The 61,655-nt window shown below is 45.1% G+C and overlaps 2 long non-coding RNA genes across 2 annotated transcripts; one reads left to right on the top strand and one right to left on the bottom strand.

Moving 5' to 3' along the window:
• Nucleotides 1-9,479: 9,479 nt before the first annotated feature.
• On the bottom strand, nucleotides 9,480-12,232 carry LOC136605435 (uncharacterized). Its single transcript, XR_010789981.1, has 4 exons — nucleotides 11,274-12,232; nucleotides 11,133-11,198; nucleotides 9,970-10,331; nucleotides 9,480-9,750 (listed from the first exon to the last, which is right to left on the bottom strand). It is a non-coding gene; the product is annotated as an uncharacterized lncRNA (long non-coding RNA).
• A 23,609-nt stretch (nucleotides 12,233-35,841) lies between these two features.
• On the top strand, nucleotides 35,842-55,091 carry LOC136605437 (uncharacterized). The gene is made up of 4 exons (XR_010789984.1): nucleotides 35,842-35,941; nucleotides 38,742-39,035; nucleotides 41,236-41,521; nucleotides 54,896-55,091. It is a non-coding gene; the product is annotated as an uncharacterized lncRNA (long non-coding RNA).
• The last annotated feature ends 6,564 nt before the right edge of the window (nucleotides 55,092-61,655 follow it).

Genomic DNA, 61,655 nt, shown 5'->3' on the forward strand with positions numbered 1-61,655 from the left:
TAAATGATATTCATGGTGATATGTCACAGACATTTGGGGATCAATGCCGTTCATATTCTACAGTTAAGAACTGGGTTGCCAAATATAAAACGGGCAACTTCAGCACCAATAATGAGGAACGTCCTGGACGACCGAGAGAGGTTGTTGTCCTGGAGATCGTCGATGCTGTGCACAACCTCATACTGGAGAATCAGAGAATTTCAGCTAAAGGAATAGCAGACATCATGGGGATTTCTCGTGAACGTGTTTGTGTCATTATCCATGAACATTTGAACATGAAGAAGCTATCTGCAAAGTGGGTCCCCAAATGTTTGACAAAAGATCAGAAAAGCATGCGAGTGAAAACTTCCCAGTCCATTTGTCAGCGTTTCCAGACTGATAAGAACTTCTTGGATCGACTGGTCACTATGGATGAGACCTGGATTTATTTGTATGACCCTGAAACCAAGGAGCAGTCAATAGAGTAGAGGCACAGTGGTTCTCCTCGCCCAAAGAAGTTCAGGGTGCAAAAATCAGTCACTAAGGTGATGGCTTCTGTGTTCTGAGATAAGGAGGGCGTGCTACTAGTGGACTACCTTCAAAATGGTTCCACCATCAATTCAAGGTATTACATTGAACTTTTGGACCAATTGAAGGCAGCTCTGAAGGCCAAAAGGCGTGGCAAGCTGTCCAAAGGAATCTTGTTCCTGCAAGACAACGCCTCTGCTCACACTGCACAAGCAACCACGGCAAAACTGGTGGAGCTAGGCTTCCAGCTGGTTGACCACCCACCTTATTAACCAGATCTAACTCCCTCCAACTCTCATCTGTTTTCAAACCTGAAGAAACACCTCAAGAGTACCAAAATTCACACCAATTCTGATACCATGGCTGGTACGGATGACTGGTTTGAGGCACAACCGAAATCCTTCTTTTCGCAAGGCTTACAGAACTTGGAATACCGATGTAAGAAGAGTGTTGATATCAGTGGAGAGTATGTGGAATAAATGTAAAGTTTCATCTTCCTATCTTGTTTCTTTCTGGGTAAAGCCAAAGACTTATCAGCATGGCCTCTGTGATAAATTCTTGTAGATCAATCATATAATTGCTGTAATGTCTCAAATGATACTGTTAAGCCAACATAGCCACATCATGTGGGATACAAGTATGAATAGAAACCGCATCACGTCCTATCCAAAAAAAACTGAGAAGACCAACTTTAGGCTCAGAATTCCTGTGGACACCTGTGTAGTCATGAATGTACCCAGGAGCTTGCCGTACCAGAGGCTGCAAGAGTCCCAATCCAATTTGGCAAAAATCTGATCGATCACGGTGAACAGCAGTACTTAGATCAGCATATGAAATGCTAGTCTGAGTGATTATGCTCCATTGCTTCTCGGCAGAAAATATCCTTGATATGGCAGCTTATGGAGGCACCATAAGGCAGCACACAGTGCTTACAGCTCTACCTTGTACACAAGTCCTTCAAAATGCTAAATTCTAAAGAAAGCATAAAACTAAATTATGTACCCATCAAAAGTATTAACATTGATTATGTTTTGTGCAAACATTCTGAAAGACCGTCTGCTGGTGAACCAATTATCTTTTGTGGGTTCATTATTATTTTTTTGCCTGAAGCCTTTGTTTGTTTATCCAAGCTCCTTTTAATGTATATTGCCCCCTCCATACATTACTCATATAACATGATGATTATCTTGCTGGGTACAAGCAGGATGTACATTTTTAAGAGCCCTGCATAAAGCATTTAAAGGGGTTGTCCCGCGAAAGCAAGTGGGGGTAAGCACTTCTGTATGGCCATATTAATGCACTTTGTAATATACATTGTGCATTAAATATGAGCCATACAGAAGTTATTCACTTACTTGTCTCCGTCCTCGCGCTGTCTCTGTGTCCCCGTCGCCATGGTGCCGTCTAATTTCTTCCTCACCAGTCCGTTTTAGACGTGCTTGCGCAGTCTCTTCTCTTCCCTCTGTGAACGAGCCTCTCCAGCGTGCCCACGCGATACAGCTCATCTGCGCATGCGCAGACGAGCTGTCACTGCACGGGAGCGCGCAGGGGCGGCTATTCAGTTCCCGGCGTCCCTTTAAACACGGGTGAAGGAGCAGTCTAGCCTTTCACCCCGAATCAGCAGCAGCCAGATGGGACCATCCAGGAGCAGCCAGACGGGACCATCTAGGAGCAGCCAGCCGGGACTATCCAGGAGCAGCCAGCCGGGACAACCGACCAGCAGCCAGCCGGGACAATCGATCAGCAGCCAGGAGCCACACGGGACCAGCAGCCGCCAGCCGGGACGAACACAATCCAAGCCGTGCAGCTGCCTGGGTAAGTGAGGTGTCTGTGATGCTGTGGGCGCTGGGGGGGGGTGAGGTGTCTGGGGTGCTGGGGGCGCTGGGGGGGGGTGAGGTGTCTGGGGTGCATGAATAAATGCATGGCTGGATATGTGTGCATAAGTGCGTGCGGATGCATGGATGGATGAGGCTGAACGAATGAATGAATGCATGCATGGATGTGTGCAGGCCGCATGAGCGTTGGGATGAGGCCGCAAGGGCGGATGTGTTTGTACGTGATGATGGGTGCATAAGTCTGTGTGGATGCATGGATGGGGCCGCATGGGCGGATGTGTGTAGGCCGCATGGGCGGATGTGTTTGTACGTGATGATGCGTGCATAAGTCTGTGTGGATGCATGGATGGGGCCGCATGGGCGGATGTGTGTAGGCCGCATGGGCGGATGTGTTTGTACGTGATGATGCGTGCATAAGTCTGTGTGGATGCATGGATGGGGCCGCATGGGCGGATGTGTATAGGCCGCATGGGCGGATGTGTTTGTACGTGATGATGCATGCATAAGTCTGTGTGGATGCATGGATGGGGCCGCAGGGGCCGCATGGGCGGACGTGTGTAGGCCGCATGGGCGGATGTGTTTGTACGTGATGATGCGTGCATAAGTCTGTGTGGATGCATGGATGGGGCCGCATGGGCGTTGGGATGAGGCCGCAAGGGCGGATGTGTTTGTACGTGATGATGCGTGCATAAGTCTGTGTGGATGCATGGATGGGGCCGCATGGGCGGATGTGTGTGTGATTGTGTGTGTGTGTATAGGGATGGATGCATGCATGTATGTGTATGTGCAGATGGATGGATGTGTCTGTTGGTCTGTATCTGTGGGTGGGTGGGTTGGTTGTTGTAGCTTAGCATCTCTGTTGATCTACACCTTCTTGTCTTTAAAATGCAGAGCGTATACGTCGGAGCGCATCGGTGGCCATTGGAGATTCCAGGGTTTGGACTCGTGATATTCTTCCGAAGTTACTGCAGGAGGGTGAGTATTTGCACCACATTTTCTTTCCCACACACAGCAGATCAGTCACTTTAAAACACAAAATCACAATGCCTAGCTGCGTGGTTCCAACTTGCACTACATACTGGAAGAAGGGAGGCGAAAGTGCTTGTCTTCATGTCTTTCCAACGAAATCGAAAAAACAAGACTTTGGCTACAGCAGGCTCCTCACATCTTTGTTGACGTTGAAGAGTGGCTTACTAAGATTTCCCCAAAAAAAGATTCTTACAGTTATCGTTTGTGCAGCAAACATTTCTTGGAGGATTGCTACATAACAGTCGGCGACCGTAAAAAATTGAAGCCCAATGCTGTGCCAAGTATATTCCCAACAGCGTTGGAAATTGAGACCCGGTTAGCGAAGAAAGGTGAACCTTCAAGAAAACGCAGAAGAATTGGGGAGACGCAGCAGCCAGAAACTTCGAGGGAAGAAACTTCGAGGGAAGAAACTTCGAGGGAAGAAACTTCGAGGGAAGAAACTTCGCGCGAAGACACTTCGCACAAAGAATCTACCCTGGTTGCACCTAGCGCGGTTCAAGAAATGACAGTCGACGTGTATCTACAAGGTGATGAAACACAGCTAGAAATTCCTATGACAGTAATCAATAGAAAAAAAGAAAAAACTTTCTTTATAGCTGCGCTACAACATTAACCCTTAGGTAAACAAGGGAATAAGCCTCTAAAAAACCTCAGTTCAAATAGAAAGCCAATATTTTTATTCCCCACATAACAATCAAGTATAAGTGAAATATTAAAAGCAACGCGTTTCTGCGTCTAGCTGACGCCTTGATCTACCCTGGCGTCAGCTAGACGCAGAAACGCGTTGCTTTTAATATTTCACTTATACTTGATTGTTATGTGGGGAATAAAAATATTGGCTTTCTATTTGAACTGAGGTTTTTTAGAGGCTTATTCCCTTGTTTACCTAAGGGTTAATGTTGTAGCGCAGCTATAAAGAAAGTTTTTTCTTTTTTTCTATTTATTATCTGCTCCCCATATGTTTTATTTAAACTTTGGGGCATTTCTATAAGCTGCTGCTCTCCAGGAGAGTTTGGTTTAGTATTATCAGATACATATAGATGTACTCTTCTGGATTAAACAAGAAGACCCTCCAGTAAAGAAACCTTAGAAAAGGCGAACTTGGATTCCCGGTGCAGGCGGGACACAAGAGACTTTTTTGTCGTTCCGCCTGACACCTGGTAAGTAGAATTCCATCTAATTATTTTTTCTTCCTCGGGCTATGGCGCTCTCCCTAATTTTTGTTTATGACAGTAATCAGTGAAGGTTGTACAGTAGATGCAAAGGTAATTGTCAATTTCAAAAGACAGTTTGAGCAAAGAGAAACCGACAACGAAGCAAGCAATGCAGGGAGGGGTAAATGCAAGGCCTGTCAAGCAGCGGCAAATAAATCGCAACACAGGACACAACTCCAGTCAAGAAGCATTGGCATCCAATGCAATGAAGTAGAAGCCAGTCCACACCGGAATCCAATTTCATTTAAAATCCCACAGGGCACTCCGTGCTCTTCTACACCATTAAAAACCAATATGGGTAATACTGCCTTCCAAGAGATACCAGAAGAGAGCCCAATATCCAAAACAGCCAATGAGGCCGATAGAATCAATATGCAACCCTCAAGTTGCAATATTGCTTCTACTTTTGAGGAAAGCCTTTCAAGTGTTTTTTCTGATGATCAAAACGACTCGACATTCAAAGCATCGCAAGCATCGGAGAGTTCCGGTAGTGAGGATTTTGCCATTCCTTCTGATTCCAATAACCCCTTGAGCTACCTCTTACCAGAATTTGTAACCTTAGCTCCAACAGAGATGGACCCATCCGCTGAAGAAAAGTACATAGTTTTCAAAAGCTCCTTGATGGGTTTATTTTCAATGATCCCTTGCCCTTACCGAAATCAATGCTTTCTTAACCCCTTGAGTGGCACGCCCGGAAAAGTTCCGTGACGAGCTCCACTGCTCATAGTGACATAGCCCGGAAGATTTCCGGGCTATGTATCACTATGGGAGCTGCAGAGCACAATGCCACAAGCTGTGACAGTGTGCTCTGCCTGCACAGACCCACACAGAGCAGTGCAAGGGCTTTGAAAAACCAGCAGAAGATATTGCCGGCATATCGGCAATGTCCTGCTTTGTTTACAGGTTGCCATAGAGACCATCGGCTTGTCAGAAGCAAGCCGATGGTCTCTGTGGCAGGGAGAGCTGGTTGTTAGCTGTCAGAGGACAGCTAGGTACTAGCTCTTACAGCAGAGATCAGAGAAAACCTCCGATCTCTGCTGTGTTAACCCTTTACATGCTGCAGTCTATGTGACTGCAGCATGTAAAGGGCTGTCACTGCAGCATGTAAAGGGCTGTCACCATCGGACCCCTGGAATGTGATCAGGGGTCCTGATGGGTCCCTGTGGAAGTCCCCTAAAGGGACAAAAAAAAAAAAATTTTAAAAATTAAAAAAAAAAAAGGAAAAAAATTATTAAAATAATTAAAAAAACACTTGTCTCCCTTTACTTTGTAAAAAATCAAAAATACAATCACACATGTGGTATCCATGTGCGTCGTAATGACCCAGAGAAGGAAGTTAATACATTATTTAACCCCTTAATGACATGGCCCCTTTTTTCTTTTTTCCCCATTTCTTTTTTTCCTCCCCCGTTTAAAAAATCACAACTTGTCCAGCAAAAAACAAGCCCTTATATGGCCATGTCAATGGAAAAATGAAAAAGTTATGGCTCTTGAGACGCAACTGCAAAACTAGTTGAAATTCAATGATTAGACCATTTTAAAAAACCTGCCCTGGTGGGCACGACAGGGTGGTAGGAAACCTGCCACTCAAGGGGTTAAACTAACTCATGTCAAGATTTTCCCAAAGGGATCAATGGTAATTGTGAAATCTTTCACAGAAAGAGGCTACACCTGCAACTTGTGGCGAAGCCAACCACTCATCCACAATTGCCCGGCGGGGAACATTTTACTTGCTTCCAGTGTCCTTCTTAGCGGATCTAATTTTGCAAAAGTTAGTAATATGCTACATATTCTGAAACTTCAAGGAATCTCAAAAACCACTTTCTACCGCCACCAACATCACTTATTATTCTCAGTGATAGATAATCATTGGATGCAGCAGAGGGCAAATCTAATAGCAGAAATGAAATCAACACCCTTGTATTTAGCTGGCGATGGGCAATCCGATAGCCTGGGTTTTTCAGCAAAGTACACCGTTTATACTTTTTTGGAGTTGAAGAGCAAAAAAATTGTGGGCTTCACGGTGGAACAACTTGTTCCACCTGCTTCGTCAGTTTCGCTCGAAACCACTGCATTCCGGAAAACACTACTTGAATTGATCGCCGATGAATTAAACATTCAAATAGTCACAACTGATCGGCATGTCTCCATACGTAAGGTAATGCGCCAGGAATTCCCAGAAATTATGCATGAATTTGATGTCTGGCATGTGGTCAAAGCTGTCGGCAAGCAGTTGCTTGTGGCTTCCAAAAGCACACACTGCGCAACCATTTCCCCGTGGATATCGAGCCTCAAAAATCATCTGTGGTGGTGTTCGCATACCAGTCAAAAAAATCCCGAATTACTGGTAGAAAAATGGAAATCGGCAACAAATCACATTATCAACGTTCACGAGTGGGAGAACAATGCCCAATATCACCGCTGCAGTCACGCCCTTCTTGAACCAACCACCGCTTGGTTAGCCCCTAACACTACAGCACATACCAAATTCAAAACCGTGGTTCTGAAAACAAGTTTACTGAAAGACATCCGCCATCTTTCCAATTTTTGTCACACTGGCGATTTGGAGATTTTTCACGCAAGTGTATTGAAATACAGGCCCAAACGAATTCATTTTTTTTATGACGGAATGGTGGCTAGAACGCAACTTGCTGTTCTAGACCACAATTACAACGTAGGTAGGATTCAAAAGCTCAGAAAAACGCAATCAGAAGACGGGATAGAGGACCGGAAGTGTTACCGAGTGGAGTACTCAAAAGCACGGAAGCAGTGGATTTTGAAAGCTCTTTATGAGCCTAAGTCCATTGCATTTGTATTTGACATAATTCGTGAGATTGTGATGTTCGCCAAAGGTGAGATGTCCATCTCCTGGCATTCAAAATCCTCAGAATTCCCTCATAATATTGCACCTGTTGTGAAACCCAGTGAAGAGGAATTGGTTCACAAATTTCAAAGTCGATTTCCAAGGTAATCAAGAAAAAATTTTGGTGGGTATAAAAAAAAAACAAAAAACCAACAAACTTTAACGAAAAATTTAGTAATATTTTTGTATCATGTGCAACCATTGTTTCATGTCTGTCTATTGTAAATAAGTGAACTACAATTTTCAACGGTTCGTCTGTCTCTTTTATCTGTGTCTCTTTATTACTTACTTTGTCTTTTGTATAGTTTACATGTGCGTTGCAATCTTATTTCCATGTGTGTATAGTGATATTTATTTAACATTTTGGTCACTTATCCTTATTTATTTCCTATGCCCTCTAGTCCCTTTTGTTAATCGCATTAACATCCCTTTTTACTCTTTGCAATCATCTGCATAAAATGTCTTTTTTGTATAGAATGTATAACTGGTACAATGTGAAATGTTGCCGGTCTTATCCCATAAATCCTATGCATTTTTCCACGGGTGTTTCTAACTAATTTTAAATTTTTTAAATTTTGTAAAAAATTCGGTCCTTTACGGTAGAATTTTTAGTTAGGGAATTTTTAATTTTTTTAGATTGGTCTCGCAAGAGAATGAGGATCCTTGTCGTGGATTGCGGGCTTACGGTAAAATGACCAAATTAATGACACTCGTATTTAAAAGTATAGCCATAATATTTATAAAATGTTTTTGCACAAAAATTCTTAATTTGGTCATTTTATTAACCAATACCTCATTGCAAATTTTTTTTGATGTAAGTTATTGTACTAACATGACTTACAAAGTAGGTGCATGTGTTTGCGAATACATACGCACGCGCACCTTGTCCAAGTGTCCACTTGTCCAAGTGTACAAGCGTACATGTGTACATGGTTACGTCTGTCTGGGAGATATATATATTTATATATATAATCTCTCTCATACACACCCACGCAGACGTATGCATATATGTATGTATTACACACATACACACACACCTGTGGGTATGTTACATACATGCATACATAGACATACACGCGTATACTATATATATGTGTGTACACGCATATATACCCACACATATTTTGGTGAAGAAAACTATTTGTTCCATCACACCATCGATGTTGGGAGTGCATTGCAGCTATTACAGTACTTTCTGCTGAGACTTCAGCACTCGACAGCTCCCTGCTATAACGAAGCCTTGCCTCGCTGTGCAGGGGAAAGGTTCAGCACTGGACAGCTCCCTCCTCCCTTATAGAGACCTGCAAAGGAATACACAGGCAGGCAGGCAGAAAAACAGATAGAGGCAGACAGATAGAGAGAGAGAGAGGCAGACAGATAGAGAGAGAGAGAGGCAGACAGATAGATAGAGAGAGGCAGACAGATAGATAGAGAGAGGCAGACAGATAGATAGAGAGAGGCAGACAGATAGATAGAGAGAGGCAGACAGATAGATAGAGAGAGGCAGACAGATAGATAGAGAGAGGCAGACAGATAGATAGAGAGAGGCAGACAGATAGATAGAGAGAGGCAGACAGATAGAGAGAGTCAGACAGATAGAGAGAGTCAGACAGATAGAGAGAGGCAGATAGATAGAGAGAGGCAGACAGATAGATAGAGAGAGGCAGATAGATAGAGAGAGGCAGACAGATAGAGAGAGGCAGACAGATAGAGAGAGGCAGACAGATAGAGAGAGGCAGACAGATAGAGAGAGGCAGACAGATAGAGAGAGGCAGACAGATAGAGAGAGGCAGACAGATAGAGAGAGGCAGATAGATAGAGAGAGGCAGACAGATAGATAGAGAGAGGCAGACAGATACACAGGCATACAGATATATATGTGTGTCAAAATACATACACACACAACCCACAGTTTGTGTGTGTATATATTATACACACTAACATACGCATATGTAGTCATGTATATACATAATGATAGAACGATTAGTGATTATAGTCGAGACGTTCCAAATAAAAAAACCACACACTATATTTCACAAAAAAATGTATTAACATTTTAAAATCTGTAAAGCCTGAATACAAAATTGCACAAATTAAAACATCCTACAAGTTCAACTGGAAATCCAAATTGCTTTCAGTCGGGTCCATGTAGAACTGGAAACCAGTGTAATTTCCTTGCGGATCAGGGTAAGCTGTCCGTATTGATTTAATCACACACGCTGGTATGGGGATTCTATTGTTTTTCCCCAAGAATCCATGTATCCACGCTGTATAAGAGCGATATGCGCCCACACGCATAACCCTAAGAAAAAACGAAAGGAAATATATTAATATTTCTAAACTTATTAAAAAAATTTTAATAGTCTACATGAAAACAAAAAAAAAAGACGCATTGATATCTTATGTTTTTCCATGTTGCCTTTTTCACTAACCTTTTTTCCTTTTCAAATAAACTTTTTCCTTTGTTAAAAATTATACTTGCATTGTCTTGTGTGTTGTACAATAAAATTGTAATAAATACCTATTGTTTGTGGTGTCGTACTGTCTCCGGGTGACCAGTGCAGATAGTCTTATCGCGTGTTCTATGTTTTCGCGCACAAGCGCATACTGAGCAAATAACGGATGTTGTGTAACACATACGCAAGCTTCTGGTAACATCTGTAGGACTACTTCGTGTTCTCGACAACAGACACACTCCGCCACTGTGGGCATGCAAATGCACTGCCCACAGTGACACCACTCTTTGTTGGCAAGCCTGCCATGGGGATCTTCAGTGGATCCTGAAGCACCCGCTTCTGGTGCACCCTGCGGATCGTTTTGAAAACACTGGAGACTGCTTATGTCCGCCTGAGCATATAGCGAGTCTGCCAGTTGTTGTTGAACCTAAGAAGGGATTAATATGAAGAATACTGTATTTAATGTTTTAGGAAAAAAGGAAGGGGTACATTTTTAATTGTATGGTGTTGCTGAAAGCGGCATGATCATCCTTATTAGGCAGGGCACAGATTCCTGTATGTATATGTGCATACATACACAGACGTACGTACGAGTTTGTATGTATATACACAGATGTACGTACGTGTTTGTATGTATATACTGACTTACGGGTGTGTATGCATTAACACGTACACGCGTGCGTACCAGTGTATGCCTAAACACGTACACGCGTGTGTCTGTGTGTGTATATATATATATATATTAAATATGTGTGTGTACACACGTAATTAAGTGTGACTGTATATACACATACACTCGTTCCTACGTGTGACTGTATATACACATACACTCGTTCCTACGTGTGACTGTATATACACATACACTCGTTCCTACGTGTGACTGTATATACACATACACACGTACGTTCGTGTGTATATACATACACACGCGCATGTGTGTATATACACACACACATGTGTGTATGTATATACACAGGTGTGTGTATGTATATACACACACACACACGTGTGTGTATGTATATACACACACACACACACACGTGTGTGTATGTATATACACACACACACACACACACGTGTGTGTATGTATATACACACACACACACGTGTGTGTATGTATATACACACATGAAATAATGTATTGAAATAATAAATTGTACAGGACTGATGCATAGTTGCGGTTTCAAACAATAAACAAAAAAATTTTTATACATATTTCAACACATACCGCCGAATAATGCCGAGTTTCGGGGAAATCCTCATCATTTTCCTCGCTATCAGATTAAAAGTCCTGCTAAAAAAAAAAAAAATGTATTCTGTTTATTACCATTGGTTTGCTGCAACCTTTCTATTTTCAGCAAAAACTTACCTCTCCAAAAGAATCGGATGAATAATCAAGCTCCTCAAATTCAAGATCTTCCTGGTACATGTTTGTTCTTGAATTGGACTACAAAAAAACTTTTAAAAAAACAAAAAAACACCAAGTTAGTGGCACTTCAATAACAGTTATGGAAGCAGCAGCATTTTCTAATAACAATCTTTTAAAGGTCCATGGCAGGCATAATTTAGGCAAATTTTAGATTGATTACTGGGCGATTGTGGACAGATTGTTGATAGCTAGCATTATCCGCAGTCTGTAGGCAGATAGCATGCATATTGTATGTAGAATGCAGGTTAATAGTGTCGATTGAAGGCAGTGTTTGTGTGTAGATTGCATGCAGATGCTATGTCTATTCCATGCAAATTTTCCGAAGATTGCATGATAATTGTATGAATGAATTGTGCGGAATGTATGCTGATTCAAAGCGGTTTGCAGTCACATGCACATTGCAGCACATGGCAGGCACATGGAAGCACACGGCAGGCACAAAAAAAAAAAAGGCAGGCACATGGAAGCATACGGCAGGCACAAAAAAAAGCAGCAAACGGAAGCACACGGCAGGCACATGGAAGCACACGGCAGGCAAATGGAAGCACACGGCAGGCCCCCCAAAAAAAAGAAGCACACGGAAGGCACAAAAAAAAAAACAAAAAAAACATGGAAGCACACGGCAGGCACATGGAAGCACACGGCAGGCACAAAAAAGAAAAAAAAAAAAAGGACATGGCAGGCACACGGAAGCACACGGCAGGCACAGAAAAAAAAGCAGCACATGGCAGGCACACAGAAGCACACGGCAGGCACATGTTAGAACCCGGCAGGCACATGGAAGCACACAGCAGGCACAAAAAAAAAAAAGGGAAGCACACGGCAGGCAAAAAACAAAATAAAACAAAAAAACACATGGAAGGCACACGGCAGGTATATGGAAGCACACGGCAGGCACAAAAAAAACGACAACACGCCAGGCACATGGAAGCACACGGCAGGCACCAAAAAAAAAACCCTGGCAGGCACACGGCAGGCACATAAAAGCACACGGCAAGCACAAAAAAATAAAATAAAATACACTGCAGGCACATGAAAGCACACGGCAGGCACAAAAATAAAGAAAAAAAAAAAAAAGCCGGCACAAAAAAAAAGAAAAAAAAAATACACGGCAGGCACATGAAAGCACACGGTAGGCACAAAAAAAAAAAAATAAGCACATGGCAGGCGAATGGAAGCAGGCGGCATGCACAATAAACACTGCAGTCGCGATAGCAGCACACAGCAGGAAAAAAAAAACGCAGCACATGGCAGGCACTATAAAAATGTAAGACACATTACTATACAGGGCATGCACAATACATTTTTCATGCACAGACTCACTGCATAAGGCAATGATCCTGTGCTAATAAAAGCATGAAAGAGTACCGCGGAAAGGTGCACTTACCTGCGCTTCTGTGTGGTCAAGAGATGGGAGAAACAGCTGTTTGCTGTTTTCTCCGGTAGACTCCACCTCCCGCTGTGACGCTTTCTGCCGACCAGCCAATGTGGCGGCTGGAGCGGCGTTTCATTCATTTGCAAGTGCACGCCTCCACCGATGACGTCAGTCACCTGCTCACGTGACCGGCGTCTCGGGAGCGCGCATGAAGGCCTCCAGGAAGAGCGAGCATTGCACCGTGGAACGCACCCAGGGACAACGCAGGCGCCATCTTACATGGAGAAGTTTAAAAGTTATTATTTCTGCTAAACTGTAAGTAGGATGCGGTTTATAACCGCTCAAAAGGGCTGCTTTATGACGGGGGGTGACAGGGGGAATGGGCTAATAATATAAAATTTTGCGGTTTTGCCTCGGACAACCCCTTTAAAACAAATTAAATTTCAGAAAAGCTTTGGGAGCTCAAGATGAATGTTTATGCGAAATCCAAGAAGCTGTTGTACAAACAGGTAAACTAAACATAATAATTCAAACTAATTGACTTTGAAGTTAATTTTTGTTTATTTAGCATCTATGAAAATATACCTACTTATCTTAACTCTAAGCTGCTCCATTACTTTACTGGGAATATAAAGTTTTGTGCTTAGCTTAAAGCCATATATAAAAGTTCTTCTAAATGTATATAGTATGATCATTTTCCTTAGGACTCTAAAATGTGGCAAAAAATGCCATTCTCACACCGTTATCCTACCAGCTGCAGGGTGTATTTTTTAGTGCTGTGCCACAGCTGCTGCAGAACATCAAAATATACACTATCAAAATAATTTTCAGACATGAATGTCTCTTTACTTCTAAGGCCGGAATCACACAGGCGAGAAACTTGCGCCAGTTTTCTGCGATGCAAGAGCCCGGAAAATGACACAACTATGAAATGTATTTTTTTCAATGTGTTTATTCCCATGTGCGACTTTTCTCTTTATGTGATCCTGCGAGAATTAAAAACCGCAGCATGTCCTGTCTTGTTTCAGAATGGTATGTCTTCTTGCCCATGTGTTCCTAAGGACCCTCTGTATTCTCGCATTGCCTTGTGTTGTCTTGCAATGTTTCTGTGATGCATTTTCATGCGTATTGCTATGGGAATATATGCAAATTTAAGCGGACGTGCTCATCAGCTTCTTAGCAGTGTGGAGGCCTGTTTGGAGCAGCGTGGAGGCAGGAGTTGTTGGCAACTTTCAAAAACACGACATACATTTATATAGACGAGGAGCACTTGATCTATCTGGTGCAGGGGCACCCCATCCTGTGGTACATCAGGAGAGTGGAGTACCATATCAGGAGCCGGAGGGACTTGGTGTAGGAGGAAGTTGCAGAGCTTCTTTTAGGGAAGCAGTGGGAGTCCCCACACTCCCTCCACAATACTGATGCCAGCCATAAGCCCCGTTCCCTGCAAATGATGCAACAGGATACCCGCCTGTATCACATCTTGTATCCAAGCTAAAGGCAGCCCAATAGGTTACTAGAGCCTCCATGCCCCCCTGTATCACAATTTACATCCAAGCTAGAGGCAGCCCAACAGAGTACTAGAGTCTCAATGCCCCCGTATCACATCTTGTATTCAAGCTAGAGGTGGTACAACAGGGTACTAGAGCCTCCATGCCCACCCATATCCCATCTTGCATCCAGGCTAGAGGCGGTACAACAGGGTACTAGAGCCTCCATGCCTGCCCATATCACATCTTTTATCTAAGCAGGAGATGGTACAACGGGGTACTAGTGCCTCCATAGCCACCCATATCATATCTTGCATCCAAGCTAGAGGTGGTACAACAGGGTACTAGAGCCTTCATGCATGCTGTACCACATCTTGCATCCAAGCTAGAGGCCGTACAACAGGATACTAGAGCCTCTATGCCCACCGTTATCACATCTTGTATGCAAGCTAGAGGCAGTACAACAGGGTATTAGAGCCTCCATGCTGCCCTTATCACATCTTGTATGTAAGCTAGAGGTGGTACAGCAGACTACTAGAGCCTCCATGAGAAGGAAATATATATATCCTTGTAGGTAGATAAGAGAAAACAATGGAATATATACATTTATATAGATATAGTTATGTGCCTTTCTTTTTATATGTATACTAACTTTATTCTCATATGTACTAACTCTATGAAAAACGTAATACTTCGCCTTACATCAGATATGCCAAGATGCTTTGCAAGGCAAACAGAGAAAGAATGTCCAAAGAAACTGGATGAAGGTTAAAGTGAAGGAGAGAAGAGATATGGAGAATGCATGCTTAGCTGCTTTTTTAGAATTGAGTGGGTGATTCTTTGCACTGGAGTTAATTGAATATGTGATTTTCTGTACATAAGCCAGAGGCGCCATATCAAGATAACGACTGTTCAACTATGCATCTGAACTTTCACTATCTCAGGCCGGAAATCCGGACTTTCCATATATGGTTATACGGTGGAGTTGAGCCAATGAGCTCATCACCCATTTCTAGTTATGAGACCAAAGGGTATAAGATCCCATGTAATCTGTAATAAAGCGCGCGGCGCAGTCATGTCCCCGTGTGAGGAACTATACCAGACTTCCGTGTGTGGTGTTTTCTTCCTTACCGCCGGCAGCGGGGCAAGTGGGGTGGGCCTGATTGGTGCTGTACTTAGAATTTCTCTGACAAATGGTGCCGAAACCCGGGACGACAAAACCGGAGCCGTGCAGCCCTGTCCACCCGGATCCACGCCACGGGGAAGCCGTCCTGCTGCAAACCGAGCCTGATCAACTCACAGAACTCCAGGTAAGACCAGCATATATTTATGTTGTGTTTTACACTGCGAGTCTTGCAGCAGGAGGGACTATCTGTGTTTTGTGACCGGACGGGTTGGGTTAAGAGTTCTACACGGTAACTCGTGTGGGCTTCGGGTTTGCCGTCATGGACCACTGACCGTGATATGCGCACCAATCGCTCACCCAGAAACTAGTCTGTAGTCTATTTGTACTTTGAAGTCCATAGTGTTTTAACAATAGTGGAGATTGTTGTATCTGCAGAATTTTTTTTCCTCTTACTTTTCATTTTGTCTCATAGTAGAAGGGACCCTCGGTTTTAGTTTAGTTAGTTAATGGTTTAGCAGAGGAGGAGATGCACTCTATGAGATAGGTCTCATAGAAGAAGGGACCCTCGATTTTAGTTTAGTTAGTTAATGGTTTAGCTGAGGAGGAGATGCACTCTATGAGATAGGTCTCATAGAAAAAGGGACTCTCGGTTGTTTTGCCTTATATATGGGGCTAACGATTTGATTTCAGAGAGATGCATTCTGTGAGGCTGGTTCCATAGGAGAAAGGACCCTCGGTTGTTTTGCCGGTATATAAGGGGCTGACAATTTGGAATTAAGAGGGATGCACTCTATGGAGCGTGTTATTATTATTGTTGTTGTTCTAATATGCGTAAGATCTTATTAAAGAAGACAGAGCCCTTTATGGGCCGCCGCCGTGCGGATCAATTGGTGGAGGAGAGACAGGAGTTCCAATGTGTAAAATGTAAGAAAACTTATGAAAATGTGTAACAAGGACCCGCACGGTAGATTACAGCATGGTGTCTGGGAGGAGGTCTTTAGGACCAAGAAGCGTGCCTTGAAAGACCAAGGTTTCCTAGAAAGTGCTGGAGTGAGGAGGAGAGAGAGACAGTCAGAGAGAGTTAAGTATGTACACATTATTTGTTTAGTAAAGTATCCGTAAGTGAAATGTTGGAAAGTACAGTAAGTGATCAAGAGGGTGTCGGGAGAGTGTCTATTGAAGGTTACATTGGCAGTTAGGTAGGGAGAGAAATATGGGGAACAAGCAAAGTCGAGAAGAAGGTTACAATGCATGTGATTTGTTGGCAAAGAGAGAGGAAAAGGTGTATAATATGTATAATCCATACTAGATGGATATATATATGTGTATATATGTATATACTGTATGTGCAAATGGTTAACTGAGCTTGCTTTTAGATGAGAAAGATTGTTTACATGAAGCTGCAGAGCTTGTGTTTAGTTTTCAAGGTCAAGCGATAAAGTAGAGAGAATGAAATAATGACCCTGGAAAATATCTTTGCTTGCTTAAATGGAATGAAAGCTTATAATGAATTTAATTAATTATACTATCTTACAAGGCAGGAAATATAGCAATTTCTAAGGTATATTCTTACTTATACAGGGGTTGAAAATGCAAAACAACTCAGTCAGTGAATGCATATTCGGAGAGATAACAGTTGGTTTTACAAAGGTGGGGGCTTTCAGATTTCACTCCAAACTCAGGGTCACAGAAACTAAAATACTTTAGCGTTTAATATAGCATATAATAGCTTCAGTAAATAAGAAAGAGAGAATGTCTCAGTCACTCAGCAAACTTTTTTCACATAATTTGTCAAAGATAGCGCTCATTCACAATCTCATCTCAATAGAATCATGTACTTTATAACATTATAGCACTCACCTCAATGTTTTTCAACTGATGTATGTTTGTTTGTCAAACTTTTTTTTGTCTGTGCGTCTGTGTGTACTGGGACACCTTCAATAGGGGGTGACGGAGCAGACTTGAGCGCATGGATGGATGAAAGTTAATGCCCAGTGCTCAGGCTGTGATGAATGTGGGATGTGTGATGCAGATATTGACTAGGGATGGAGGTCCCCCCCATGCATGGGACTTTACTTGGTTGTGATGTGGATGCTTGGATGGTTAAGCTGAAATGAAGGTGTGAAAAAAAAAAAGACGCAAGCGACCAATATCGAAGGGGTGGAGCTAGATGATGTAAAGGACATAATGTTTCATCCCTCTTGTCCACAAGGGAGGGGGTGAGGATCTTGAGCAGCTAGTAAAAGTTTTTTTGTTTTTTTTTCTCTCTCTCAAATTTGATAAGACATTGCAGGCAGGATCAGATTAATAATGAATTTGCTTAAAGGATATCACATTTCCAATATTAATAGATGTTTGTAGATTATTCTGCCCCGATGTAACTCATGTCTCTGTTATTGGTGCTAACATCTTACAGGCCTTATCTGCATCCATCAAATCTTTTTACAATGTGATACTACCTTGAACTCGGCTACTCTTCTTACAATTGAGTATCCTGGTTCAATGGGGGGGGGGGGGAGGAGAAGGCATAGGTGATCTAGGTATTGCAAATCAGCCATTTTTAAATTTTTTGCAACAAGATTCTGATCTTTTTGAAATAGAATATCAGCCTGATTGTCTAGCATTGATGCAACAAGAAAATTTAAGTTTTAAAAAGTTACTGAAAGCCCTTGTTAACAATGCATATTTTGAGTTGTTTTTTATAGATGGTACCAGGGTGATTGACGACTCCACACTGGATATGTAGTGGTCACACAACAAGATGTCCTAAAAGCAGAATGCTCCGCATGTCACAGTACAAGAAGCGGAACTAAAAAGGCCATCACTGAGGCGAGTAGAGTGGCCACAGGTAAGACGGCAACCTTTTACACTGACTCCCGGTATGCATTTGGCATAGCTCATGATTACGGCCCAACAGGGAAGGCCAGACAGTTTTTTACCTCAGCAGGACAGCCAATTAAAAATGATGCAGCGGTCTCACGGAGGCCCTACTTCTACCCGACAAAGTGGAAAGCTCACATCAATTCCTACACCGGAGAAGCAAGAGGCAACACCATCACAGACCACACAGCAAAAGTAGCGGCCCTCAAGCCGTAGAAGAAAAGAAGAATTTAACAATAACTTTGACTAAACCTTGGACTTTGATATGATCTTGGACTTTGATATGAATTTGGACTTTGATACAAACTTTGAACTTTGATATGCTAAAGACTTTACAGTTACAAGCCAGCAAGGAAGAAAAGGAAAAATGGAATAAAAAGGGACGGCATATGGTGAACAGTCAACAGCACTTGCCTACCACGGTCCCTGTGCCCCATGATGGCCCAGCTGACGCACGGAAAGACGCACCTCTATGTCAAAGCATGAACGAGGACGGGTGGCTCCTTGGTTTTCTGTAGCTGCTGCATCATTTGTCCAATTTTGCATGATCTTTGCCGTAAGCAACAGGGCAGAAGTAAATTTGCCACATAACACTTGCCTAGACCACTCTACCCATTTCAGGGATTGCAAATTGGCTACACTCAGCTCCCACTTGTTGGGAAGCATGAATATGTGCTTGTTGTTGTTGTTGATGTTTTTCAGGTTGGAGACCTACTCTGTTGCCAAAGTAAATAAGCAGGTAACCGCAATGAAGCTCATGAATGAGGTAATCCGCAGATACGGGGTACCGGAAGTGATTGAGTCAAACAAAGGTACACACTTCACAGGTGAAATAATGCAACACATCATGTCTGTTTTGGGTATATTCCAGGCTTTTCACACACCCTACCATCCACGGAGTAGTGGGAAAGTAGATACAAAAGGCAATGAAGAAAACGGGCAAATCTTGAATTGAGTGTCTCCCATTGGTTTTTCTTTTTCTTAGGAGGGTACATGCCACAGTATCAGAGTTTGGGGAATGATTTTCTTGTTAATTTTGTCATAGGTCTCTCCAAGGAATTGTCAATAATGCATTCTGCAGTCTCTGCTTTTCTCCCAGGTCCTACAGATGAGTGTCACAATCTGAACCCAGGTGACAGGGTCTATGTAAAAAGTTTGAGAGAGAAACCCTGTTTAAAGGTCCTTACCAGATGTTGCTTACCACCCCAACTGCAGTCAAGCTCGAAGGAAAGCCCACTTGGATCCACACTTCGCACTGAAAAAACTCATGATCCTGCATATCCTTTACATGCTATAATGTGGTACAATTCCTCTAACACACACCTTTGACTACTGTACACTAGCCCCCTGTTTCAGAACAAATTAATACAATCAAATGTGCAATATGAAGAGTACACTGAGGGTAAGAATCCAACACCGCATCGTGCTAAGAGAGATGTTGACACTCAAGGTGGTAACTTTGATCCACATGTATACATAGATGTAATAGGAGTGCCAAGGGGGGTGCGGGATGAATTTAATTCTTGAGATCAGATTAAAGCAGGTTTTGAGTCCTTATTTGCTATTGTCACTGTTAATAATAATGTAGATTGGATGAATTATATCTATTACAATCGGCAGAGATTTGTAAACTACACCAGAGATTCTCTCCTAAGATGAACTGTCAGTGGACTTCCCATTTGCCTAGGGATAGTGCAGAAGACCTTAGCTTCCGGCAAGGGGACACCCTGTGGGGTGTTAACTTGTACAGATAGAGGGTATGGATGCCCGGAAATAAGCCCAGGGAATCCATGGCCTCCTTCTGAGGTGAGGTAGGGATCCCCCCTCCTAGGAGTAGGGACTTACGGGCAGTGGAGAAACCCTGACACAAGGGAGAGGCGACCGAGGAAGAGTGCAAGGTCTGGTGCTTGATCTCCGTATTAAGTTTTTAGGGGGGTTTGAGAAGGAAATATATATATCCTTGTAGGTAGAAAAGAAAACACTGGAATATATACATTTATATAGATATAGTTATGTGCCTTTCTTTTTATATGTATACTAACTTTATTCTCATATGTACTAACTCTATGAAAAACAATACTTCGCCTTACATCAGATATGACAAGATGCTTTGCAAGGCAAACAGAGAAAGAATGTCCAAAGAAACTGGATGAAGGTTAAAGTGAAGGAGAGAAGAGATATGGAGAATGCATGCTTAGCTGCTTTCTTAGAATTGAGTGGGTGATTCTTTGCACTGGAGTTAATTGAATACGTGATTTTCTGTACATAAGCCAGAGGCGCCATATCAAGATAACGACTGTTCAACTATGCATCTGAACTTTCACTATCTCAGGCCGGAAATCCGGACTTTCCATATATGGTTATACGGTGGAGTTGAGCCAATGAGCTCATCACCCATTTCTAGTTATGAGACCAAAGGGTATAAGATCCCATGTAATCTGTAATAAAGCGCGCGGCGCAGTCATGTCCCCGTGTGAGGAACTATACCAGACTTCCGTGTGTGGTGTTTTCTTCTTTACCGCCGGCAGCGGGGCAAGTGGGGTGGGCCTGATTGGTGCTGTACTTAGAATTTCTCTGACATCCATAGCCACCTGTATCATATCTTGCATCCAAGCTAGAGGTAGTACAACAGCGTACTTGAACCTTCATGCATCTCTTATCACATCTTGCATTCAAGCTAGAGGCGGCCCAACAGGGTATTAGACCTCTATGCCCACCCTTATGACATCTTGTATGCAAGCAAAAGGCGGTACAACAGGGTACTAGAGCCTCCATGCTCCCCCTTATCAAATCTTGTATGCAAGATAGAGACGATACAGCAGGGTACTAGAGCCTCCTTTCAAGGGGTCAGTTTTTCACAATAAATTATCCTTTTGCACTGATATTGTAATCACTTACTTGTATCAAATATCAGAGAGAAAGTTTCATTCCATTCCAACAACTTCTCTTATGGGAGAGATTGCTTTTTGACAATGAGTGTACATGGCGGATTCTAAATCTGTATGTGGGTTTTGAGAGCAGAATTCAACCTTTAAGACCTAAGGCAAACTGCACCAAAATCCATGGCAAAATTCTTACCATTTTGTTTTTTCATTAAACTAAGCTTTTTATGAAGGGGTAGAAGAAGAACATCTTTTGGGTCCACAAGAGGCTCAGCAACGACATTTTTCTCGGCAGAGTCAAGATTTATTGCAGGCCAGTCCGCTTGAATGTAATTTGATTTCCTATCCCTACTCCAAGTGCTGCAGACCTCTTTTCAAATATTTTCCTATCCCTACTGTCCCACATACATAAAAAGCAACAATATTTAGTGTACCCCAGTTGCATTCCTAAGAGTACAACCATGACTTTTAGATTTTCCTCTTGTGTTCAGCATATTTGATTGAGTCGAGGAGGGCTGTCATGTTTGCATAAAAGTCTCCTTCACGTGAACTGCATGACCAACAGGAAAAGAAGGAAGACGGTTGCTGTTGTGAAGTAATACAGCTTTCAAACTAAGCTTGGAGGAGTCTATGAATAGCCTCCATTTAGTTGGATCATGGTTCAGATTCAAACATTTTATCCAGCCATTAACGTCGCAGCAAGCAACCAGATTGGTTTTATTCCGAAAAAAAGAAGCAGATCCCCCTGACGTTGGAGAAGACTCCATTGCTGTAGTCTTGACCCTAGAAGTTACGCCTTCTCCTTTGACAAGTCAAGCTTTCGAATGAGATCACTCAATTCCGCGTGACTCAGTCTGTGCCATGTATCATCTTTTACCTCAAAGTCAGGGTCATGGGATGTGGAAGGCTTGTTGAGTTCTTCTTTTTCCACACTTTCTTCAGTTTCTACTTTAAACTCATAATGTTGGGGTGGAATAGGAACTGGTCAACTATCTGAATGTGGAATAGCAGATGGAAGATTTGGGTATTGAACTGTTCCTGTTTTCTTCATTGACAATCCTTCCTTTATAGGCTGAGTCAAGCAGAAATAGCAGTCATCTGTATGGTTTGTAGGCTACTGCCAAACCATAGGCACGGCAAAAGCCATAGATAATTTTTTATTTTTCAGCCAATCTCGTAGTTTAACTGAGCAAGAGTTGAAACATATATGTGGAGCCCATGACTTATCCTGGTCCCCTACATTCATACCAAAATAATGCTGATAGGCAGTCTTTATAAGATTGCGTTTCTGAGACGAAAATGTTATTTCACCACAAATGTAACAAAAATTCTTCACTAAATTTACACATTTTTGTGGCATTTTGATATAGAAAATGTTACACTTCAAAGGCACTCCAAAACCAGAAATTCTGAGAAAAGGTAAAGCAAAAACAATATGAAACTCAGTCATAGCAACACTTATTATGTTTATAACCTACAAACATATGGAGAACGTTGTGTTATGTCAGATGAGAGGTGTGAGAACTACCCCCACCCCAAAAAAACTCCAACAAAATAAGAATGTAAACTCTAAGAAATGATATGTCACTGTATCTCCAAAGCAAGAGCTAATCGGTCATTTTTATGTTGATTTTTGAATTCAGCAGATGAAAATACATAAGAATACGCTAATTTTGAGCCCGAAACAAAATCATCATTGGGCAGTGTAATCAATGTTAAATTTGTACGGCTTCTAAATGGTTAAAAAAACGAAAGCTTTTCAAATCTGCATCCAAAATAAGGTAAACGGATGGAAATATATATCCTAGCAAAAATGTGTACAGTATGTTTGTACATATTTATTATATTACAATTGAAAATGTGAAAAAATGAGAATTTAAAAAAAAATTGCCCAATTTTGGCGCTTTTAATAAATATACACAAATATTATTGGACTTCTGACCTAGTTGGGATAATTTGCACTCACAATGCCTAGGCCTGTGTTCCTTCCAGATTCCGTGGGGTCTGCTCTGACTCGTACTTTCGCTGCTGCAGGGAGGAAAAAGTCTCTCTGACGGCTGGGTCCACCATCTTTGTATCACTATCTCCCTGGCTTGTGATTGGCTCAGACTGGCTGGTCTGAGACTCAGCTTTCCCTCTTGTGTCCGATCTCTCCTACCACATCTTCTCTTCTCTGTCTCTCTCCCTACATTAAACTCTGCCCCCCAATCAATCCTAACCCAGACAGAAACCGCTCACAACACACAGAGCAGGTTAGGGTGACAGGGGTGCAAGAACATACAAGTTGGTTGGGACAACAATGACACAGACATACACACATACACATTCCACATGAGATAGCCAAACAAGAGCTGTGGGGGCCCCAACCTCAGGCAACTACAGTTGTTTGTCTATAATTGTCCTGTATATAACAACCAGTCCACATTTTTTACTAATTAATGTAGAAAAAGAGTTAATTACAAAGGGTTCACTTACTTTTTCTTGTAGCTATATGATATTAAAATCCCTTTTAATTCAGAATTGATCAGGAACTGTCAATCAACACCAGTGCACTGAAACTGCAAATATTAACCCCTTCAGCATTTGTATTTGTTGATGCCTCATGCAGCTACAATGTATATATACATCCTCTACTTTAGCGGCACATCTTATCGTGTAGCTTTCTGCCAGTAGGTTAGCTCTTGCTAATAAACAGTGAGGAATGTAGTGGTCAAAATGAGTCAAATTACCAGCTAGCGACAGGCGAAACCAGAAAATTGAAATGGGGATCTTTGTTCTCAGGTCTTCTATTGATGATAGGCATGGGTGGACTGGCCAGTGAACTCACCAGGAAAATTCCCAGTGGGTCGATTGGGTCCTGGGGCCGGTGCTGGGGGTGACAATTTTTTTTAAATTTGACTGCAGAAGTGACATAAAATAAAAAAAACACATTTACTCACCTGGGTCTGTCTTCTCGGCTCATGGGCTCTGAAGTTCACTCAGCATTGGTTTTGCACTGATTTTCACATTACACGGTCACGTGGTTGCTACAATCAGTCTCCAGCCTCACCAATGCTAGGGACTGGCACTAGACGTAGCGATTACGTGACCATGAAACCCAGGTGAGTGTATGTGGTTTTTAATTTTAATGCATACAATAGGGGGCAAAGGGGATATTATTATTATGATCAGGAGGAGTATTCTTATTACCAAAAGAAGGACAAGTGAGGCATTATTTTTATTACCAGAAGGTGGCCATGAGGGGCATTATTATTACTGAACGGGGACAGTAGGGGCATTGTTACTTAAAGGAGCCCGTATAGGATTTTATTACTTAGTGAGAGTATAAAAGAAGGCACTTTTACTTTGTATGGGGCACTAAAAGTGGTACTTACTCTGTGGTGCCTACAGAGAGCACAAAAAGGGAATACTCTTATGCTTTATTACTATCTGGGCCACTCTGGATAGGAAGATTATGTAGAAGTATGCAAAACAAAGGCAGGTGGCTAGAAAATTGAGGAGTCACAGATGTCTATGTGTCAAATTCTGCAGACACAGGTTGTGACTGGGAGAAGTCATGATCGCAGTCTGGGCCATATGGATAAAAGGGAAGGGGTATTGGTATTCTTTAAAACCCTTTACTTTCCTAGCACATAGCCAGGTCGTTTCTGAACTGCTCATACTTGTCGAACGATCATATGATGTTGTCTACTGGTGGTCTGTCGAGGGGGTCCTGAGCCCAGTCCCCTTGTGTGCCCTTACACATCCACTGGTCCCAACACCTCCTAACAGTCTGGTCAGAACGGTCCAGGTGTCGGCAATTCCTTAATATGACCATCCAGCTTCTTACATCCCAAGAAAAACCTTCTGTGTGTCTTAGAGGCGTCTAGTGGTCAACAAGCTCTACACAAGCAGAAGAAGAGGTCACTGCACACAAGTAATCACTGCTAAAAGGGATGAAGCTGATTTTTAATCTGCATGAATTATTTTAGCTCCTGTTGTTCTAGCGTATGAAGCGGGGTTTTAAAAAAAAACAAGAAAAACCCCAACATATTCTGACTCTTCGAACTTCGCGCCAGTGTGTGTGAGCGTGAAAAGACGGGTCCTGCCGTAACTCTTCTTGCACACAACATGCGAGCGTCCCGGTAGTGGAAACTAAACCAGTGATCAGTGGTTTCGTATCGTCCCATCATGCGGCCACATAACGGCCCGTGTGTTGAGGCCCTTACCAAGGATATTCATCGGGGATCTTACAAGATGCTATATAATACAAACCTGCAGCAAGACAGTGTTACATGAGACTGGATTTATCACCAAATCACAGCAAAATCATGGAGATTCTGATCCTGCCCTTATACTTTGTATTACTAGTCAGCATTATTATAGTATTACTACTGCTGATTCCGGAAGGTCTCAGATGCTCCTCGAATCGCTTCTCTAAGATGTGACAAATGTCTTCTCTAGCAGTATAAGGCTGCTGTCACGCCTGCGTTGGGGTCGCTTCAGGGTTTCCGTCTCTCTGCTCCATTTTTGGAGAAGAGAAACTGAAATAAAACAGAAAACAACGAATCCATTTTTTCCCCATTGATTCCAATGGGGTTTCAATAAAGCAGAAAGGCTTCCGTATGCTTCCATTTCATTAGATTTTCGTTTCTTTGGATGATAAAATAGCGCAGTCTGCAGCGTGATTTTTCTGTTTAAAAAACGTAGGCCTGACAGAATGAAGGCAAACAGAAGCCTTTCTGTTATTTTTCAAACCCCATTGAAATCACTTGGGTAATAAATCATTTTTTCTCTCCTCTAAAAATGGAAACCGTGAACTGACCGTCACGCAGGTGTGAGCGCGGCCTTATTCTGTAATCCCTGTGCCTCGTGTTTTGTATGTGGGATATATGTGTTTGTCAGAACTTCCAAGTCATTTCATGTTTTAGAATCTCAAACATTTTGATCTTAATTAGAGATGAGTGAACCTACTCGTATTGAGTAATTACTCGATCGAGCACCGCGATTTTCAAGTACTTCCGTACTTGGGTGAAAAGATTCGGGTGGCGGGGGGAGGCGTGGCGGAGCGGGGGATAGCAGCAGGGAACAGGGGGAGCCCTCTCTCTCTCCCTCTCCCCCCCACTCCCCGCTGCAACCCCCCACTCACACACGGCGCCTGCCGAATCTTTTCGCCCGAGTATGGAAGTACTCGAAAATCGCGGCGCTCGGGCGAAAAAAGGGCCTGGCCGAGTATGCTCGCTCATCTCTAATCTTAATGTAACACATACAACAACAGTAGTTTCAGGCTTCCCTCACACAGGCGTTGTGGTAAGCGCTACGATTTATATTGCGGGGCTTTGCAGCATTTTACTTTAGTTTTGATGAGGAACGCGAAACGCTCAAAAATAGAACAAACCCTGCTGGAAAATCACAGCGCTAAAAGTCACTGCAATCGAGCGGCTGTCTGAGCGGTCTAATCGAAAACAATGGGAGCGCTATACCGCGATGCTGAAAACGCCGCTCTAGTCGTGGTAAAAAATGTCTCTATGAGGGAGACCGTAGGCAGGTGTGAAAAATGCTGCAAAGTGAGAATGCTTTCAGAAAGAGAAGAAGTGTTCTCAGTTTCATCAAAAACCAAAATGCAAAGTGAGTGAAGAGAGGAATCTAAATCAGTATTTGGTGTGACCGCCCTTTACCTTCACAACAGCATCAGCTCTTCTAGGAACGCTTGCACACAGTTTGTGAAAGAGCTCGGCAGGGAGGTTGTTCCAGACATCTTGGAGAGCTAAGTACAGATCTTCTGTGGATGTCGGCTTGTGAAACCATTGGTCACGTTTTGCGGGCGTGATTTTAATCGCTTAGTAAGGTTGGACTTGATGGATATTTGTCTGTTTTCAACCTGCATAAACCAAGTAGCTGAAGAGTTTGTGCCTGCTGCTGACGTCTCCTGATGCCCCCCACTGATGACGGTTGTCCCACCAGACCCCTTGTTCCCCGTCTTCCAGTAGTCAGGCCATATTCAGCGTCAGAAACATCCAACACGGACTTCAATGGAAATCCATGGCATAAATCTGCATGTTAACGGTAGATCTCTGACATGGATCTGGATTAGAGCTGCCGTACGTACGCACACCAACTACTTGCATTCAGTCTGTATGTGGATACACCGCTGCGGAATCCACATCAACAAGGGACATGTCACTTCTCTTCTTTCCATGAAGCCTTTGGGCCATGTGCTGTCTGTGGTAAATCCCGGGCAGCACATGACCCCATTATAGCCTATGGGTCTATGCAGATTAACGAGGACCGCTAACTCATCGCATGCTCTATTCCTGTCCGTATCACGCTGATGCATGGCTATGTGCTATATCCAAGTGAGTCCGACAGCACATGGACAAGTCTCCGCGTGTTGTCCGATGCAAGGTAAACCCCAATCACTCGGGCGCAACTTGCACACACGGTAGGTGTGCACACAGACTAATGCAGATTCCACCATGTGAACACGGCCTAATGGATACAAGTAGTAATCTTGTATATACTCTATGCAGCACTAGTTACAGGAGGTCCAACCATGTGAACACGGACTAATGGGTACAAGTAGTAATCTTGTATATACTCTATGCAGCACTAGTTACAGGAGGTCCAACCATGTGAACACGGCCTAATGGGTACAAGTAGTAATCTTGTATATACTCTATGCAGCACTAGTTACAGGAGGTCCAACCATGTGAACACGGCCTAATGGGTACAAGTAGTAATCTTGTATATACTCTATGCAGCACTAGTTACAGGAGGTCCAACCATGTGAACACGGCCTAATGGGTACAAGTAGTAATCTTGTATATACTCTATGCAGCACTAGTTACAGGAGGTCCAACCATGTGAACACGGCCTAATGGGTACAAGTAGTAATCTTGTATATACTCTATGCAGCACTAGTTACAGGAGGTCCAACCATGTGAACACGGCCTAATGGGTACAAGTAGTAATGCTGTATATACTCCATGCAGCACTAGTTACAGGAGGTCCAACCATGTGAACACGGCCTAATGGGTACAAGTAGTAATCTTGTATATACTCTATGCAGCACTAGTTACAGGAGGTCCAACCATGTGAACACAGCCTAATGGGTACAAGTAGTAATCTTGTATATACTGTATGCAGCACTAGTTACAGGAGGTCCAACCATGTGAACACAGCCTAATGGGTACAAGTAGTAATGCTGTATATACTCCATGCAGCACTAGTTACAGGAGGTCCAACCATGTGAACACAGCCTAATGGGTACAAGTAGTAATCTTGTATATACTCTATGCAGCACTAGTTACAGGAGGTCCAACCATGTGAACACAGCCTAATGGGTACAAGTAGTAATCTTGTATATACTGTATGCAGCACTAGTTACAGGAGGTCCAACCATGTGAACACAGCCTAATGGGTACAAGTAGTAATGCTGTATATACTCCATGCAGCACTAGTTACAGGAGGTCCAACCATGTGAACACAGCCTAATGGGTACAAGTAGTAATCTTGTATATACTCTATGCAGCACTAGTTACAGGAGGTCCAACCATGTGAACACGGCCTAATGGGTACAAGTAGTAATGCTGTATATACTCCATGCAGCACTAGTTACAGGAGGTCCAACCATGTGAACACAGCCTAATGGGTACAAGTAGTAATCTTGTATATACTCTATGCAGCACTAGTTACAGGAGGTCCAACCATGTGAACACGGCCTAATGGGTACAAGTAGTAATCTTGTATATACTCTATGCAGCACTAGTTACAGGAGGTCCAACCATGTGAACACGGCCTAATGGGTAGAAGTAGTAATGCTGTATATACTCCATGCAGCACTAGTTACAGGAGGTCCAACCATGTGAACACGGCCTAATGGGTACAAGTAGTAATCTTGTATATACTGTATGCAGCACTAGTTACAGGAGGTCCAACCATGTGAACACGGCCTAATGGGTACAAGTAGTAATCTTGTATATACTCTATGCAGCACTAGTTACAGGAGGTCCAACCATGTGAACACGGCCTAATGGGTACAAGTAGTAATGCTGTATATACTCTATGCAGCACTAGTTACAGGAGGTCCAACCATGTGAACACGGCCTAATGGGTACAAGTAGTAATCTTGTATATATAAAGCTGAAAGCCCTCACTGACTCACTGACTGACTGACTCACTGACTGATTGACTGACTCGCCAAACGTTCTCCAACTTCCCGATATCGTAGAAACATGAATTTTGGCACGAGCATAGATTATCTCCAAAATAGGAAAAGTAATTGGGTCCCAACTCGATTATTCAATTCTAGCGCAAAAGAATTGGCGTCGAAATTTTACGTACATAATCTAAATCTGTCACTTCCCAATGTCATAGAAACTTAAAATTTGGCACTGGCATTGATTATGACATAAATAGGAAAAGCTAATGGGTCCCAACTCGATTATTCAATTCTAGCGCAAAAGAATTGGCTTCAAAATTTTTCGTGCGGAATGTAATTTTTTCACTTTCCGGTGTCATAGAAATGGGAAATTTGGCACGAGCATTGATTATGTCATAAACAGGAAAAGCTAATGGGTCCCAACACCATTATTCAATTCTATGTGCAAAAGAATTAGCGTCCAAATGTTACGTAGATAATGAAAATCTCTCACTTCCCAATGTCATAAAAACATGAAATTTGACACAAGCATTGATTGTGTCATAAATATGAAAAGTTAATGGGTCCCAACTCGATTAGTCAATTCTAAGCGCAAAAGAATTAGTGTCCAAATTTTATGTACGTAATCTAATTCTCTCACTTCCTGATGACATTTTATATAAAGGAAACGTTGCATGGTTTCCTCCACGTGGTGTTTCCTGGGTAACGCAGAGAACTATGCAAAATGGTGAACATATGTTTTTCTTCAGTATCTCTAAAGTAACCACGACTTCGTAAGATTTTCCGTGTGAACACCAGATAAACACCAGTACCAAATTAACTCGGGCAAAGCCAGGTATATCAGCTAGTCTTGTATATACTCTATGCAGCACTAGTTACAGGAGGTCCAACCATGTGAACACGGCCTAATGGGTACAAGTAGTAATCTTGTATATACTCTATGCAGCACTAGTTACAGGAGGTCCAACCATGTGAACACGGCCTAATGGGTACAAGTAGTAATCTTGTATATACTCTAAGCAGCACTAGTTACAGAAGGTCATGTGAAAGACCTGTGGATGTGAGGCATTTTCATGTGGCAGCAGCGCCAGCCCCATTGAAAGCAGTGGGAGAACTCTGGGAGATTCTCTGTGACAGCAGCAGCAGGGGATTTCTTCATCCCCGCAGGGAATCGCTTCACCCCAGTCAGGGCTGAAGGGATTTCCCCACCACATCTTAAGGGATTCCCCGAGAGGATGAAGGAATCTCCTGCCGCTGCTGTAATGGAGGATGACCGAGTTCTCCCATTGCTTTCAATAAGCAATGGGCGATATCGCAGACAGATAGAACATGCTGCGATCTGTTTCTCACATAGCACCGTGCTGCCATGTGGGATAATATCTCTCATGTGTATGAACCTATTAAAATGAATGGGATTCATGTTTGTGCGTCTCGCAACGCAGAAATCTCACCCGATCTTATCAGCCGTGTGAAACTGGCCTTATTCTTTAGTTGCGGGTTTGTAACTAATTGCAACCTCCGTCCCCCGGAGACTGAACCTAGCTATCGGGTTGTTCAATATAAAGTTGTCTTCAGGTCCTTTTAGACGAGCCGATTCTATTATTGTTCGACCGGGCGAATGGCGTCACCGCGGCCTCGTTCACTTGTGCTCTCTGTTTAGACAGGCAGATCCATTGTTGAATCATTCAGTCTGTATAAACGGAACAATTTATATGGCGTATATGCCTGCAGAAAATGAATGAAACGCGAATGAATATCGTTTGTCGTCCAGTCGTTGGCTCGCTTTTAGACTGAACGATTTTTATTCACTTTCGCTTGTTTGAACGATAATCGCTCCGCCTGTAGGCACCTTTAGGCCTCATGTCCACGGGGAAAATCAGGCCCGCTACGGATTCTCCATGGAGAATCTGCAGCGGGTCCCTCCTGCCCCGCGGACATGAGCGCTGAAAATCAGAATAAATCAGAATTAACTCACCTCCCGCACGCTCCGGATACTTCCTTCGCCGCGGCGTCATCTTCTCTGCGTCGCGGCCGGATCTTCTTTCTTCGGCCCGGCGGATGCGCAGGATGACGTCGGTGACGTGCCCCGCGCATGCGCCGTCCCGAAGCAAAATGATCCGGCCGCGACTGAGAGAAGATGACGCGGCGGCGAAGAGAAGAAACGGAGCGGGTGAGTAAAATCTGATTTTTGTTTCCCGCGGATCCGGACGGCTTCCATAGGCTTCAATAGAAGCCCGTGGGAGCCGTCCCCGCGGGAGACCCGCATGAAAATGGAGCATGGTCCAGATTTTTTCATGCTCCATTTTTTTTTTTAAATCACTTTTATTGACCATCCGCGGGTATTTATCTACCCCGCGGGTGGTCAATGCATCCCTATGGGGTGCGGATCCGCGTGCAGGAGAAGAGTTAAAATCTGCTGCGGATTTTAATTCTTTTGCCCGTGGACATGAGCCCTTAGGCCTCATGTCCACAGGGAAAATTAGGCCCGCTACGGATTCTCCATGGAGAATCTGCAGCGGGTCCCTCCTGCCCCGCGGACATGAGCGCTGAAAATAGGAATTTAAAAGAATTTACCCATCCGGAGCGGTTCGGGAAAGTCTTCTCTTCCTCACGGCCGGATCTTCTTTTTCGGCCGGCGGATGAACTCGGCACGTCGCCGGCGTGCCGCGCGCATGCGCCGGGCACATCCGCCGAGCCGAAGCAAGAAAGATCCGGCCGTGAGGAATAGAAGACCTTCCCGGTCCGCTCCAGATGGGTAAATTCTTTTAAATTCCTATTTTAGGTCTCCCGCGGATCCGGACGGCTTCCATAGGCTTCAATAGAAGCCCGCGGGAGCCGTCCCCGCGGGAGACCCGCACGAAAATGGAGCATGGTCCAGATTTTTTCATGCTTCATTTTTTTTAAAATCCCTTTTATTGACGATCCGCGGGTATTTATCTACCCGCGGGTGGTCAATGCATCCCTATGGGACGCGGATCCGCGGGCAGGAGAAGAGTTAAAATCCGCTGCGGATTTTAATTCTTCTTTTGCCCGTGGACATGAGCCCTTAGGGAACTGGGCTGTCATTATTCCGACTACCTGGAGAGGGATGCCCTGCCTGGGGGGCTCATACATTTGGCCCCAGCATGGCCGGTAGGCTGCAGCCGCCTGAGGGAAGAGAGGAAGACCTTCAGCTGACGCCAGGCCCGGGAGCGATGGCCAACATAATGACCATATTTGCGCATGCTTTTACGTACCTAAAGCAAAGGTGTAATAGAACGTCAATGTATTTACTCCGATGAGTGCGTTTTGCACGAGGATTTTGCGTACTTGGACAAAAGTAGGAACTGTCGTATTTTCCTGTGGTTTGTGCAGCAAAGTCCCCCAGAGAAGTCTATGGGAGGAGCGCAAATACGCAAGAGGGAGCGTGAAACACTGCGCAAAACACGGGGAATACAACACATCTGGAGCTTTTAAAGCTAAATGGTTTTTTAATCCACGGAGGGGTGTGTCGTGTGACCTGGCCCTGCGTTCGCACAAAGTACAGAACTACACGCAAACACGAGCGCAAATATACTTAATTCACTATAATGCGCTGCGGCGAGTGTTTTTCTGCATATGGTCGTGTGAAGAAGCTCTAAGGCCGGGCTCACACGGCCAAAAGTGTAAAGCGCAGCGTGGAGCCGGCTGTGACCATGCATATGGCGGCAAAATCCTACTGCACATGACTGTGTACTCACGCACCCCGCCATGCGCAGCACACCTGTGTCTTTTTATACTCCCCTTAGTGATGATGCGTATACCCCCGCCCGTATGCATGTAATTGTATATACATACGCGTATATATGCTTGGCAATAGAGAATAATGGGCTCTAACTCACGTATTAATGGTGCTTGTGTATTACGCAGTTCCTTCTGATAAGCGTACAGCAATGTAAGTGATGTTGAGTTACCGCGTATCGCACAGCGTACAGATCCCATGTAATACGCTGTAAACATACGGACGTGTGACTAGCCCTGAGACAGGCTGTGAGGTAACAGCCATCGCAGGACCTTCGGCCACCAGCCATGGCTTCTTCATCTGCCCCAATAGGGCCACCAGCTGCTTCCCTACAGAATGGGGGCCGCTGCCGCAGTGTGTGAACGGCCGTGGGAAGGGGACTGCAGCCGTCTGTCGGGACATGTATTCTGTAGACGGCCCCTGTCGTGACATCCTCCAGGCTGGTGACAGAGCAGAGCCCTCCTCCTCGGCTGCCTCACTCTCCGCCTCAGTGCTACAGTCTCGGACGGAGGACATTACTCCGGTGATGGGAGCCGGGCTGCTGACAGGAGGATGCGGCAGTCATCACTGGCGGGAAACACGGTGAGCCGGGGGAGACGGGAGGATGAGCTGTGATATATCGTGCAGGGGCGTAGCTAGAGGCTCATGGGCCCGGGTGCAAAAGTTTAGCTTGGGGCCCCCTTCCAGACCCGTCCACCCACCACTCCTTTTCACAGCTACTCCTTGTATATCACTTTTAGCTACATTACTGTTTTTTTTAATGACCCATCAATGGATCATTAGTAATCAGGGGTTTTAGATTTTTAAAACATCCAGAACACAAGCCTCAAGGCACGCTTTGCTTCCTCAGGAAAGAAAAAAATAATTCTATATACACATACATAATACAGGCACACATACATTGGAGACAGCATGAGCTAACTTTTATCACATGTTAGGGCTCATGTCCACGACCAGGTTTTCACCACGTATTATGCACACGTGGTAATCCCAGCATGCTCTCTTTCTCTGCGTACCACGTAACGTGAGCCCTGTACACTTGTATGATACACTGCCCATACACATTACATTGTTTTCATACGCATTGTCACTCTAAACAGAGTGGGGAATTAAAAAAAGAATCCCCCTGTGCATGTGCAGTGCTACACAAGGCCATATGTGGTCCCTGCCGGCAGCGTGCATGGTTGGGAAATGTGTGAGATGCCGGTGGTCTCCCACAGTGTTGTAGGCTTACAGCTGTGGCATTGAGCCCTCAGTCACCAATACAGCGGCTCGGTTCTAGCATACCTCTAATAGTGAAGTCAGGTGCCGGCTCGCAGAACCCCCCTCACTCACCCCCACTCCCCATCACACAGAACCCCCCTCACTCACCCCCACTCCCCATCACACAGAACCCCCCTCACTCACCCCCACTCCCCATCACACAGAACCCCCCTCACTCACCCCCACTCCCCATCACACAGAACCCCCCTCACTCACCCCCACTCCCCATCACACAGAACCCCCCTCACTTACCCCCACTCCCCATCACACAGAACCCCCCTCACTCACCCCCACTCCCCATCACACAGAACCCCCCTCACTCACCCCCACTCCCCATCACACAGAACAACCCTCACTCACCCCCACTCCCCATCACACAGAACAACCCTCACTCACCCCCACTCCCCATCACACAGAACAACCCTCACTCACCCCCACTCCCCATCACACAGAACAACCCTCACTCACCCCCACTCCCCATCACACAGAACCCCCCTCACTCACCCCCACTCCCCATCACACAGAACACCCCTCGTTTCCCCCACTCACCAGCACACACAGAACCCCCCTCACTCACCCCCACTCCCCATCACACAGAACAACCCTCACTCACCCCCACTCCCCATCACACAGAACCCCCCTCACTCACCCCCACTCCCCATCACACAGAACCCCCCTCACTCACCCCCACTCCCCATCACACAGAACCCCCCTCACTCACCCCCACTCCCCATCACACAGAACCCCCCTCACTCACCCCCACTCCCCATCACACAGAACCCCCCTCACTCACCCCCACTCCCCATCACACAGAACCCCCCTCACTCACCCCCACTCCCCATCACACAGAACCCCCCTCACTCACCCCCACTCCCCATCACACAGAACCCCCCTCGCCCCCCCACTCCCCATCACACAGAACCCCCCTCGTTTCCCCCACTCACCATCACACACAGAACCCCCCTCACTCACCCCCATTCCCCATCACACAGAACCCCGCTCACTCACCCCCACTCCCCATCACACAGAACACCCCTCACTCACCCCCACTCCCCATCACACAGAACCCCCCTCACTCACCCCCCCCCTCCCCATCACACAGAACCCCCCTCACTCACCCCCACTCCCCATCACACAGAACCCCCCTCACTCACCCCCTCCCCATCACACAGAACCCCCCTCACTCACCCCCACTCCCCATCACACAGAACACCCCTCGTTTCCCCCACTCACCATCACACACAGAACCCCCCTCACTCACCCCCACTCCCCATCACACAGAACCCCCCTCACTCACCCCCCACTCCCCATCACACAGAACCCCCCTCACTCACCCCCACTCCCCATCACACAGAACCCCCCTCACTCACCCCCACTCCCCATCACACAGAACACCCCTCGTTTCCCCCACTCACCATCACACACAGAACACCCCTCACTCACCCCCCTCCCACCTCTTAATCAAACCGAGGACGTTCCCTCTCACTGACTGCACTTACTTTCACTATGGTCTCTGCGCAGGCAGCCCCTCTTGCACATCGGCGTTTCCTCCCAGGAACTCCGCTCAGACTCCTCCCCTCTGATGATCTCTGTGCTGGAGAACCAGATGGGGGAGGGGTCTGAGCGGAGGTCCTGGGAGGAGCGCCGATGTGCCCGGAGAGGCTTCCTGCCTGCGCAGAGACCATAGTGAAAGTAAGTGCAGTCAGTCAGTGTCGCCTGACTGACTGCAAAGTAAGCCCCGTGGGCCCCCTGGGGCTCAGGGGCCGGGTCGCAACCGCACCCCCAGCACCCCCTATATGTACGCCAGTGATATCGTGTATATCCCGACAGACAGACAGACTGCTGTGTGTATATACTGTATGTGTGCATGGGGGTCGGGAGGACATGTCAGCTGTACGGCACGGGGGTAACAAGTTGGTCTAGTCAGCATGCAGCCCGGACTAGTTGTTGTACTTGGTTACCAAGGAGCAGGACTGTCAGCCACAACACAAGGCTGCCTGAGGAGAGGAGGCTGCGGAGGGAAGCCCTGCACGAGGGGGTGTGAGGGCTGTCAGAGAGGGGAGGGGAATATGAGGGCTGGCATTGAGGTGAGGGGAGTATGAGGGCTGGAATGGAGGTGAGAGGGGTATGAGGGCTGGCATGGAGGTGAGGGGGGTGTGAGGGATGGCATGGAGGTGAGGGTGTATGAGGGCTGGCATGGAGGTGAGGGGGGTATGAGGGCTCGCATGGAGGTGAGAGGAGTATGAGGGCTGGCATGGAGGTGAGGGGGTAGGAGGGCTGGCGTGGAGTTCAGGTGTGTGTGAGGACTGGCATGGAGATGAGAGGGGTATGAAGGTTGGCATGGAGGTGAGGGGGCTATGAGGGCTGGCATGGACGTGAGGGGGATATGAGGGCTGGCATGGAGGTGAGGGGGGTATGAGGGCTGCCGTGGAGGTGAGGGGGATATGAGGGCTGGCATGGAGGTGAGGGGGGTGTGAGGGATGGCATGGAGGTGAGGGGGTAGGAGGGCTGGCATGGAAGTGAGGGGGGTATGAGGGCTCGCATGGAGGTGAGAGGAGTATGAGGGCTGGCATGGAGGTGAGGGGGTAGGAGGGCTGGCATAGAGGTGAGGGGGTAGGAGGGCTGGCATGGAGTTCAGGTGTCTGTGAGGACTGGCATGGAGATGAGAGGGGGTATGAAGGCTGGCATGGAGGTGAGGGGGCTATGAGGGCTGGCATGGACGTGAGGGCGATATGAGGGCTGGCATGGAGGTGAGGGGGTGTGAGGGCTGGCATGGAGCTGAGCGGGTATGATGACTAGCATGGAATTAGATCAACAGTTTAGGGACATGAAGTAATCCTGCCGTATTCCGCCCCTCAGGGTCCTGTAATGTAAGGCTGGGTTCTCACATGCCGGATTCCCGGCGAAAAACTCGCGGTTTGGCTGCAGCGAAAAAACGTGAGATTTCCTCCGGGAAAAGCGCTGCTTCAAAACCCGCGGCACTGTGCCGCAGGTTTTGAAGCGGCCTGGCCAGCGAATCCGCGCCGCAGCACCGGCTTTTGCCGGCTTTGCCGCGACGGATTCACTGTCCCGTGTGGACAACATTTCTGAGAAATCCGCCCTGTGCGAACCCAGCCTAAGAAAGCCGTTGCGCTGTCCGTGTTTTAATGTCATACGACCCCTTTATGTATGCTGAGTATATGGCCGGGCTCACACAGTGACATTCATACTCGCTGCGCCCGCCAATCCCCACGCACACGTAATACACGTCCAGATAGAACATGCTGTGGATTTATTCTCTGCACCAGTAATACACGTGTGAAAACCCGCAGATGTGAGCGATCCAATACAAGTCAATGGGCTAACGACATCACGAGCTGCATATAGGAGAAGTGCGCATGCACAATAATAATACACCCGTGTGACACCTGTATGACTTGAAACGCGATAGCGAAGCCCAAGCACTTTTACAACACTGTGGCTATGAATGTTTTGGGGTGAAAGTGAAGAATTCCTATCCTATCCTCTGCCAGGAAGTTAAGTTGACTAAAATACTTCTTTGGTAATTTTTAGAGACATGTTTTCACAATTAATGCTAATCTGACCACTCCATAGTGTTTTTACGTCCTGCCTAAGTGAGCTGTAATTCCCGGGGACGTAAAAACATGCTTCCTCTGGGGATTAAAGCCCTGCAGGCTCTGGACATCGCAGTTCCTGGCTGCCAGCTCCCGGAGGTAACCGACAACCTGGAGCTGTCATGGGGGGGCCGCAAGAAGCCCCCTTCCCACAGTTACACGATCGCCAGTATCGCCCGAATAACCCATGATCATAGTATGAGTAGTCAAAAGCACAGAGCTGTCACCGGAAGCTGCTGTATGTGGTTCCCGGTCACTTCATTGCTGTTATCCAATGGATAACAGCGACCATGTAAAAGTTTAAAAAAGGTGTAAAAGAAAACCTCTCCCGTCATGGATTATGTCTGTGAGGGGAGATGAGATTACGATCGGCCCTCGGATTTATATGTGGACCTTACCCTGGCTGTTGCGGACGTGCCTGTCGCCAAAATAGCGGGCGCATGCACAAAAGCCGGGATAATATAAAATCCCCCCGCTCTTGGCTACGAAACGTTGCCGAGAGTCTGGAGATGCCACAGGGGGCCGTGGTCCTTGGTCACATGGTCGCTGCTATCCAATGGATAACGGCGATCACGTAAAAGATTTTTAAAAAGTTTCACCTCCCGTCACGGATCTATACTTGTGACTCGGCTTTTTAAGAGATAAAAAGGTTATGGCGGTGAGAAGACGGCAACAGAAAATACTATATTATTAAAGAAGACATTTTATTATTAAAATTAGTAAAGAAAAAAAAACGTATATATATCTGCGGGCTGTACCGAAAGTGCAGAAGTGGTCATAAATTCTTTATTAATTGATGTAGATTGTTCAACTTGCACATGTAGTTGGAGGGACTCTTCCTCTATACGGGGGCTTCAGAATCTTGATCTTCCTTGCAGGTCAGTAATGGATTCCAAACAGAAACAACGTGCTGTCATAGAGTTCTTGATGAAGGAGGGATGAAGGCTGTCCGACATCCACAAAAGGCTGCAGAATGACACCATTGACAAGAGGAATGTTCACAGGTGGATGAAGAGGTTTACAGAAGGTGAAACCAGCACTGAAGACAAACCACACAGTGGAAGACCATCAGCTGCGACCACTGACACAAATCGTCAGCGAGTGGATGAGTTGATTCACGGCTGGACTAATGGGTTGAGGCCAAACAGTGACCTCCAGGACTGCCAAGTCTGGTAATATTCCCAACTAGTAATAACACGATTATGTGTTACAAGTACAAGTAAATCAATAATTCATCTGTGCACCAAAATGGATCTATTAGCCCCTTCTCCTATAAACAGTATATAAACAGATTAAAATGGAATGTGTAGGCCCTGTAAGAATGGTAGAGGGTGATGGGGAGAAAGCAAATCTGTTAAAAGGTTTATTCCCCAGTGCATTCACACAAGTTAATAAAATGTTAGATGAAATGCAGAGTGATTTTTCTTGGACATAGAGTGACCAAAAAGGCGCAATTGTGGCATTGTGTAATTTCTTTTTTCTGACCGCGTCCACCCTGCAGGATAGATAATGCATTATTTTTTAGATCAGACTTTTACATTAGCGGCGGTACCAAATATATTTGGGGGGTTTTTTTGCTTGTATTTTTTAATTATAAATACAAGAAAAGTTGTTTTTTTTTTAACTTTTAGTATGTTTTTTACAATACATTTTTTTTTGTCCCCTTAGGGTACTTGAACTTGAGGTTGTTTAATCGACTTTAACATTTGATGGAATACTTATTGCTGTATATGGTATTTTTATCAGCATTCTATTATGACGGGCCACAGGGAGCCCTGAGGGCTTCAAAAGGCCTTGGGCTGCCATGACAAGCGAACAGCACCTCGCAATCTCATCACGAGGGCGCCGTTCGGGACTCTCAATCTCCGATTGGATATTTATAGGGTTAACCATCGGTGTTAGCGCTCACGCTGATCATGGCAGTTGTGGTGAATTATCAGCTGTCAAAAATAGTCGGTATTCACCATCTCTGGAGTAAAATTGGCTCCCAGTCCCGCTCCACACAAACCTTCCCCAGGAGGGCGTATATATACGCCCTTTATGGTGAAGGTGTTCAATTTTAAAACATCTGTCTTCGTCAGACCATCCCTTTTTTTTTAATAGAAATCAATAGTGATCAGCCCTGATCCGGCTGCTCTGATGCCCGGTAATGTCATGTATTTATGGGTTGTGCTGCCAATGCAGAAATTGGTCTTATAGAGCGACACACATACAGAAGGATCCGGAGCCGGGAGCCACCTTCTATGGCATCCACAGGGATTATAGTCAGGGGTTTATGTTTGGTCAATTTCACTTTTGCAGTCTCTTAAAGGGATTGTCCAAGAGTTTAAGAAATAAAGCTAACAGTAAAATGTTATAAAAATAGCAATCATTACACTTCCGTTAAATCACCCAGCACTCTGGTGCCGATGCTCCTGGGGTCCCAGCCATTCTTTATTCTCCTGGTGCAGTGATGCACTATACTTCTGGTTAACAACCTCAGCCAATCCGAGGCCTCAGTAGACATGTGCCATACATGCTAGCATGACTGCCGAGGCCAGTGATTGGTTGTAGTGGTCACATGGCTGTGGTAGTCACATCGACAAGCCAATTGCTCTACTATCTTTGGCTGTCATGAATGGAGAGGTAGTGCACACGCATGACCACCAGTCCGAACATTCATGGACATGTGAAAGTTCCTAATTTCTTGATCGTTGGGATCCATGCAGTCAGACCCTTGCCAATCAGATGCTTATTCTTTATCCCTAGGACATTCCCTTTAATCATATCTTAGAAGTTACCCATATGTTCCTGCACAGAGGTCTTTAATGTCTTTTACACCCCTTACATGCCCTAACACAGCAGAAGACCGGGATATTGGCGTGTAGAATGACTTTTCCCGGCGCGGATCATACAGCAGCTATATGGACAGTCCCTCTACGGGGATCACTGCTCTCACACCCTCGGTGTATATATATTTGCAGTATTTAATCATCTTAGAGGGCATTAGGCTTGAAATGATTAAACCCATTATACAGCACTTACCTGTTTAGAACGTTTATAGTGTTCTTGCTGATGGTTTTGTTGCCTTTCGTACAAGTCCGGGATTAGAGTATATTAGAAGCATCTTGGATAGTACTAGGTAGCAGTTACGTCTTCGATATATAAAGTACTGGCGCATCGCTCACACGGATGACTATATTTACGGATATTTCACTCTATACAGCGCGGTTGCAGGAAATGCGCTTTCAACAGTAACTGTCTGCTTGGCACAAATAATACTGCATATCCTGGCCTGCCAATCTTTGTCAGAATTGCTAATGAGATTACAGGTTTTAGCATTGCAAGAAAGCATGCAAGTCTCTTCTAAATCCTACCTCTGTGTCTTTTCAGGCAGCTTAAGGACAGGACCCATGAGAAGAGATTGAAAGCGGCAGCGCAGTCGTGAGTGGTCTGCTGTTGTTTTGGTGCCAGTGACTCAAGCATCAGCCGCCTAGTGGGAATAGGAGGTAGAGCATGCTTCAGGAGAGCCGTGCAAGATATTGTGTGACATCTTAAGAGCTAAACTTGGAGTCAACATTCCTATAGCTAAGGATACCCTGAAGAGTCAACATGGCCACCTCACGGCTCGCGAACAGAAGCACCAGGGACATCGCAAATGTGATGCAAAGGTTGCAAGGTAAGTGACCGTCAAATAAACTGACCTTTAGCGCATTATCACTTTAGAATACGCCTCTGCTCTGACAATCGTAGCTGGAGCCGTCCAGGTGTCATGGAAGCCAGAGGCCTTTTTTTCATGCACCCACAGAAAATAGTGGGCATTCTTGAACAAAATCACTCAAAATAGAACCTGCTGCAATATTTTTAATCTTTACCATTGGTACGAGCAAAAAAAATTCACAGGAGCGTATATCGGCCGCCGTTTTCACGGCCGGCGATATACACTACCATTTGAGCTTTCTTCTTCTTTTCCTCCCTCTCAACAGCTCTCTACATCTCTACTCCCTTCTGACTGTTTGCAATGGGAGGGGTGAGACGGAGGTGGAGCTAAGCTGCTGCCCCCTCCCCACCTGTTCTCCACAGCCATTGCAAACAGCCGGAGGAGAGGAGAGGCAGTGAGTCGGGGAGGGGGAGGGAAAGTGGAAGACAGCTCAGATGGTAGCATATATCCGCCGGTCGTGAAAACGACGTCATGGCTATCATAGATAGTAAACAAAAATTATTTTAAAAATTGGTAAAAAAAGACAAAACAATACAATAAAATTATACACGTAAAAAAGAAAATGACCCAAAGCCAACACCAACCCAAACCGTCATCGTATGCATCCTGTAATCCGAAGCTATACAAAAAATATATATCTAAACATCCAAAGCAAAATGAGGAACCCCTTCCTGTACTTTATTTTAGCGTAAATAAACTAAGAAAAAAACAGGTATAAATTTCAAAAAATCTTTTGAAAAAAAATAGAAAAAAAAAGTCATTGAAAAAAGATATAAAAATAGCCCCATATGTCAGGGGAAAAATTATGTTGGTAGCTGAAGGAAAAACAATAGGGCAGTAAAACCAGCACATGGGTAAATTCTTTAAAAAGTGTCCAGTCCCTAAGGTGCATAACAGCCTGTTCCTTAAAGGGTTTTACTAATTAAAACCCGATAATAGCACATTTTATTTTTGTAATCTGTTTTTATTTTCCGATTTGTAGATTTTTCTTCAATTCTATTATCAGTACATGACTATGGGGCCGCCCATTCTGCATTCAACCGCATTTAGAGATACGCTTTACAGCAGCCTCATGGATCATTTACACAACGGACAGGAAGGGACTCATTGCTTCTATGGGAGACTGTTCTAGACATGTGCTTTGACATGTTCAATGGTAATTTCGCAGGGAGGGGGAAGAGGTGAGCTGTGACCATTACCTATTTTAAATGGTACACCCTGTTTTATCTACATGTATTGTAGGTGTTACCTTTCATTGCAATCCTGCCTGTGATAATAGTGACTGCTGAAAAGTTTTCCGTACAGAACAGGAAAAGTTGGGTTGATGATCAGTATGAAAATATAGGATTTTAGGGATTTTTTTTTTTAAATACAATTAGTGACCAATTCTTTTCTTTTTTAAAGGTCACCAAAAAATCTTATGATTCTTACAATTCTAAACATTCTCATTAATCATTGTGTCCCCTGTATCAGCCTCAGCAGTAATAGTATTACTATTGAGGCCTTTGTGCGGGTCACTGTTATTACTGAGGCCACTGTGGGGAGTCACTATTATCACTGAGACCAATACAGGGGACAGTATTACTACTGAGGGTCACTGTTATTACTAAGCGCGACAGTAGAGGGGACAGTATTACTACTCAGGCCTCTGTGGGGGTCACTATTACTACTGATGTCAATATAGAGGACAGTATTACTGCTGCGGCCAATATATATATATATATATATATATATATATAACATTATTGCTACTGAAGCCACTGTGGGTGTCACTATTATTACTGGGGCTGATATAAGGGACACTATTACTACTGAGGCTGATGTAGTGGACACTTTTACTACTGACGCCACTATGAGGGTCACTATTACCACTGAGGCCAACACAGGGGACAGTATTACTACTCAGGCCTCTGTGGGGGTCACTATTACTACTGATGTCAATACAGAGGACAGTATTACTAATGAGGCCACTGTGGAGGCTACTGTTACTGCTGGGGCCAATAAAGGTGACATTATTGCTACTGAAGCCACTGTGGAGGTCACTATTACTCCTGGGGCTGATATAGGGGACACTATTACTACTGGAACTGATATAGGGGACACTATTACTACTGAGGCCACTGTGGGGGACACTATTACTACTGAGGCCACTGTGGGGGACAAGATTACTACTGAGGCCATTATGGGGGACAATATTACTACTGAGGCCATTGTGGGGGACACTATCACTACTGGGGCTGATATAGGGCAAGCACTATTACTATTGATGCCACTCTGCAGGATACCTTAAGCTGACTTAGGTTATGTTTATACTTGGCGGAAATGCTGTGGAATGTGGCAAATTATGCAGCATTTCTGCTTCCAGGTGCGGTCGTTTAAAGCTCTTTTTTTTCTTCAGCGCCGTAGAAATATGGCGCTGCATTAGAAGTCTGTCGCAGGTCTCTTCTGCCAGAGGGAGCAGGTGCTCAGCTGTCAGATAATGGCTGAGCACTTGTTCTAACAGTGGGGACTGAAGATACCTTTTGTTACACGCTATTTAACTCTTTGCACGTTGCAGTGTAACGGCGGAATATAAGAGGCAGATAAAGGAAGGGGGCTCCCTCTGTCACCTATTGGACCCTCGTAATGTGATTACGAGGTCTCAATGGGTTGCTATGGAACCCTGAAGCTTGGATGTAGCCTCCGGGTCTGTGGCCGAGGAGGCTCAGCCTCTACTAACCTCATAGGCTTTCTAATGCACTACTATACAGAAGTGCAGGAATTACATACATTGACACCGATATGTGTCTGTCATGTTGTGCTACTGGGACCTGTAGTGCTACGGGTTTCCAGCAGCACATTTCCACAGGTGTGGGATGATTGAGCTGGCTGGTTGTGTATTGCTCCAGCTAGCCAACCTCCACCGGTCTGTTGCACATATATACCAGCCCCTCTTACTAGAGGGTTCTAGTCATTTGTCATTTATATCATTCCCTCTCAGAACTGTGGAGCTTGGCATCATGCATGTTCTGCTTTGGTGTTATTGCACACATGAGGTTCTGGGTAGGATTCCCTTGTCTCTTCGTTGGTGAGAACAGTGACATGTTCAAGGTCTGTATGTAGGTGTTTACACATTAGGTGTGAATTGTCCAGTTCAGTGTGTGTTACTGCCTGTCGCCATCTAGAGGACGTGGGCTTGTGGGCTTACATATTCTGGCCAAAATACAATCCCTTGTGTGTACTAACTTGTTAGATATTTCCATCTGTCTGGGTGTTGTAGTAGATTGGTGAGTATTTTGGCACTTATCGTTCAGTGTACGTGCATGCACCGACATTTATGAATTACTGCATATTTACTGTGAATAGAGGCAGATGGGCCGGAAAGATCCCCAGCCGCCTCCACCTCCATTCACTGAGCGATGATCAGGCCTCATGCAGACCGCTGGGTCGGATTCCGCTGCGAGAATTCTCACAGTGGGATGCGAGCCGTGCTCCTGCAGTGACCCCCGCGTCTTACCTCCTCCAGCGTCTACTCCGCTCTGCTGTGTGCCGTCTTCCGCCCAGCCGGCACATGTGCAGAGCAGAGGCGGCGCGCCAGAGGTGACACGATTTGTTTACCGCGCGGGTTTTCACTCGGTCAAATCGCGGCAGTCTGCATAGAATTGCATTATCTAATGCAATCCTATGGCAGCGTGCACGAGCGGAAATTCTGTGGGAAATCCCGCTGAAGAATTTCCGCCTGTGTGCATTTACCCTAAAAGCGCAGAAATGATCATCACTGTGTAAAAGGACCCTAACTCCAATCACCAAGGCCTTTTCAACAGTTCTTCCTAAAAACTCCAAAGCAGAGAAAAAGCCCTTTAAACTCCCTGGTTCTCTTGGGGCTCATTCACATGACAAGATTACAGCTTCTTGGAGAATGTTTCCATGTATACCGTTCCCGACAGACGTGCACAATAGTGTACAGGGGCTATAAACCTTTGTACTAAGGAATTTATAGCCATATTGCCAAATAGGTCCATAACCGGGCTCTGCTGTGCACATAATGGGGTTTGAATTACGGAATCTGCAGTCGCCTCCTGCACGGACAATCCACAGCATTCTGCACCAATTCAAGCCAATAGAACATTCGCATGTCCGCTCACATTGTCCGCTCCCGTGTCCTTGCTAGGCGGTGATGCGGGGAAAGCAGAGGTATAAAAAACTGTAGTGCACGTGTCTGATGTCGACACGCACGAACTATCCGCAGTACAAAATAGAAGATGAAGAGACAGGTACACGGTGTCACCGGCCGGGCACAGGGCAGGTCATGGTGCAGGATCCACATCTGCAATCAGACCCGGTCGTGTGCAGCCGGCCTAAAATAGATGGAACCAGAAATCTTGGTGACGCATAGGACTCCTGACTAGAGATGAGCGAACACGTTCGGCCCCGCCCCTTTTTCGCCCGAACACCGAACTTTGCGAACACTTCAGTGTTCGGGCGAAAAAAGTTCGGGGGCCGCCGTGGCAGCGCGGGGGGGTGCGGCGGGGAGTGGGGGGGAGAGGGAGAGAGAGAGGGCTCCCCCCTGTTCCCCGCTACTGCCGCCCGCGCCGCCGCGCATCTCCCCGCCCCCCGGCGGCACACGGACCTTTACGCGCGAACACTGCAGTGTTCGGCAAAGCCGGTGTCCGGGTGCGGATGTGTCCGTAACGGACATGTTCGCTCATCTCTACTCCTGACCACCGATATAATGACCCGAACTAAAAGTCCTTGGCAGTAAAGCACAATACCTTAATAGCGATGCTCTTTTTAATCATATTGTGTTGTCTTCTTCTCACACCATAATGCTGGGTTTCCTCAGGACGGCTTCACGGTTTTGCCGCAGCAAAAAACTGCCAGATTTTTGCGGGATAAGTGCAGCTTCAAAACCTACAGGACTTAGCCTCGGGTTTTGGAGCGGCTTAGCCACATGCTTTTCCATTGCGTCCAGCTCTCCCATAGAGAGGATCAAGGCCGCAGCGAAAAAAAGAATTGATATGCTGCATCCAAGGAAACGGCGCCGTAGCGCCAGCTAATGCTGGTTTTGCCGCAACAGATTGTCCGCCCCGTGTGGATGAGATTTTTGACAAGTCTCGTCCACATGCCTGGCTAATTTTGGTATTAGCGGCCACAGCGAAATTCTGCAGGGAAATTTCGCTGTAAATCCGCCCTGTGTGAACCCAGCCTAAGTGGTGTCCCTGTGGTACATGCACTCTTGATGATCCATCAATTCTCCTTAGAACTCAAAAAGACAGATGTGATCTGAGGGCTCAGGCAGACGGGTGTTTTTTGCTGAGAATGTTTTTGGCGTTTGCGATCCGCATCTATATAGAACCAATGCTTTTCAATGGTAGCGGTCACATGTCCGATATTTACATGTGCATAAAATTGACACGTACAAAAGAACATATGGGTGTCAATGGATGTGGTCACATGTTTTTTTTTTATGCGCGAATATACGCATGTAAAAAATGTCTGTCTGTCTGAGCCCTGAAGGTTGAAGGGGCATAACTACAGGCCCTTTTATGTGCAAAGGTAATCTTTCAAAGGACTGAAACATTGAAAGATTTAGCAATCTATTTGTATAAAGTGTTAATGGACATTAACACTTTATCAGCTTCATTTGCATGTAAAAGAACCTCTAGAAGTTGTTTGCAGAGACCAGTGTGTGTTTAAATACACTCCAAGCTGTGCAAACAGCTGCCTGCACATTCCATTATTCTCCTCCTGGCTAGTGTAAACATACCACAGGGAGAACATCCTGCAGTCTATTGAAGGATGAGTAAAATACGTTCAAACTGAGTATTTTTGCTCAGTCTTTCAGCGGCTGCATGATGAATTTTAAGTTTAGCTAAAATCCATCGATCAAATTAAAAGTACACAATGTCTGCGTTTACATGTAGCGATTATCGCTCATTTTTGTCTGAGAGAACATTAAATAAGGGCTAATGCCCATTGCCGAATTTCTGCCACGTTTTACGCGGCGGAAATCCGCGGCGTTACCCCGGAGCTATTCGGTTCTATTGAACCTAACAGCTAAATGTTCACGCTGCAGAATTCCGCAGCGTGCAACAAACGGTGGCATGCTCTATTTGCCATGGGAATATGCGTGGCCGGCTTCCATTGACATAGCCGTCATGCTATCCTTCGGAAGTATCGCGTAAAAACGCGTGCCTACCTGCATCATCTGGCACTGCCGGCGCATCATGCACTGTACTGCGTATGCGCACCGGCTCGAAGGACGGTAACAGCATGGCGGAACCGGAAGCTGAGTGTTAGGGTTTTCCGGGGCGCCGTGGTGGACTCCGTTGCAATATTCCACTAGCGGAGTCCGCCACGGCTGTGGGCATGAGGCCTAAGACATCCAATAGAAATAAAGACACTGACACAAAGGTTTATGGAGGGAGAAAGAACATTTTATTTCTAGCTGTAGGAAATGGTAGATTTTATTATGAGGTATTTTGAGGCTATTGATCGAGAGGAAGGCGAAAACCCTTTGATAGGAAGAAGCCAATTATCCTTGTATAAAGGGGAAAAATTCCTTCCTGACCCCAAATATGGCGATCAGAACAAGTCCCAGGATCAAAGCCGACATCTGACCTGACTTATTAGAATGTATTCTTGTTGTCAGAAATCTAAATAAATCTCTTACCATTTATTGTTTGTGGGGAATCTAAAGTGTATTGAACTAAACCTGTTTATAGACTGTGTTGGTCCAGAGGAAGGCGAAAACCCCCTTGAGGAAAGAGCCAATTATCCTGTTTTAAGGGGGAAAAATTCCTTCCTGACCCCAAATATGGCGACCAGAATAAATCTCAGGATCAAACGCCAGCCGCTCACCTCCTTGGTGTATGTGATGTCAGCTAAAGATTGTGTTTCTTTATGTTTATATTATGTTATTTATGTGGCTGATTCCTTATAAATAAGACCTAACCCTATTTAAGGCTGTGAGTTGATCCAGAGGAAGGCAAAAACCTCATTGAGGTATGAGCCAATTGTCCTCAAGTTGGAAAAATTCCTTCCTGACCCCAAATATGGCGATCAGAGCAAGTCCCAAGATCAAAGCCGACATCTACACCTATCTGTGTGTATATTTGTGTCTATGTATGTGTTAGTGTCTACACTAGTGTCTAACCTTCATGTATGTGGTGCGTGCTGCTTACCTGGCCTGTGCCGAGGTCTTACTAGTAACCAGGAGTTCAGGGATAATAGTCACTCGGGCTATTGTTCCTGAACTCGCCAGTTACCAATCAAGCACAGGCCGCTCCTGGGGGCGTAGAGGGTCTTCAGGAGAGGATGATGTTCGATGCCAGCCGAAGGATGCCAAGGTCGGGGTAGCATGATGGTAATACGCAGGATGCAGTTGGTGGAGAGAGGATGTTGTTGGTAAGCCGGGGTCTTCTACAGCAGCAGAGTCGTGTGTTCAGCAGACAGTTGTCGTGGGCCGAGCCTACAAGACATAAGAAGGAATTGTCAGTGTTACCAGTTGTGGATATAAACCAGTGAACTACTGTAACATGATGACTTGTATCAGGATCTGATTGGGATCTGATATAAAAAAGTTATTTTCTGCAACTGTGTCTTTACTATGAGGTATTGGGAGTTTTGTGATTGTGGAAGCCATAATAGAGGCCATATTGCTGGTCTTAATATATTTTCCCCAAAGTCCTTTGCTATGTTAGAGGAAATGGTTTATGTATTAAGCTTTCTACGGTATGTGAAGTTTTGCTACAGTGTATGGATATGATTGTAGGTGTCCTGTGTGTATAGGTGTACAGATATGTATGTGTGAGTGTGTATAGAGGATACTTACCAGATGGTCGTGGCTTCCTTCACAATCGGATTCTTCTCGTCATCCTAAGAAGAAGTAGAGACATGGTATTTACAGGAGCAATAATAATGTTATTATATGACCTCCTGAGCTGTCTGACACCAGAGGAACAATGATAATCAACACAGAGGTCTGCCTGAAGAACATCAACCCTAGAGGAGGAAGATCTTACCGGGTCCAGCTTGGTGAAGTGTACGAGAATCCGTCCACAGGGTGAAGGGGTGTACCACCCTCCGGCCACGGCAGGTCTCGATTCCTGGGAACTCTGCTGAAGGGTTTGAATGGCGGCTCTGCTCTTTTCATCTCCAGCTCCTCCCAATTCACGGTGTTGAAGAATCGGTGACCTCTGATATTCTTGTGGACACCCAGCCTCTTCTTTGGCTTCTTCCGCAGCAGTCTCTTCAGAAGATGCTTTACGTCAGCATCTAGCCAAGATGGGAATTTTGGCTTCTTTCTGGTGATGGACTTGATGATCTTTCTCCTGGAGGAGCCGTGGTAGAAGGGGGACTGTCCTGTCGCCATCCAGGATACGACAATCCCCAGGCCCCACCAGTCGACTGCTGCGTCGTAGTCCTTCTCACGAAGCACCTCTGGGGCCATGAATCTATAAGTGCCTGTCACTCCGCTGATCTTCTTAGACGGGACGACGCCGTCTTGGGCCAGCCCCAGGTCAATCAGGCGGATGTGTCCATCTCCGTCCAGCATGATGTTCGCCGGCTTTATGTCACTACAATGAAGAAAAGTAAAAAGGTTAATCTGTTGAGTGATGCAGTAATAATGTAGTAGAGAAATAATGTACCACAGCTTAACCAGTCCTAATTCAGGACTCTGGGAAAGCTGGGTACATTATCTTCACCAGGGAAACAGGGAGATGTGGGAAAGTTGTGCTTACCGATGGATGATGTAGCGTCGGTGCAGGAACTGGAGGCCGCATGCAATCTCCGCTGTGTAGAATCTGAGAAAAGAGTGTAGTATCAATGACATGAAATAAGTCCCCGACGTCATGTCACCATCATAGTGTCACCTGTACGCCCTCCACTCTTCTATATCTGTCATGTCGCCCTCAGTATCCCCCCGTCTCCTGATTAGTCATTTACTCACCTGACATGGTTGATGTCCAAACTGCCGCACATCCTGATCATCGCCGCCAGGCTTCCTCCGGACAGATACTCCGTGATGAAGTAGGCCCGGTCTGCAGACTGCTGTGCGGCATACAGATGGTAGATGAAGGGGCAGTCTTGGGCCTTCAGGAGTATCCGCCGCTCTCTCCTTATGACGTCTGCCTTGCTCTTTCCTCTGTCAACAACCTTGATGGCCATGAAGGTGTTCCTTCCAGGAAAAGATGCCAGGACCACCTTAAGAAAGCAGATAAGAAATTATCACTGACAGCGGCCAGAAGGGAAAATCATATATATTTATCACATGGTGGATTTATCACTAGGCGCTTTCACATGGCCAAGAAGATTGTGCAAATTAGAACCCCGTTCTTTTGAATGGAGTCATATACATGAGCGTTTTTCTCTTTTTGTCCCGCACCGCATCTTGGTGCAAGGAAAAAAAATTGCAGCATGTTTTCTTTGCATGTTCCTCAAAATCCATTGTCTATTGTTTTCAATGGGACAGGAAAACAGATTGTATGGCGTGTGATGCGAGGTTTCCCATTGACTGTTTCTGATAGCCGGCCTCCTGCTGTGACAGCCGGGGTGCAGAAGGACAGTGACCCCTGCTGTTAACTCCTTACATACCACGATCTATGTAGATCACGGCAAATTAAAGGATTCACAGAGGAAGGGCGCTTTCCTTGTGATGTCATTGGACCCTTGCGATGTAATCGCGGAGGGCCGATGGGTTGCGATGGGTGGCAGGATGCTAGATAGAGGCGTCTTGCTTTACTGTTGCCTATGATTGTTTTTACAATCGATAAGGTTGTAATAGTAATCATAGCTGCTATGGATCAGGTCCCCTTCAGGGACATAAACAGTGTCAAAAAGCAAAATTAAATAAGTACATTTTAAAAAGCCTTTTTTTGCTCATTTTCCCCTATTTGTATGAAAAAAAAAATTAAGAAACCCCCCACATGTGGTATCATTGTGTCTGTAATGAGCTGTGCTATAATTTGAGCAAACTATTAATTTTGCGCAGCAAAAACCGTAAAAAGAAGGGAGCAAAATACTGATATGTGGAGGAGCCGTCACTGCGCCATTCCCAGAAAATAACAGTCATATAACTTACCTCGCTGAAGCTTCCTCTGCCCAAGATCTGAAGGGCGGTGAAGCGCTTGATGTCAAATCCGCGGTCTGATGGTAGAAGGTCCTGGCTGGTGCCTGGTCTTGGCTCCTCATCCTCTCCACTCCTCCTCCTCTTTATAGCTGTGAGTCCGCTCACGCTCTCGTCTTCTCTTTTGCGCTTTTCGACGTCTCCTTTTTGTCCATTGGACTCCATTTTTCTCAGTCCTGTAATCTTCGATCCAACCGCTGCCGTCGTCAGTTGAAAGGAAATGGCAGTTGGCCGATTGGAGGTCAAAGGTCAGTGAAGCCGCCAGTACCAGGCTTGCCAGTACTTTGCCTGCCAGTACCCTGCTCTGCCATATACACTGTGATGTGGCCACCATGAGTGATGGTCTAGTGCCCAGGGAAATGGAGAAAATCATAGCTGGTTCTTCCAGTGCCACATTATTAGTAGATGGGCAGGGATGGCACTTGATGTCTGGGTTGGCAGTGGTGCCCATAGTTCATCAGAAACTTTTGGAGTTTTATAAAACTTACGGTTGATTGGAAATTGAAATGAACCCGGCGGAGGAAAAAACATAAATTGTACTAATGAGAGGAATAATAAAGTCTTGTGAGAGGTCATTTAATAAGTGTCCATCATCCAGATACATGATGTGTATCTCCATATGTTACAGCGGGCAGCGCCCTCGCCAGTGCAGATCTGGGTGTAGCGGGCGGAGATGCTTCTATGGAGGTCATAGATGGATTTATCCACAATGGGGATTAATGCTGAGGTGTCAAATGATAGAAAGGGGTCATACAGAAATGTTAGGAGGATGTTATAAATCTACGGTTGCTGTGTGAGTTATTGTTGGGGGTTGCAAATTGGCGCAGTAATACGGTATTATAGGACTTTTTATTTACACTGAGACAATAAAGACTATTTTATTAGACAAGCTTGTGAGTGCAATCTAAAGTCTGGGAGAATAAGAGGTTGTGTGCAAGATATAGTCAGGTTTAGGGCAACGACAGACGAGCGTGTAACGTAACACGCTCACTCCTGCACATTTTTTGCGCAGTGAACGAGTGTATTTAACATTCACGCCTGTGCAAATATGGAGTGTATGTCCGCAGGCTCCATTCGTTCACACAAGCAGTGGAATCACCGCACCCTGATTTAAAAAGCTAATTTGCCTAACGTGGATGATTGCAGATCTGCACTGCACTTAGTGCATACCCGCGTAGGCAGATGTGCGCGCTTGCCCACCTCACGTGGGACTCTATGGTGCACAAACACGCACAAGATAGGGCAAATACAGCCGCAATGAGCCCGTTTGCAATCAATGGGTTCTATTCTCTACATATCGCACTCATCTGTTTAAGCCCTTATATAAGCTGACCAGACGTCCCAATTTAGGCAGGACAGTCCCACTTTGGGACCCTGTGTCCTGCCTTTCCTAGGGTCCAAGCTCCCTGGCTTGTAATCAGTCAGTGGCGCTGCGGACGGCAGTGTGTGCATCCAGGATCCTTCTCCCCTGACCGATCCTCATTTGTTCCACAGGAGGAGAGGAGAAGGGAGGAGGTGTTGCTTTGGGTGCACACACTTCTGCCTGCAGCAGCGCTGAGAAGAGAGAGCTCTGTAGACCAGGAGAAGGGTAAGTATATGGGGGGACACTATTACTACCAAGGCCTCTGTGGGGGTGGGGTCCCCATTACTAGTGAAGCCACTCTGGGGGATACTATTACTACTGACGCCACTCTGTATGTGGCAGCATACCTCAAGCTGACTTACTGTATGCTTACAGGTGGCAGAAGTGCTGCAGACTGTCCACGGTAGAAATTTCTGCTGCTAATTATGCAGCATTTTTGCAACCAAAAACAGTCAAAATCCGCACCCCTGGTGTCATTCTTCAGCCTAGCATACTGTATTACTAGGGGTTTGAACACATGCACATGATTTTGTTCCTTTAAGCGGCCGTGATAATCACGAGACAATTGATTTCAGCTCTTTTCTCGGGAGTGAATACTACGTCGCACCTATCTTCCCCCAATTATTTTCAGCCTTCTGCACAATGGCATGGAGTTTGAACGGGCCGAGAAGGGGGAAAAACCCTCCATTAATGCGCAACTATGCTCCGTACCGGCGATCGTAGTTGTGCATAAGCCCGTGTGATGTTGCCCTTGTATATTTATATAAAATGTGTGTGTTTAGAATATATATAATATATGTGTATTCATATAGAGTCTCATACTTACCCATCCAGCGTGGGGCCGCACAGAATTAGGACATGCTGCGATTTATCATAAGCCAGCATTAGGGCGCCTACCCACTGGCGATTTTTTTTTTTTTTTTTTTTTCCTGCGATGCTAAATTGCGTTTTGCGTTTTTTCTGAAGAGCAATTAGCATAGAATGTGTTCTTGTCCATTTGTTGTTTTTTTTTCGTTGCGTTGCAATTTTTCACATAGGAACTGTCAGTTGCATATGTCTCCTTATTTTTCTCTTAAAGGGGTTGTCTCGTGAAATCAAGTGGGGTTCAGCACTTCTGTATGGCCATATTAATGCACTTTGTAATATACATCGTGCATTAATTATGAGCCATACAGAAGTTATTCACTTACCTGCTCCGTTGCTAGCGTCCCCGTTGCCATGGATCCGTCTAAATTCGCTGTCTTCTGGCGTTTTTAGACGCGCTTGCGCAGTCCGGTCTTCTCCCTGGTGAATGGGGCCGCTCGTGCCGGAGAGCTGGTCCTCGTAGCTCCGCCCCGTCATGTGTGCCGATTCCAGCCAAACAGAAGGCTGGAATCAGCAATGGACCGCACAGAGCCCACGATGCACCATGGGAGAAGACCCGCGGTGCATCGTGGGTGAAGATCCCGGCGGCCATCTTGGTAAAGGAAGAAAGAAGTCGCCGCGAGCGCGGGGATTCGGGTAAGTAATAAACTTTTTTTTTTTTTAAACCCATCCCTTGGGTTTGTCTCGCGCCGAACGGGGGGCCTATTGAATTAAAAAAAAACCCGTTTCGGCGTGAGACAACCCCCTTAATGCACCCATGATTGTCAATGGAAATTAACGAAAAACGCCGCGAAAAACGCTGCGTTTTTCACGCACGAAAATCAGCAACGCCAGTGGGTAGGCGCCCTTAGAGTGCATAAACTAACGCAATCCTATGATAGCGTGCCAATCCCGCTGCAGAATTTCCGTCCGTGGGCATTGTGCCTAAGCCGTAGCATTGGCCCCATAATGCCACAATGCCCAATATCCTATCGTAATTCTAATCTTTCTTTTTCAGATGAGCAAGAAGCCGTTCAAGAGAACATTTACCAAGTGGATGAATTCCCATTTGGCCAAGGTAGCTGGTCATGTAGTTACATTGTGTAAGAGGACATTCCACATGCTTTAGGGCTCAGTCACACCAGCAAAGTTTTCCTGCATGTATAGGCGCGTTTCCGAAACGAATCTATTAGAACCAATGCTTTCTAATGAAAGCGGTCACATGTCCGTTTTTTAGAATTCTTTAAAATGCGCACCTACAAAAGATAGGACGCGAGTGAAAATACACCCGGTCACGTGATTATTTTCTACATGCCATGTGCTTTTATTTTTTTTACATGCGTGAAAAATTTGCTTGTCTGACTGCGCCCTTATAGTTGTTACAGTAATTAGAACTTCTCTCGTTAGTCTGGCCTCCTTCTACACTACTTTATCAGGATGTTGTAGGGGAAATGTATTAACTGATGTTTGCCGGGTTTCTGGTGTAAAAAGGTGACACATTTTGGCGCATGCCACATATTCAACCTTTTTCTGTTTTGTGGCTCGATCGCCATTTTGCAAAGGTGGTCAGATATTGAGTGTAAATTCTGCCATCTTTTGGTGCATCTTGTTTCTGCGGCGTACACAGTGCAGCAAAAATGACGTGAGAACTATATTCTATGGGTCAGTACGATTACTAACATAAAAAATTATTTTTATTTTTTGCTTTACCACTTTTTTTTCCCAAGATATTTTATTTTTTAAAATTATTTTCTTCCGCAATCTTCTGACAGCCATACCTTTTTTTTATTTTTCCATCGACATAGTTCTGTGGGGCCTCATTTATTTTTTAGCAATACCAAATAGATTTTTGTCTTTTTATGTAGATTTTTTTTATTATACATCTGGTAAAAGGTTTTTTTTTTTTAAACTTTTATTACCTTTTTATTATTTTAATATTTAATAAAATGTAAGTGATTTACACTTGTTTTTTACATGTGTAATACACAGTACTAAAAGCCCATTTACACTGCGCCATTCAGGCACACATGATAAAAGACGCAGCATGTCCTCTATTGATGCATGAGATACGCAGCGAGGACATCTTCGGATGGACGTGTTTTTTCAGGTTTTGTTTTTACTAGCGGGATTCTCGTGCGTTAATACTACCTATAGTCCGCCTGCTTTTTTTGACAGGAGCCGTGTGATCATCATCAGTCACTGTAATAGGAGGAACAAAAAAAGGTTTGGTACGGTGTTAGCCAGCAGAGCAAAATGTGATTGTTCCCAGCAAGAAAACCATGTAATCTTGGAGATATGATACCTTTTAATGGCTAACAAAAAGACATGATGTTCTAGCGAGCTTTCAAACCTACTCTGGCTTAATGAAATAGATGTGAAGAGGAATACATATATACACTCATACATATGAGAAGGTACAGATCTGGTGTGATTAATGTGCACTTTAAACAATATATACTGGGGGTGGGGTGGCGGGGGGCTAGTTACATAATGAATGAGAAATGAATTCACTGGAGTGGGCCTTTAATACTCTCTTTACGTTAAACATTCTTGCACGCACTAGCAGGGGGGCCCCTACCGTGAGGCAGCAGTTTGTAGGACCCCAGAAGGAGGAGGTTGCTGCCCTCTGGTGAAAAAAAAAACAATTGCCACCTGTTGGGTGGGCAGCAACCTGAGAAGCATTTTACTCACTTAGGCTAACTTCACAAAAAGGGCGAGCGCAATATGGGGCCATGAATCCCACCCCTATATCACACTCTCCGCTATGTCAAATCCCTGAGGATGTGAGGCGTTGTCACGTGAGAACAGCCTCGTATCACTTCAGGGATGCCGGAAACCTCCGCCGTGACGGACAGGAGTTTCTGACATTGATTTTAATGGGAGACCTCGCATCGCGTGCCCCTAGCATGTGGTGCAATGCTGCCGCCGGGACCATAAAATGACATAGGGTTTAGAATCAATTTCTGCGTATACAAATACGAATCTGCCCTCAGGGTCCCTTCTGACATTTATGGGGTTCCATCTTAATGATTTGTGAATAAGGAGTGAGACTCATCTGGAGAAAGAAGTATGAAAGGAGTGACATGTCCACTGTACCCACGTTTTTTTAAGGGTATCTGCTTTATCTATAGTGAGGTGAGTCTCTTGCAAACCCACAATCTGGGGATTAAATTGCTTAGTATAAGACAAAACTGCTTTACGCTTATTAGCGGTGCCCAGGCCTCACATGTTCCAACTAAGACATGACAGCGACATTGGGAGACATAATGACATATAGCACAGTCGGGTTTTCCAAGTAGGGGAGCATATTACCCATATTAGAAAGAAGGATATAAGCACAGACCTACTTGTAACTTAAAATAAACTGTAACAGCTTAAACAACTAAGAATTGACATCCCGCTTAACAATAATGTGTCGCAGGTGTCTAAAAAAAAAGAGTAAGCTACAATCTATTTTGAAAGTAGCAGTTGTTGTGAGTGGGGGACATTCCAATGGCCTATCGGGGATTGGTTTATGTGATAAAAAATTTTTTTCCCTTTAAGCATGGCTTCAGGCTATTGCCGCAGCGGTGGCTACCCGGGGACGAGCCCACAATCCGGGACAGCGTAAAGGCTAGGTGACATATCTCTTCATCCCAGCCATATACAGTATCAACCATAGGCCAATGGATCATGGGCCCAAATGTTCTTTGCAGAATTTACATTGCATAGATCAGAACTCGGGACTATGCAACGTCGGATGACGCAAGGTGCATACGGAGCCACTCCATGGCTTCAGTAGGGGAATGTAGAAAGATCACTTTATCATTTGCTGCAATCCGTAAACGGGACGGGTATGCCATAGAGTATGGAATGCCTCTATCCTTGAATCTCTTTTTTATTTCCACGAAGGTGGCTCTTTGTTTCTGCAGATCCGCCGAAAAATCAGGGAAAATAGATCTCACTGAGTTGTTATATTTAACCCCTTAGTGACGAAGCCTGTTTGCGCCTTAGTGGTGGAGCCAAATTTTGGAAATCTGACATGCGTCGTTCAACGTGGCATAACTCCGTAAAGGCTTTACATATCCCAGTGATTCTGACATTGTTTTTTCGCCACATGTTGTACTTCATTTAGATTGTAAAAATAGACCGATATAATTTGTGTATATTTATTAAAAGTACCAATATTGGAAAAATTTTGAAAAAATTGTCATTTTTTCACATTTACAACCGTAATATCTCAAATATGTCCAAACATACTGTACAAATTTTTGATAAGATATGTATTTCCATCTGTTTACTTTATTCTGAATGCACACTTGAAAAACTTTTGTGTTTTTTTTTACCATTTAGAGGACGTACACATTTAACATTACTTTTCAGCATTTTGAGGAGCACTTTGTTTTCCTGCACCAAGGCAAGTTTGCAAAGGCTCATAAGTGTCAGAATAATAGATACACCCACAAATGACCCCATTTTAAAAACTACACTCCTTAGTGTATTCACTGAGGGGGGTCATGAGTATTTTGACCCCACCAGTTTTTTTCAGGAATTAGTTCAATTTAGGGGAGAAAAAATAAAATTTCATATTTTTGCAAATATGTCATTTTAAAGACATATTTTTTTCCTATAGAGCCCATGAAAATGAGGATTTACACACCAAAATGGATACCCCCGTTTCTCCCGTGTTCAGAGACATACCCATTGTGGCCCTAATCTCATGTCTGGATGCATAACGGGAGCCAAAATGAAAGGAGTAGTCGGTGTCTTTCAGAACATAAATTTTGCTTGAAGGCGTTTTAGGCCCCATAGCACTTTTGTAGAGCTCTTGAGTGGCCAAAACCAAAGAGAACCCCCACAAGTGACCCCATTTTGAAAACTAGACCCCTTAACGAATTTATCTAGGGGTGTACTGACCATTTTGACCCCACAGTTTTTGAATGAATTCAAGCCAAGCAAAAGGAAAAAATTGTGATTTTCGTTTTTTTGTCAATTCTGTCATTTTAAAAACAGCTTTTTTTGTACAGCACACGCATGAATGAAGCCTTTCACCCCAAAATGGATACCCCTGTTTCTCCCGTGTTCAGAGACATACCCATTGTGGCCCTAATCTCTTGTCTGGATGCACAATGGGGCCCAAAACGAAAGGAGTAGTCGGTGGCTTTCAGAACATAGATTTTCCTTGAAGGCGTTTTAGGCCCCATAGCACATTTGTAGAGCTCTTGAGCGGCCAAAATCAAAGAGAACGCCCACAAGTGACCCTATTTTGAAAACTAGACCCCTTAACGAATTTATCTAGGGGTGTACTGACCATTTTGTTCCCACAGTTTTTGAATGAATTGAAGCAAAGCAAAAGGAAAAAATTGTGATTTTCGTTTTTTTGGCAATTCTGTCGTTTTAAAAACTGCTTTTTTGGTACAGCACACACATGAATGAAGCCTTTCACCCCAAAATGGATACCCCTGTTTCTCCCGTGTTCAGAGACATACCCATTGTGGCTCTAATCTTATGTCTGGATGCACAACGGGGCCCAAAATGAAAGTCGGTGGCTTTCAGAATAGAAATTTAGCATGAAGGTGATTTAGGCCCCATTGCCCACTTGTAGAGCCCTTGAGCTGCCAAAACGACAGAGAACCCCCACAAATGATCCCATTTTGAAAACTAGACCCCCTAACGAATTTATCTAGGGGTGTACTGTGTATTTTTACCCTACAATTTTTGAATAAATCTAAGCAAAGCAGTAGGAAAAAAATTACAATTTTCATTTTTTTGGCAGTTGTATCAATTTAAAAACTGTTTTTTTGTACAGCACACATAGGAATGAAGACTTTCACCCCAAAATTGATACCCCTGTTTGTCCCGTGTTCAGAACCATACCCCTTGTGGCCCTAATCTACTTAAAGGACGCATGGCTAGGCCTATAATGGAAGGAGCACCCGTTGGATTTTAGGGTACAACGGAATAAATTCCAGGCCCCATTGCCCACTTATAGAGCCATTGAGCGTCCAAAACGATAAAGAACCCCCACAAATGACCCCATTTTAAAAACTAGACCCCTTAACGAATTCATCTAGGAGTGTATTGCGTATTTTGACCCCACAGTATTTGAATAAATTTCAGCAAAGCAGAAGGAAAAAATTACGATTTTCATTTTTTTGGCAATTTTGTCAATTTAAAAACAGGTTTTTTTTGTACAGTGTACATAGGAATGAAGACCTTCACCCCAAAATGGATACCCCCGTTTGTCCCGTGTTCAAAAACATACCCATTGTGGCCCTAATCTACTTACAGGAAACATGGCAAGGCCTGTAATGGAGGGAACACCCGTTGGATTGCAGGGCACAACTGAATACATTCCAGGCCCCATTGCTCATTTGTACGGAATAAAAATTGACTCCCTAAAAATCCCCCCCCCCCCCCCCTCCACGCCCTTTTCGGCGTTCCCCAAATCTTAGATAAAAGTAATAATGTGAACTGTGTGGTATTTCCAAAGACGGGTAATTATGGAGGCTGGTTGGGATGGGCACATAGGGCAATAAAATCTGGTATCCCCCCTCCTCTCATGCTTTTTGGGGGTCATTTTTTGACCTCAGTGGCGGGGATGGGGTGTAAAAAGTGGCGTTCCGTGAGTCTCCGTAAGCTTGACGAGGTGCGGCGGTCTCACACAGAAGGCGCTCAACAAGGTGCTCCTGGAACTGCAGGAAGGCGAGTGTTCCCGGGGCTTCTTGTAAATTGCGTATTACAGGTAGCGGTCTGAATAACGCCGGGCTTACGCAGCCGTAGGTGGATCCCGGCTGTGAGCCCGGCTGTGACCCTGCGTACGGCCGCGTAATGTACTGCGCATAACTGCGTACTTACACGGGCGGTCATGCGCAGTACTTTTTTTTTGTTGTTGTTGTTTGTATTTCCCGCACCGTCGCTTAGCGATGACGCGGGTACCCGCAGCCCGTATACAACGTAGTTGCGTATGGGCTGCGGGTATATCCGCGACCATGGAGCACAATGGGCTCTATGTTGCTGATATCCGCGGTAAAATAGAACCTGCTGCGTTCTCTTTTCTGCGAGTGGATTACACAATTCCAACCCGCTAATGTGAGCGTAATTGTGTAATCCAATGCGATTGATCTGCGTATTACCGCTAATCAAACGCATGCGGAATCCGTAATTCCTATCCGGTCATGTGAGACCGGCCAAAGGTGGATTGCTACCTTTTTATCACGTGACCGGGGACCGCTCAACGAGGCCACCCGTCACTGCTCCAGGCTCTCGGCGACCGTTGGTCGCCGAGAGCAAGGAGCTATTAAGTTTCCTGGGCTCCCCGACTCCTGCGCATGTGTGCGGTGTTTTGCCGGCGGTCGCATGCGCAGAATACGGGAAAGTTCACGTAAGAAGATTGCGTCGGGGTGCAAATATGGAGGCCTCCGGTAAAAAGTTTTATCTCCTCTCACCGATCGCATCGGTGAGGGGAGATGAACCTCCCCTTTTTTTAACTTTTACGTGATCGCCATTATTCTTCGGATAACGACGAACACGTGATCAGGAACCGCTCACCGCGGCTCTCCGTGAAATCTCCAGGCTCTCGGCTAAGTTTTGTAGCCAGGAGCAGGGAGATTTTAAAAAAGCACGGCTTTTGCGCATGCGCCTGCCACATTGGCGAAGGGTGCGTGCGCAGAAGCTGGGGTGAGGTCCGCGGATAAATCCGCAGGCCTTAGGTACGTCATTTCATCCTCCCTCACGGATATGATCCGTGGGGGGAGATGAAACGCAAGGTTTTTTTTAAGTTTTTAAAACTTTTTTTA

This window comes from Eleutherodactylus coqui, unplaced genomic scaffold (genome assembly GCF_035609145.1).
Source record: "Eleutherodactylus coqui strain aEleCoq1 unplaced genomic scaffold, aEleCoq1.hap1 HAP1_SCAFFOLD_136, whole genome shotgun sequence".
NCBI lineage: Eukaryota > Metazoa > Chordata > Amphibia > Anura > Eleutherodactylidae > Eleutherodactylus > Eleutherodactylus coqui.